The sequence below is a fragment of the Juglans regia genome, chromosome 11, assembly GCF_001411555.2.
Source record: "Juglans regia cultivar Chandler chromosome 11, Walnut 2.0, whole genome shotgun sequence".
Lineage (NCBI taxonomy): Eukaryota > Viridiplantae > Streptophyta > Magnoliopsida > Fagales > Juglandaceae > Juglans > Juglans regia.
Window position 1 is genome coordinate 11578306 of NC_049911.1, and position 72089 is coordinate 11650394.

The window sequence follows — 72089 nt, forward strand, 5'->3', positions numbered from 1 at the left end:
TACTCCTTCAATATCCGATGTATGCCTTGCTGCTTTACGTCATATGCCGCACCCTATGATGTGGTTTCTGTGGTCGGTGGGAAGCATACTGCAAACAACGCATGGTCCCGTCAGCATTCCTTTGATATTTCCTTTAACTTAGCCTCCTGAATGGCTTGCTCACCTATTTCTTGCAGCCTTCAAGCTTTATTTTTCTATATGAAATCCATGGTTAGCATTTTCAACCATTGAATGCCAAGCACTAGGTCAAGACCTGATAAGGGCAGAGAGAAGAGGGTGAGGTAAAACTCAGTGCCTTGTAAATTCACCAATACCTTATCAAAATGCCCTTGAAACTTTAGCCATTCGCCATTAGCCACTCAAACAGTAAACATTTCTGTTGGTACCACCGTCAACCTCAGCATGTTTGCCAAGCAATCACTGATGAAGTTATGCGTCGACCCACTGTCAATCAATACCGCTAATTCATGAGAGCCCATCTTTGCTGTCATGCGCATGGTTCTTGGGGCATCCCATCCCGTCAATGAGTGTAACGTGATCTTGGGCTCAAGTTCAGGCTCCTACACCTGCCCTGCATCTCTACCTTGGTCATCCTCCAATGTTTGCTGATCAGTGACATCCTCACATACCACATTGCCTGCACCTGCATGTCCCTCCAAGAGTAACAACTGAGGTTTTTGACATCTATGCCCGGTTGTGAAGCGCTCATTACAATTGAAACAGAGGCCTTGCACTCTCCTCCTTTGCATCTCCTCCCATGATAAATGCCTAATTGGGGCCGCATGTGTCCCAGGAGCTACACGAGTGGCTTAAGAAAGAGCTAGAGGCGCTCTTGTAGGTGGTGGTCGTACAAACCTCAGCTACTGTGTGAGTTGATCGTCTCTCATCTATGCCAAGTTAATGGCATCCTTGAGGGATTGTTGTTTAAACATATGAATCCCATCAGCAATTTCAGCCTTCAAGCTGCCCATGAATGTCCCTACTAACGCCTTCTGCTTCCATCCTCGAACCTTGTTGCCGAGCTTCTCAAACTCACGCTGATAGTCCCTCAATGTCCCTATCTGCCTGACACGTGAGAGAGCTTCGTCGAAGTCTTCACACTTTGATTGCCCAAAGCGAGCCCAGAGTTCCTCTTCGAATTTCTCCCATGAAATCATGTCTCTTTTCCTAAAATTTCCCGTGAATCCACTACCACCACTGGTTGGCCTCCCCTTCTAGATGGTATGCTGCCATGGGAACCATCTAGGCTTCGGCAATGCCTTGGTACTCGAAGAACTAGTCCACACGGTTGAACCACTCTGTTGTGTTGTGCCTTGAGAACCAAGAAAATTCTAGCTTGGTTATTTTGGAGGAGACAATCTGCCGACCTCCATCTTGGTTTTCTCGATTGTGATTTTCATGGCTTGGGGACTCCTGATTTCAGAGCAAAACATTTGAGAGGCGATTGAGGGTTTCCTCATAATGGTGAAATTTGTCAGCCATGCCGAGCTCCATTCGGTGTAACCCTTCTTGCACTGCACCGAGCCTAGACTCCAAATGCTCAATGCGTTCTTTGTTAATTCCCATTAACCTAGCTCTGAGGCCAATGATAGGTCCCGCTTAAGATTGATTACGAACACTAAGGAAAATATTCTCTTCAAGTGAGAATGTACCACAATTTGGATAAACTTGCTTGATGATTTCATTGATAATTCTTGGCTGCTTAAATAGTAAAACCACGTACATAATGTCGAAAATAAAAGACAACATAAGACCGATATTAGCTAGTAACCGAAACACAAACACACATAGTAACGGAAAGCATAACACACGAACTAATGGAAATAAAAATGCAACAGAAAAATAAACATCAAGCTTAAAACTCTCTAACTGCTAATGACCATGTCCACGCTGCATGCATGCGAGATCTTCATGTCTTTCACGTCTAGCCTCCTCTCTGATACTTGGGATTTGGCTTTAGGCCTCTTTTCAAACATCTTGGCTTAATAGGGAGTTACAACTTACTACTAATCTGTCGGATTCAATTTTTGCTAGTGGTGATTTGCAGAAGAAGGCCCCAAACGTGGATCAAGTGGGCCTTACATATCTTAGGCCTCAAGGCCAATAAAATGAGACATGCAGAAGTTATGGTGCTCTCAAACGCTACCATTTTAGATGACAAAATAATGCAAGTTGAGGTATCGAAGCAACTAGAGGGAATTTAGAGTAGTAAATGGTCAAGGGCCAAATGTGAGTTCAAGGATAGATGGAAGAGAAGAGCCATGAATCAAGGAGCTGCGTGTCAGTCTAAAAAAAAAGATCATCTGAAAAAGAAATCTAGTATATTTTTTATTGATAAAGTTGTAGATGGCGAGAAAAGGAAAAGAATTAAGGTTGTTTAAGAAAATAATTTGATTAATGGTTATGTTCAATTGAAGGAGGTTGCAAGTCAACCCCTCCAAGCGCTAGGAATATTTTAAGCTGGAACTCCCAAGGACTTGGGAACTCTCGGACAATTCATGATCTTTACCTGCTAGTAAAGGATAAGTGTCCCAAGGTGGTTTTCTTAATGGAAACTGCCATAAAAAAAAAATAAATTGGAAGTGGTGAGGAGGAAAATTGGCTTTGATGGGTGTTTTGGGGTTGATTCTATAGGTAGAAATAGGGGTTTAGCAGTCATGTGGAAGGCTAAGATTAATTTTGAGTTGTTCAGTTTGTAATGCCCCAACCCCGAGGGTCCAGAGAGTTAACTCATGTTACCTGATAATCAACTCCAACACTGCTAATATACTTCCAAAAGCTCTAAATCAAACAAAAACACTTCAAATTTAATTAACTACACAACTCATATATCAAATCTTCAATACAGTTACCTCAAAAATATCAACTTCTCTACATGTCACTTAAACTCACATTTCAACAATATAATTAACAAAAATCACCAATACTCATCAAAAACTTTCTATTCTTAATCCATTATTCTTAAGTCATCTCACCCAATACTTCATAGTCTTGATCCTCAACTGAAAAATCTAAAATCATCTGAAAATATTGTGAAGATAAAGGGGGTGAGTTATCAACAACTCAATAAGCAGAAAATATATACTAGTATGTAAACATGAGCATTTATAGATTTTAGAATTCAAAACAAATCTTTTTATTTTCAGAATGAAGAGTTAGAACATGTTATCAAAAATATCAAAGCAAAAGTTCAAAAATATTCTTATTCAAAATTTCCTTGGCACAACATAACTGAAACGTCATATCAGAACAGAATTCCATGTTTAACCCCCGTGATAGGGTTGTGCAAACCTTGGCGACCAACCGAGTAGAAACAGAATGTAAATCTTCCCCTTATCATTCTCGGAGCCTCGAGTATGCACACAGGAAAGACCACACAGAAAACTACTTTGTTTCCAAAGTGGGTGCACCAGAAACAGAAAAGTTGGTACCAACTCAAACAGAGGCCAAAGTTTTACACCTGTGGTAAGGTCAGAACAGAACAGAAACAGAATGTCATGCCAAAGGTTTCAGAAATCACATCATATCACATCAGAGTACAAAACCTTTCAGAACAGGACATAATCAGATCACAAAAATATAATTTATGTACAATTTTTCATTTTCACTCTCTTTTGCATAGTTTAGAAATAGAAAACTTTGTTCATGTCTACACTAGTCATGACAGAAAGTATTTTATTTTTATACAAAATTTCATGAGTCATGCAAAACAAATAACTAAGGTCATTTCAAATTTCTTTTCAAAACAAAACATGCATATTTTTTCAAAAATCAACCTCAGTCTATTTTATATATTTTTATGCAAAGTCTAGCATAGGAACTCCGCTTACCTGAACTTTTTAGCTTTTCATAATTTTCATAAAAAATGTCGAGTCGACTACAAATCGTCACCTAAAAAAATAATCACGTAATTTTTATAAGTTTCCAATCAATCACATATTTCGATATTTAAGTCTAAGCTTCTAAAATAACCTATTTTAATTCCTCAAAACCAAAAACCTTCATAATCTCAAAATATATCATCACTTTATAGAATCATCAATATCCACCATAACCAACGTCAAACTCAAAACACCAAAATTCAAACTTGAAATAGCCAACAAATCTCAGCATAAACCAATCACACAAACTCCATCATCCAATCCAACTGACACCCTTACTCCTCGGATTCAGTCCGGTACAACCAACCAATTCACAGTAAAAAAGAGTTAGTGTAAAAATACATTTAAATCTCAAAAAATTTTTTTTTGAAAAATACTTACAACGCTATAATATACTTTTCGAAGGATCACGAAGATGCTAAAAGTGGTAGCACAGCAACGAAATAGTGTATTTTGGACAATGGCCATGTGTCTCAAAAATCTAATTTTTGAAAGGGGACAAATGAAGACTTGAGATTACTAGGGAAGGGCTTAGGGGTGTTGGTGAAACTAATGGTGCCGTGGGCGGCGGCGTGGGTGGCGGTTGGAGGCCAAAAAGCTCAAATCGGAAATGGGGATGGACGGGCTTCACATGTGGCGAATCGGAGCTGCGAATGGGTGGGTTAGAGAGCTGGGGGGTCGCCGGTGATGTGGTGAAGAGATTGTGACCAATGGTGGCGCGACGACTTGAAGCCGTGCATGGAGGCTCACGGCGACGCTAGAGGGGTTGAAAACGAAGGGGTGAGGTCCCCGGCCGGTGGGGAGAAGAATGGGAGGGGCGGTGACGACAACGGGCAACGCAAGGCAGCATTGTGGGTTGAAGAGAAAATGGACGGAAAGATAGGGGAGGGGTGTCGGGCGTGGGTGGAAGTAGCAGGGGAAAAAGAAGGAGAAAAAGGAAAAGGAAGAGGGAAAAAGAAAAAGGGAAAAGAAAAAATGAGGGAAAGAAATGAGATACAATCCTCACAATTTGGGTCACAAAATTGATCCAACGAAAATAATTTCATAACAATAAGTTAAATAAAATAATTTAAACGTAGTGACTAAGTAAAATAAAATAATAATAATAAACCAACACACAATAATTTTAAAGCCCACACAAACAAACTAATTTAAATTAAAGAGCAATTTAAATGCAAAAAAATAATTAATATTAAGAGAGCATGTCAAAATAATTTTACAACTAAAAATAAATAAAAATAAACCAATGAGAACTCTAATAATTTTAAAATAAGAGAATTAATATTTAAATTAATTAAAATAATTTTTTAATTAAAATATATTAAAAATACGGGATATCACACAATTACTCTCTGAGACATATAGGTGGCTAGATTTATGTTGAGAGACAGAGGAATAGATAGCTAATGGCTGGGTTTTGTGGCTATTCAGAAGTAAGTCAGAAGCAATATTTGTCTATGGATTTATTGTCAAGACTTAATCCTGGGGACTATCCTTGGTGCATTATTGGGGACTTTGAGATTTTAGCCCATAATGAAAAGTGGTGGGGCAGGGATCGACCGGAGAGTCAAATGGTGTCATTTAGGAAAGCATTAGAAGATAATCAATTGTATGACGTCTATGCCATAAAGGTGATGGCTTCACACGGAGTAATAAGCAGGGAAATGAACGTTTTACCGAGGAGAGATTAGATAGAGCCCGCAGTTACCAATCTCTATTGGAGAGATATGTATTCTTCTGCCAATGTAGAAAGTCTTGTGGCAAGGTGTTCAGACGGCCATAAAGCTATTGTTCTGTCGGTACATAGGGAGCAGATTAGAAAGACAAAGCAAGAAAAAGTTTTTTAGATTGGGTCATGCTATAGACCCGCTGGGAGCTCTTGCTAGATTTAGGTGTCGTTTAGATTTAAAGATGAGTTGAGATGAATTGAGATGGATTGTAAATAGTAGTGAGATGAATTGTAAATAATAATGATATTTATGAGTTAAAATTACTGAATAGTAGTGAGATGAGTTGAGATAGACTATGAATACAAACAACACTTTAGTATGTACTTGTTTACGTATATTTTTTTAATTTATTTTTTATATAAATTTTTTTATATTTTTAAATATTTTGAAAAAATAAAATAAATTAAAAATATTATTAAAAAACACTTTCTTAATCAAAATGTAAAAAACATTATTAAAAAATATTTCTTTAATTACGAAGTAGAATAAATTTTTATTCTACTTCGTGATTAACGAATTATTTTTTAATAATATTGTAATTTTTATTTGATTTTTTTAAAATATTTAAAATTATTAAAAATATTTATATAAAAAAATTAAAAAAAACACATATAAAAAAACACTAGAACTTAGCGGGAGGGCCCAGTGGGGCATCTAGCATTTTTCTTTTAGATTTGAACCTTGTTGGACAAAGGATGAGGATTGTGGGAAGCTAATAGAAAGGGATTGGCTTTCGAGGTTTTCAGACAGAAATCCATTGGGAAGAGTATACAAGCTAGCTTCTTTCAGTGTGTGTGGTGATACTCTTTCAAAATGGAGCAAAAATATAATACTCTTTCAAAATGGAGCAAAAATAGAACACAAGACAATGAGAAATAGATGGGAGAAAAATCAGCGTTTATCAAACAATAGAGGATATTAAATGGAGACAAAGAGCGAAGATGAACTGATACCAACATGGCAACAGAAACAATAGATTTTTTCATGCATGTGCAACTCAAAAGCATAAGAAAAATCAGATTTTGGAGATTAGGGACTCACAGTCAATTACTAGATCAGCTCAGGGGGATATTCAAAATGCCTTCCAAGATCATTTTTATGATGTTTACAACTCTATAATCCCTACACAAGAAGCTATAGATAGATGTTTATTAAATCTAGAAAGTATAGTAACAAGAGAGATGATCGAACTAGGGTTTACAGTAGGCATTTACTAGGCTGGAGGTGGAGGAATCTCTTAAGCAGATGGCCCCTTTAAAATCTCCAAGTCCTGATGGGTTTGGGGCATGTTTTTATCAAGAATATTGGAGCTTAATAGGTGATGATGTGAGGGTGCTGTTAACAGGGCTATAAGATGGCAAAAACCAGGTAATAATATCTATAAAGCTAATTGAGATGATTCTATTGATGAGGAAAATTTGAAAATGGGGGCTGGTGCTGTAATTGGGGATGCTGATGGTGAATTAAAAGCTTCATTGTGTATGTCACAACATTTTGTCAAAAATGCTATACTTGCTGAAATTCATACTTTATGGAGGTCTTTGGTTTTTTGTTCTGAGATAGGATTAAAAGATGTCATTTTTAAAGGTGATGCTTTGTCAGTTATCCAAGATGTGCAGAGGCATGAAGAGAATTGGTCATGATATGGACAGATGATTGAAGACATAAAGTTAGTACTACTAGGCAGACCAAGATGGAAGATTCAGTATGTTTCTAGAGAAGGAAACCTGGCAGCACACAGATTAGCTAGACATGCTGTTGCTTGTGATGAGGAGCTAGTGTGGTTAGAAGATGGTCCGAATTGGATAAAAAATTGTATTCATCTCGTAAAACAATGTATTAATGGTTGATTATCTTTGATGAATCAAGTTATTTACGTTAAAAAAAAGAAAAACAAAACCAAACAAAAAAAACAAAAAACAAATAACAAAAACCCAAAACGCAGCGGCGCCTGATCCTCGTTTTTGCTTATTTAAAATCATTACAGTACCTTCATATTTCATTCTGGTAGACAGATCAGTACATAATTCTCATGCTATCACTAATATATAGAGATTTAATTAGCTAGCTAACATCATTCTCACGAATTCCTCGTAATTGATTAAACCATCGCCGTCCAAATCAGCATCTCTGATCATTTGATCCACCTCTTCATCTGTCAGCCTCTCTTCAAGATTTATCATTACATGCCTCAACTGCATGAATAATTGCATGCATGCGGAAAATTAGGAAATTATCAAAAGGAGCACAACAAGATCATGATTTCATCTACAATATTATAATATTATGTCCATCAAATCATAAATTAATTTATTTTAGTTCCAAATTATATTATGATTGGCTTTCTATTTTGCAGGTTAATTCGGTGCTTGACCATGTCAAATTAATATTTTGATTGCAATACTTGAACTTATTCTTGTTGACATCATTAATATTTTGAATGCTGATTTGACAGAGAAAACGTCTTTGATAATCAAATGGAAATTTAACTTATGTCTTGACTAAGCAAGTAATTCTATTTGCAAGTCGGTGTAGAGGACACATTCTCTGCAGAGCCGACACGATAGATTAATTTAACTATACTAGCGGTATAAAAACGTTTTGAATATATACTAACTTAATAGTATGGTTTTTCTATTTGTTAGATTCATTAATTAGTAAGTTGAAAATAGTTGAATAAGCAAGCAATTAGCTGGTGTATGCCAGATCTCAATTAATTAGAGACATCTTGTAAATTTGACCTTTTCTTTTGTTGACTAGAAAATTCATGGCCATGGTAATTAAAGAGATCAGAGAATTAGGGGATAGAATATATATATTCAACCTCATTTGGTGATATGTAACCATCTTGGTCCTGGTCAAACACTTTAAAAGCTTCTTTCAATTCCTCCTCAGCTTCATTTTCCTGCATGCACCGTATGTAAACGAGGAGACAATTAAAACAAGGAAAAGAAATTAATTTGGGAATAATTTTAAGGATATATCGATCGTTCTTTGGTACTACTAGTACTTCACCTTCATTTTCCTTGCCATTAGATTCAAGAACTCCCCAAATTCAATGGTTCCGTTTCCATCAACGTCCACTTCGTTGATCATGGTCTGCAATTCCTCCTGAGTAGGATTTTGATCCAATGATCTGATTGCATTGGCTAATTCTTCAATGGTGATGCTGCCTGCATGTAGCAGCCATTTTGTCAATGAAGTATTTATATTTATAGTATTGGGAAAACACAAACACATACATATACATATACATATATATATATATATATTCTTAGCTCAATTATGTTGACCATTAAAATGGGAAAAGTAGCACATTAATTCCAACTATTAGACCTTAATTAATTTCCACTTTGCCCCCTAAATTTCTAAAACAAAGATATTACACGTTAAACTATATAAAAAAAAAAAAAAAAAAAAAAAAAAAACTAGCACTTTATACCATCATTTCGCACCGACCTTTACGATGGAATAAAAATAAGTAATATGGCATAATCTTGATAGTTAGATCGGTCCCAATGAATAATAGTATCAATTTTTTTTTTTTTAGTTTCACAAGATATTATATATATATATATATATAATGTGTAGAAGTAATAATAATGCATGTCAACATTAATAGGCAACATTATGCCTCATTTGTTTTTGCAGATGAGATGAAATGAGTTGAGATAAAAGTTAAAAATTGAATAAAATATTGTTAGAATATATTTTTTTAATATTACTATTGTTTTAAGATTTGAAAAAATTGAATTATTTATTTTATTTTGTGTGGAATGAGATAAAATCATGTGTTATGAAAAACAAATGCGGATTAATATTAACTATCTTAAGGATATATAAAACTAGTCTAGCTAACGTCTTTTTTGGAACTGGTTTAATTTAGAGTTCTATTAATTATGACCATGAAATTAAGGAGTATATATATTGCCATTAACTAGTTTGATATTAATCAGATTAACATTTTAGTTAGCTAGAAAATAATGTTTTTGGATGACTTATCTAATGAGAAATAACCTTTATATACAATAAAAAAGGGCATGCATGCCAAACCATCCTCGTTTGATTACACAGAAGAAGCGAGATGAGATGAGATAAAAGTTAAAAATTGAATAAAATATCGTTATAATATAATTTTTTATTTTAAAATTTTAAAATATTACATTATTTATTATATTTTATATGAGAGTTTAAAAAAATTATAATAATTATATTAAATTAAATGAGATAAGATAGTTTGATTTGTATATCCAAATTAGGCAGAATATATAAATACACAATTTGTATATATATATATGCATGTGTATGTAACCAGACAAACAGGAAATCACTGAATAAGTATTTGAAATATCTTTTTCAAATCTAGACTTGTTCAATGGGAAATTAAAAATCATTTGGTATATCAAACAAAGGGATACCGACAATTTATTCAGGCAAGTTATTAGTCAACAAGAAGCCATCGTGCATATACAAAACCTAGGCAGATCCAAGCAATTAATCCTTATGACGTACGTACCCCGAAGGACAGAACGAGAATTGTGTTTTTTTTTTTGTGGGGCCAACGGACTTAAATACAGGTGCACGTAAAGTCATGTGGTCTCCTTTTTATACGAGTATACACCCATTACTAAAAATATATTCAAAAGTCTTAAGTAAAATATTATTATTAAACTCTTTAAAATTTATTAAATTAATAAAAAAGAAAAGAAAAACCAACAGTTTAACAAAAAATAAATTTCTTTGTTGAATGTTGAGATTGAATGTTTTAAAGCCTAATATAGATTGGGAATAGCCATATTATAGCCACTGGAAGATTGCTGCATTCACTCTAATAATATTAACTTAATCGTGACCTAATGTAATTAACTAACAAAACTATGTAGCTAATATAAGCTAGTGGAAGACTTGAAAGCTGGCCGGAATTAAGTGAAAAAATTGGAGAAATTAATGATATTGTGAATTTACGGGATAGTTCTTTTTTTTTCCTTGAAATTAATGTATCAACTTGTATAGGCACCAAAGAACAAGAATTAAGAAAAGAGAAATGGTTTTTACAAGTTTTAAATAGATAAGTCTTATGCAAGTCCTTGTAAATAAAATGGACATCACCTTTAAAAAAAATGGTGTAAAAAATTTATTATTTATTAGTGTAATCCACTTTTTACAAATAGCTTGTACGATATTTATTTATTTGAAACTTATACCTAGCATTATTCATTTAAAATTTTATTATTGAAAAAAGAATTATGTGCAAGTATGCAAAAATTGTTGAAAAAAATAAAAGAAATCTCAAAGATTTAAAAGAATAAAAGATAAAAAAAAAAAAAGTGTAAGAAACTCATCAACAAATAATACTACAAGAAAATTGTTTATATGTGATTAGTTATTTTTTTATAAAATAATTATTTCTTATCAAAATAAATTTATTCTCATCATAAATAATTATTTGCATAGCAAATATATAATTTATCACAAATACTATTTTTTTTTTTTTTGTAGTAAGAGAAAAATATTTTGAAATGATATTAGTGTGCTAAAAGTTATATATTGGGGACAAATAATCTTATTTTGTTCCCACCTGCGTACCCTGCAGGTCATGATATCATCGTACCCGCAAACCCAAAAGAGACGTAGAGACAGACGTAGAGATCAGAGACAAAACAAAATATTAGTTTATGAATGGCAGAAACAACATACCATCTCCATCCTTGTCAAAGAGACAAAAAGCTTCTTGAAACTCTGCAATCTGTTCTTCAGACAGGACCTCTCCCATACTTGGTTTTTCGCCGATGGATGCAAATAAACTTATAATTCAGCTGATCTGCACTTAAATACGCACCCAAGACAACCCGGAAAACACTTAAGAAATGCTTAGCGCTAGCTAGCACACAAACACGCAGAGAGAGAGAGAGAGAGAGAGAGAGAGAGAGAGAGAGAGAGAGAGCTTGTGGATGTCAAGAGTAGTACCATGCATGAACTTTATTTATAAAGCTAGGTATGAAGAGGTAGTGGTAATTGATGTGGACGATCAAGAGGGCTAGTAAAAGTTGTCCATTCTTTACGTCAGAATATGACAATGACATGATGAAGATTCAAGGCCGTCTCGTTTCCCTTAAATAGTCAAAGTCCTGAATTGAAAATTTGCAAGTGGAGTACTTTCTCCGTTTCACGGAGTTGGGGTTGAAATTATACCCGATCCAGCTACTGCTAGTGCTACAGAGAAGCATGCATGTGAACATATTGCATATATATATATATATAAATGTCACCCATTCATTTTTTTCTCTTTTGTGGAATTTGTCTCTCGATCGACAACTTGTTAATCTTCATTACTCTTGTCCGTTATTCCATCGATTTTCTAATTTGCACACCTTTATGAATACGCCGAAACAAACTGCAGTCAATTAGAACTGCACATTCAATTTGCGTTGGGTGTTACGCACGGAAATAGATCATAGGGGACCCATCTCGCGAACTTTTTCAACCCACATGCATGGTAGTTGTCAAGTTGAGCCTTTTCAAATATCTTTCAGATGTTGCACATTCTCGGGCGTTCATTCTGTTCGTACGTACCAACTCCTAGCAATTTGATTTTATTTTCTCGCAACCGATGTCCGATCATAAATTAGGGATGCCCGCTCTAAACGCATATCATTGTTGAGGTCTGTAATGGCGGTGATCCAGTGGTGGTAGGCATAGATAGGGGCCACCATTATAACCCGTGGAAGAACCGTATCTACTATTATAACCAATGGTTGGGCCGTATACCATGTTTAATCTCTATAATAGGGTTATAAACTACCATTATAACCTGTGGAAGGGTCGTATCCACTATTATAACTCGTGGTTGAGCCGTATCTACTATTATTATCATTGGTTGGGCCGTATGCCACTATTATTACTCATAGTTGGGTCATATCCACTATTATTACTCATAGTTGGGCCTTATCAGAATATAACAGAACTATCAGAATCAGACTTTAATCAGAATCTCATGTTAAGGTTTTCATATGCCACATCATATAAAAAACCAAATATTGAATAGCTTCAAATAATTTCACATGTTTGAAACAAACAGAATCAAAATATCTTCATTTATTCACAACAAAAATTTTTAGATTTTCATATTTGCTCTTTTTGCATGATCAGAAACATAATGCACAAAATTAGCTCATATCTACACCAGTCATGACAGAAAATATTTTCTCTTATACATATTTCATGCATATGTAGAACACATCTGAGTTTGTTCTCTGATTTCTTTTCAAAACAAACATGCATATTTTCAAAAGCAACCTCCTTTTATTTTATTTTATGCAAAGTCTAGCATAGGAACCCTGCTTACCTGGACTTCTTAGCTTTTCAGAAATTTCCTAAAAAATGCTGAACAAATATTAATCGTCACCTATAAAATAATCACGTAATTCCCATAAATTTCATTTGAACACGTATTTCAATATTTAAACCTAAGTTTCTAAAATAACCTATTTTAGTTTCTCAAAACCTAAAATTCTCATAACCTCAAAACATATCATCACTTTATAAAATCATCAATGTCTATTTAATAAATTCTAAAACATTTAAAAAATCTAACCTTTTTACTCTGGAAGTGTAATTATAAAATCTAATACTAAATAATATAATTATGCCAAAATATTTTAAATTATGCAGCAACAATATAGTAAGCTAGATCATAAAAAATAAAATAAAACATTATTGTTGACTTTTTGAAAGAAAACCTTGCTTAATACCAATTTAATTTACTTAAAAGATTTATGTAAAACATAAATAAATTAGAAAGTACTAATGCATAATAAAAGTTTAAAAGCACATTAATACAACTTGTAGTAAAGGGTACTAATGTAATTTCATTTAATTAATAGATCAACTATTCTGGAAGTTATAGTTAGGCATTTTGTTGTTTGAAAACATATATAACATAAACAAGTGTGAAAATAGCTTTGCATGGCAGGGGCTCACCGAGAAGGGAACGAGAGACGCAATGACAGTGCTGGGCAGAGGTTGAAGGTGGTCCATGCAGCGGCAGAGCACTGAGATTGAAAGAGAGAGAGAGAGAGAGAGAGAGAGACGAAGAGGGACGGAGAGGAGAGTGGGTGAGTTCGAGAGTAGCTTACCGAGAGGTGAGCGACGAACTTGGATGGAGTGCAGCGCCCAACGATGCTCTTTGTGCGGTGGCGATGTCGTGGAGGAGGTTGGCGGCGGAGTCACTCGATTGGGCTGCGTCGAACGGCGGCAAGCAGAAAAGAAAATTGTTCTGTTTTCAAAGACTAAAACAGAGGTATCTTCGGTGTTTGTTTGACCATGGAGGAGGCAGGGTGGTTGGGCAATGGGAGTTGTACCACGGTGGCTGAGAAGGGGTGCAGCTGTGGTGGTGCAGGGACGGCGCTTTGGGGGTGGTAATGCAAAGGTAGCGGCAGGGCTACATGGGGTTCATGGTTTGCCAACGGGCTGGGCGGTGGGGCTATCACACAGTGGCTTTTGAGTGGAAGAAAGAAGGCAATTATGTGAACGAGGTGATTCACTAGAAAACAAGTTAGGATGCAACAACTTCTTTTGCTGGAGAGAAAAATAGTGTTTATGGAGTTGATTCGAAAAAACCCTAGATGAGAACAAAAAGGAGGGTAATCGTGCATGTGCATGAGGTGGAGACGTGCGTTGTGGGGATGTTTTGGACGCTGGATCTAACTAGAGCAACCGGGTGTGGGTTAAAAAAAATGGGTCTATGAAAGTAGTCCGCGAAAACAACTGCTAAAATAACTCAATTAATCCCGCAAATTTTCCTAGTAAAAAACAAATAAAAAACTCACTTGGTCCATTAAAGATTTTACCCTAAACATCAAGCCGCAAAAAAAATAATAAAAGGTCCGTAATCCATTAATACAAATTCTGAGTCCGTAACCTATTCCCAAAAATTACTCTCTAAAATCCCAGTGAGTTTTTCATCCATATTTAAAAAATTCAAACAAGAAGTTTCGTATTGGGCTAGGTGTTACATGGGATATTCCTATTGCATTAAGCTCCACTTTTATTGTAAGCTTAGCTAGCTAGTACGGTATTTATGATCACTTTTTTTTTTTTTTAGAAGAATAAAATCACTTTATTCATGTTGTTTACAAGAAAGAATAGATACAAGGAGGGACTTCCTCCAAAACAATGCACTCCTCAGAGAGTTTTAATGCATCCTTAGCAAGACAATGTGCAACACAATTAAACTTCCTAGGCACAAAAGAAACAGACCAATGCTGAAACTATTACAGCATCAGTCTAATATCAGACACCATCAAACCAACTGGACTCCACTGATCTACTGACCCTTTGATATCATTCACCACCTTTTGAGCATTCACCCTCCAATATAATTCTTTGCAAACCTAGTTTTTTAACAAGAATGATAGCTTTAAGAGTAGCAAAAGCCTCAGGTAGATATGCATCAAGGAAAAAGGCACTTTGGGATCTAAGAGAGGCTATAACTTTTCCAGTCCAATCTCAAACAATGACCCCTACACCAACTTTGCAATTAACCTTATCAACTGCTACATCCCATTTGGCTTTAAAGACATGAAGGTAAGGAGCCCTCCACTGGGACTCAATCTGCCTTTCAATCACTCTGCCCTTATCAAACTTTTGGTTAGCAGCCTTAAAATCCATGTTTACTTGGTTAATCACTTGTAGAAGAGCATTTGGATCCATATATAGACTTTCCTTCAAATACAGAATAGTTCCTCCGTTTACAAAACTGGTATACAGTTACAGCAAAGATAGCCATTTCCTCTTCATCTAGAATTGTAAAAAGATAGGTCACCAATTCCTTAAAAGAGGAATCCATCACTACCACCTTCTGCATTCTTTTGAAGCTGAAACCCCAAACATCCTGAGCTGATTAGCATTTCCATAGTATATGAGAAGCTGACTCAGGCCCAAGGCCACACACATGGCACAAAGGAGATTCAACAATTTTCCTTTTGAACAAATTCTGGTTGGTAGGTAAAGATTCGTGACATGCTCTCCATAGCATCATTTTAAAAACATTAGTAATATGAAGTTTCCAAATCTTAGCCCAGATGTCTTTCCTCAATGATCTTTGAGATGACTCTCCCTTTACAGAATATCACATCGCAGGTGATAAGCACTCTTTATAGAGAACTTACCATCACTAGTACATCTCCACACCATTTTATCTGATGCATTGCTTACACATATAGGGATCCTGCTAATAAAATCAGCCTCTTCAGCATTCGCCATCTCTCTTAACAGCATCTGGTTCCAAGAACTTGTAGGCTTGTCAATCAGATAACTAACCTTCCACCCATCATATTGATCTTTCATAGGAGACTGAATTTTAAAAGTGGATGGAAGAGGGATCCATCGATCAGACCATATGTTCACTGATTCTTCACTGCCAATTCTCCATATTAGGCATTCTTGCAAAACTTTCTTTGTTGTCATGAAGCTTCTCCAGAAGAGGCATTGCTACCAACCTTTGCATTCAGAAAATTAATCTTATGGAAATACTTTGCTTTTAGTACCCTTGCAGCAAGTGTTTGAGGTTGTTACAAAATTCTCCAACCTTGTTTAGCAAGGAGAGCCACATTGAAGTCTTCAAAATCTCTATAGCCAAGACCTCCATCTAGTTTTGACTTGCCAAGCAGTTTCCAAGAAATCTATTGGGTTTTTGCCCTGTCTCCTCTACTACCCCACCATAAATTCTGCATAAGTTTGTTAATGGATCAAAATTGCTCTAGGAAGCTTGAAAATACACATATAGTATGTTGGAATGGCCTGTACCACTGATTTCAGCAACACTTCGTTACCAGCCTGAGAGAGGAACTTCACTTTCCAGTTTTGCATCCTATTTCGAATGCTATCCAGAATGGGCCTAATAGCTACAAGTTTTTGTTTCCCCACATAAGAAGGGAGCCCCAAATATTTCTCAAAATACTTAGCTTCCTTCATTCTCGTAGTAGAAAGAATTGCCAGCTTTGCATCAGCTCTTGTATTTTTGCTAAAAAAGATTGCAGATTTGTCAATGTTGAGTTTCTGTCCTAAGGCAGCTGCATGAGAATTCAACAATCTGAAAAGTATACTCCACTCCAAAGGATTTGCCTTAAAAAAAAAAAACAAACTATCATATGCAAAAAAGAGATGGTTAACAGTAAAGTCCCTCTAGCAAAAGAAAAGCCAAATATAAAACCTCTTTTCTCAGTCTTATCCAACATTTGACCCAAAACTTCTGAGCAAAGATAACAGAGATAAGGGAAAATAGGATCCCCTTGCCTTATGCCACGAGATGGGTATAAAGTTTGCTGAGGGGAGCCATTAATTAAAAAGGAACTTCACTGTACTGACACTTCATGATCAGATCTATCCAGTGCCCTCCAAACCCCATTCTCTTCAAATCAGCTTCAAGAAAACTCCATTTAATTCTGTCATAAGCCTTGCTAGAGCTAGAAACAAGAGGGAACGTTACTGGAACGATAATAGAATTATTATATAGCCTTTGAGTACTCGCTTTGGGTAATCTCTACTTTATTGAACGTCTTCAACAACCAACGCTGGATAATTAATTTGTCCTTTCTATTATTATATTGCTCTTAACATTAATCGGCATGAAGAAGTTACAAGAGGATACCAATATCTTTCAAGGGAAAAGAGTATCAAAGTTGTTGGGCCATATTAAAACCCATTAGGCCCGTAAGCCCAGTTAGACGCCCAGTTTTGGCAGTATTTGATCTCTTCGCTTCAAGTCTTGAATATAGTCATTGGGTAGAACACTTAAAAGTCATATCATTTGGCTTGGCAGCAATGCGAGTGAACTCCCAAAATGCAACTAAAAACCTAATAACAAAGTAAATGAAGTTTCCAAAAGAAATGGTTGTTATAACTTAGAAGATACACTCTCCCAGTCAATCAATCACTAGTCGTCGTCACTTTCATAGTTTTGGCAGAGCGATTGTAGTCCAGCACTTGTATCAGCAATTTTATGCTCTTCGCTACTATCTCCGTGCCTGGCCGGATTTTTATCGCCTGTGGTCACAGCCTGTAGTGCACTTGTATTGGCTCCAGCCCCTTGTTTGTTCCCTTCCATTTTCACTAAATTATTATCATTGGAAGCTGGTTTCCTAACCGAAATCCTAACGGCTGAAGACTTGAATATTAACTTGGGATTGCCAGCAGCCCCTGAACTACCTGGATTTTCTTCTGTCAACAATTAAACAGGAATATAAATTTTGATGTCTCTAAAGGAAAATATTGCAACTGAGCCAATATCAATGACCCCTTCTTAAAATGAAAAGAAAATGTATGGCATACATAATTTAGTTTTTCTTTCAATAGAAATAATTTTCATGCGACATTTTTTTTTTGTTTTTAGATGCTAAGTGTGCAGTTTCGACACATGTCCAAATATAATTTGTCGTGCCGTGACAAACAGGTTTCACATCAATATTTTCTGTCATGTCACTAATCTAATATTAAATGAATAAAGGGATCAATTTGTTAGGCAAAGCATACCCAATATATTATATATTTTTCTAAATTTTTTTACAACAGCAACTAATTTGTAATTAGTGCAAACCTAGGTACCAATAGAGCTATTTACATCAGTTAAATAGCATCACTTTAAACTAAAATATTACTTGAACAAACCCAGAGAAACTGAAAATTGGGAAAAAGAATAACGGTGGCAGTGCGCTCCAATTTCTATACTAGGAAGGGGGAAAGTATCTACTACCTTTGTTGGTGGAGCTGTCAACAAAAGTGGCTTTTGTTAAAGAATCTGTTGGGTTACCAAGAGGCTCTTCAGAAACCTTTCTCCTCTGCATTGAAATCATGTGCAAACACAAGTTCAAATCTTTTCAGCATAATCCTAATTTCATACAACTATTAGTTTCCAAGTTTTAGCCTTCCAAAAGATATTGGCTTACAAACCCTTTAACTTTTTCTTCAACATCCTATAATCTAAAATTATAGTCCACCAATTAATATAAACAATTTAGATGTATATCAAATCTTTACAGTATCAAGTGACTCCTACTTGAAAAACTATAAGAACCCATTATAAAATTCTGTTTGAATGATATCATGAAGAATTGCACAAGAGTAAACGTTTTTTTACCCTCAAAATGATAGATTTTTTTATTTTTTTTTCAAAATGATAGATTCAATCCATACTTACAAAACAACCTTAGGAAACACAAACCATCATTACAGCATCACCATACCTTCAGATTATCACCAGATATTTCCCCATTGCCACTTGAAAGCTGAATCATATCTCCATCATCGTCAAGATCTTCATCATGAATTCTTCGAACATAATCTACTGGCTTCTGCAAAATATTTTCAACATAGTTAAGAGGCAAACATCTCACATACAAAAGAAAGGAGGGGTAGGGGGAGGGGGGAGGCTGACATTGGAAGTAAACTAATAGAAGTACAATTTATGTACTAACATGAAATATTGATTTTATAAGTGCTTCATCCTCTTCTTCCAACCTTTTCTCCTGCCAGCATTAAAAATCAATTAATAGTCAGAACCTAGAAATCTAAACTACAATATGACCATATATTTATGCAAAGAGTAATGATACACATACAACCCTTTTTACAACGATGTTTTAAATTGAGGGTATTACTGTAAAATGATGTTACTTTTATAAGTTAGTTTACAAAAGTAAAAGGGCAAACTGCAGGAATTTTCTTCAAGTACAAGGACAAACTGTAGAAATAGTTTATGAGAATCAGAAGTTAAGCCATTACAGTAAAATAGTCTTATATACTGTTTGAACAAGTGGATTTGACTAATTTGCATGCATGTTCCTTGTGGACATATAGAATGGATTGAAGGGAATGGTTATGGATGGACGTGAACAAATTTCCCCAAGAAGTTTACAGTGTCAATAAAATTGTCACAGTTAACTAAAGAACCTCTCATAGACAGGAATACTGATGCAGTCCAGGCAGCTAAAAGCCAGTGATCCACAACTGAAGCAACATAGAAGAGATTTGATCTGGTGGCTGGTTGAAAAAAGATTAGTAAAGACAGCGAAATCAATCCATTTGTTTGTTATGCTTGACCATGGACAAGTACTCGCCCACATTATACATGAGAATAGCGTTGAACATGTAAGTGTTCACCCTACAAAAGAGCCCAAACAACACAATGAAAGTGTGACTGTGCAGCCCAGTGTGATTTAGTAATGAGAGTGATCTGATATACTTTTGCACTTAAGGAGCAAACCTGACCTTTCTTTTTTTTTTTTTTTTTTTATAAATAAGCGATATTAGGATAAGAATAGGCAAAGTCCAAGTACACAAGATGTTATACAAGAGACAAAGATCTATCTAGGTCGCATAAGTGAGAACAAGAAAATCATGTAAATTAAGGCCATTAAAATCTATAGCTATGGCCTATAGAAATAAAGTAAGGAAAAATAAAGATTGAAACTCCTCTAGAGTCTGCTCCTTATCTTCAAATGTTCGATCGTTACACTCTCGCCATATGCACCACCTAATGCAAATAGGGACCATCTTCCACACGGCTTTGATTTATGTAGCACCTCACAATGTAGCAAGAAATGATCCATTGACTCGCCGGCTTTCTTGCAAATACAACACCAATCTAAGATAACGACCTAGTGCTTCCTCAGATTATCGGTTGTCAGAATCTTGCCTAGAGCAGAGCTGTTCAAGTGAAGAAAAGTGCTCTTCTTTTTTCTTCTTTTTTTTTTTTTGGCCGCTTATTCCTCCAAAGATTCATCCATGGGAAAAGAGTATTCGGTAAATAAGTAAGGGATTTATAATAGGATTGAACCGAGAAAACTCCCTTACTTGCAGGTGTCCACCATAGCTTATCGTCTCGTATTCCATTCGACTTCACGGAATACAATAGGCTGCAAAAAGCCTCAAAGCTATCTACTTTCCAATCTTGGGCTGCTCTATTGAAGGTGACATTCTATTGGACTTGGTCCCCCGATCGATCCATTAGGTCCGCCACTGAAGCTTCTTGGTCACGTGCCAACCAGAAGACGGATGGAAAGGAGTCCTTTAGAGCCTCCTCCCCACACCATAAGTCCCTCCAAAATTTTAACCGAGTGCCCACACCCAACACAAATTTGGCTTGGTGGGTGAACACCCCCCACCCACATCTAATGTGCTTCCAAATCCTCACTCCATAGGCCCCGTTCACCTCTCTAGTACACCATCCCCCCCAACATACTTCCATGTTTGCAATCAACCACCAATTTCCATAGGACTTCCGGTTCCATACCATATCTCCATAGACACTTCTAGAGTAGGATCCTATTGAAAATTCTCATATTTTTTTATCCCCAATCCACCAGAAGAAATTGGTCTGCACACCTTGTCCCAACTAACTAGATGGAACTTGAAATCATCCCCCATCCCACTCCATAAGAAATCACGATGGAATTTTTCAATCTTTTTCGCCACACAAGTTGGAATAGGGAATAGAGACAGAAAATAAGTTGGTAAGTTAGAAAGAGTACTCTTGATTAGAGTCATGCAGCCTCCTTTCGACAAGTAACATCTCTTCCACCCTACCAATCTTCATTTTATCTTCTCAATAACTAAATTCCAAATAGAAAGAGCCCATGAGGCTGCCCCCAACGGCAATCCCAAGTATTTCATAGGAAGATAGGTGACCTTTACACCCCAGTGTACTGGCCAAATGTCGAGAGTTGCTGACATTCCCGACCGGCACTAGCTCTGATTTATCAAAGTTTACTCTCAAGCCTGACGCTGCTTCGAAGCATAATAAGAGTGTCTTCAATGCCCTAAGTTGATCTTGATCTGCCTCGCAAATAATTAACATGTCATCTGCAAATAAAACATGAGAAATAGATAGACAGCCCCTATTGGGGTCACCTACTGAAAATCCAGCCACAAAATCATTTCTAACCATGGCCAATAACATCTGACTAAGGACCTCCATAATAACAACAAAGAGAAGTGGGGACAGCAGATCTCCTTGTCTCAGGCCACGCGAACTGCTGAAGAAACCGGCTGAGTTGCCATTAATCAGAACTGAGAACTTTACTGTAGAGATGTACCATCTAATCCACGTACACCATCTTTCCCCAAAACCAAATATAATCTACGTACACCATCTTTACCCAAAACCACATATCTCCAACAAAAAGAGAAGGAAACCCCAATTTACATGATCATATGCCCTTTCCATGTCTAGCTTACAAATAATCCCTGCAATCCCAGACTTTAATTTGTTATCTAGATATTCATTGGCTATAAGGACTGAATCCAGAATTTGACAACCCCTTACAAATGCATTTTGCAGTTTCATGATCATCTTGCCTAAAACCTTGCCTTTGCAAGCACCTTTGAAATAAATTTTTATACCCTATTTATGAGGCTAATGGACCTATAATCTTTCACCTCCGAAGTTTTGCTCTTCTTTGGGATCAAAGCAATAAAAGTAGTATTTAGGCTTTTCTCAAACTTCACAGCTGAAAACAATTCCTGAAATACATTCATTATATCCTCCTTACTACTTCCCAACATGGTTGGAAGAAACCCATCAAGAAACTGTCTGGACTTGGTGCTTTGTCACTAGTCATTCCTCTTACTACATCAAAGACTTCCCCTTCCTCAAAAGATCTCTCCAACCAAGACATTGTCTGTGGTTCAATAGAGTCAAAAGCAAGTCCATCAGGTTTTGGCCTCCACCCCTCTCGTTCTGTAAACAACTGTTCATAGAAATCCACCACATGATCTCGGATCACAGAAGCGTTCGTGTAGTCTATACCATTAATATTCAGCATCTTGATGGTATTATATCTCCTATGAGAATTGGCCACCATGTGGAAAAATTTTGTACATCGGTCCCCTTCCTTCAACCATAATGCTCTTGACTTTTGACGCCAAGAGATCTCCTCTAGAGAAAGAACTTTCTCCAACTCTGATGCCAACTATCTTTCGCACTATTTCTTCAGGGGCGAGGGCTCTATCCTCAAGTATTCTCTCAAAACCTTGTAGTTCCTCCACTAATGTTTTCTTACGCTCCTTATGTCACCAAATGATTGGAAGCTCCAAAGCTTTAAATCATTCTTGAAAACTTTTAGTTTACCTGCAAGTATATAGGAAGGAGTACCATGAAACTGATAAGATGACTACCAATTTCTGACCCTATCCACAAAGCCTTAACTCTTAACCCACATATTTTCAAACTTAAAATATCGATGTCCGCCTTGGATACCACCACCATCCAACATGACGGGAAAGTGATCTGAGCAAAGGCAAAGCAACCTCTTTTGACACACCTCTGAGTAATGATTTTTGAGATTAGGAATCTGTCCAGCTGAGACCACGTCTGATTATTGGACCAAGTAAATGAGCCCCTTATGAGGGGAAGATCTACCAGGTTCAAGTCAAAAATACATGCTGAAAAATCTGTCATCGCTGAGCGCAACCGATTGTCTCCGGATCTTTCACTAGAGAACCTTATAACGTTAAAATCTCCTCCTATGCACCAGGGGAGGTCCCACCAACTATGTAATGCAACAACTTCTTCTCATAATAATCTTCTGATACTATCAACATTCGACCCGTAAACACCTGCAAAAGCCCACACAAAATTATATTCCACAGCTTTAAAAGAACAGGCCACTGTGTACTCCCCAACAAAATCCTTCATTTTCTCCACCACCCTTCTATCCCACATCACTAAGATGCCACCCGAAGCCCCGTTCGAAGGCAAATAAACCCAATTTGCATAAGGACAGCTCCAAACACTTCGCACTACTATTTTAGACACCAATTTCAACTTTGTTTCTTGTAATTAAACAATGTCCACCCTCCATACCCGAAGTAAGTTTTTTATGCGAAGACGCTTATTTGCCTCATTCAACCCAGGAACGTTCAAAGACACAATTTTCGGCTTCATAGAGGATATATAATTCCCTTCCCTTTGGATCTATCGCCGCTTGAGCTGCCCTCATAGTTCATGGACCATTTAAGTCTCTTTAAGCTCACGTTGTTTCTTGGTCTCAAACTTTTTAGACTGAGAGTGAGTCACCTCAATGGCGGTGAGAAGAACCATAAATTGTTCCTCAAACCCCACATAGTGTTGAAAATCCTTTACCTTTCGAAGCACCCAGTCAGACACATTGAACTCGTATGGTAACTCACAGTTCAGAGGAAAAGGCTTCCCATGTCCCGAAGCCCACTGTGCATTCGAAGACATGCCCTTCTCCTCCCCCCTAAACAAATTGTTGCCCTCCCATTCGACCACAATACCCTTATTGATCTCCACATCATTGCCAAAGAAAGGAGTTGTTAATGGTGTATCAGGAACCATCACCACCTCACTTCCACCATGGTAAAGCATCTGAGATAACCCCACGTCACTTTCCATATTGAACTCCACGCTCAACTCGCCTTCTCCTTCCGACAGCATCTTGAGATGCTCCTTAGGATGAAATAAGGCCTCCGTTGGAGGAGGAAGAGGTTCCAGTGTGCCTATCGGCAGTTTCTGGCCACGCTGGATCGGAGATGTGGCTTTCGACGGCTAGATCTCCTCTGTGTCCTCATTTAGGAACGACATCGGCATTTTCTGGGTCATCGCCGATTGTCCCACCTCAGGCCGCCGTGATTCCGCAGGTTTCTCAGACAAAGGTTCGATATTGTTATTGTTGGTGGGCCGATGGGTTCCTCCGTTGTGTATCCTCCATACAGGCTGAGACTTGGGCTCGGGCCCAGTTGTGCTAGGCCTAGCCCCACAGCTGTTACTAAAGCCCGCGTGATGCTGGACGCAAGCGGGCTCAATCTTTGTTGATAGGGGCCTTGCGTTGCCCAAGTGGCTGGAGCCCTGATGTAACGAGCCAAAGCCCTTGTTAAGTGGGTCAGCTCCCACAGACAGACCCCGGCTAGTTCCATCTCTTGTCGGGCCCATCTCTACTCTTATAAGCCAATCCACTTTGGATTGTAGTGAAATCAGTTGGGACTTTACGTCCAGCAGAGAGGTGAGAACCTCACCTCCTGCCACGACGCCTAAAGGTCTGCCACCACCACCCTGCCATTGTACTAGGTGAATCTCTCTGTCAGAGCCGTGTCCCATACCCTGCTTTGCAGCAGTACCACTCTACCCTACCATGTCGTCGACCCCTATACGCAGATCACGGGGCTGCTCCACCATTAGTGCTTCCCTATAGGAGCAAAGTTGCGACTGAGCCTTCAACTCCTTTGATCTCTTCAGAGTTCCTTCCTTGTGAGTGGTCTTCCCGTCGTGAATAAACTCCCACAGAGCCTCCCCCATCCTCTTCCACCCTCGACCCTCCTCCTCATGAACAAAAATAAAGTTCCTCCTACTACCACCACTGTATTCCACCACCGCAATGTAGCGACCTCGAATATTCGAACACAGTTGCGCAATAAAGCTGCAGCTACCTTCCCTGACTGTGGTGAAATATTCTCCTTTTTCATCCTTCATGCAGGCTTCCATGGCCTTAGCCAACCATTGCGCTGTTGGAGGACCCAAAGCCACCCTTGGCACCACCTTCCAGCTTCTTTCTGTAATAACCAGCCGACCCCCCTCCTTCACAAATGAAAAAGCTTTTGATTCTATTACAATATCTTTTGAAAACACCATAATGTAAACACACTAGCACCCAGATAAACTCAAGATGCGCCGTCACAGACCACCAGAATCCAGCGGAGAAAATAAGAGGTTTTCCATCGTCACAGGAAAAGAGAAAAAACGTACGGAGAGAAAAAATCGTACTAGTGGAATAATACGAAATCATTGTAGAAAAATTGTACAAAATGAATTTTTGGTAAAAAATGAGCAAAACTGATCTAAACACAAAGAGCACATTAATCATACCTTTTCCCCGGCTGTGTGCTGCAAGGCCTCAAGCATGGCATCTACACTCACAGTAGCATGTCTGGACTGCAAGACGAAAAAAGGGGGGCATTAGTATCAAACTCATATTGACCTCAGGTGTTAATTGATTGATAAAGCAATATTGTTATACAGCATGATGATGATCTAAAGGAACATGTGTACAGTGACAAAGGCTATTTGAGCCCTGGATTCCATTTCTCACACTGTTGAGTGGATACTTGATTAAATAAAGCCCATTTACTATAGAAAGTACCTTCATAGACTTCATCTCATCTAGCGCAGCAAGGATATCCATCTCTCTCTTTGAATCCAAGGTTCTGTTCTCTAATGATTTCATAGCATCTCCCATCTCTTCGGCATCCCTTTTCTGTTTTTCCATCTCCGTTACCTGACAAAAAGAACAGTTGATTGATGAAGTCACAAGTTATGTTGATAACAACATTAGGGATTTGGCCACATAATATACAGTTGTGCACAGGAAGTTCTACGGCATGCCTAGTAAGTGAAAATTTCTCTAATTGTTGAAAATTCTTTGAATGAAAATTTTGATATGTATTCTTTGAAAGAAAATTTCTAAAGAATGAAATGTTTTTAGGATACAAATTTCATGATATGTCTCCATTGAGTTTGGTCAAAGTGGGTAGAAAGAACAAAAAGTTGCAACAATAAAAATGTTTTGCAATGGATTTTTTTTTTTTTTATAAGTAATTTTTTGCAATGGATTTTGTATTGGATATTGTGAATTTATGATTACTATGTCCCAAAACCAAGGTAAATACTTTGATGAAAAAAATGTTTGGGAGATGATTTTTTTTTGGATTCCAAAGATGTTTCAAATGAAAGAGAAAAGTATTTCTGAAACCTTTCTCAAACCAAACATGCTTAAACTTTTTACCTCATCCTCTTCACGCCAAGGTTCAAAATTCCGTGTGGCACCAGACTCAACAACATAGTCGGAATTTTTTGGATCTGTCTTCATCGCTAGCTCCGCAGAACACTTTGTACATTTGAAGTAGAATCGAAAGATTTGAATTCCTAAGTATGTCTGCAACCGATTAAAGATAAGTGATCTTGTTCATTATTCATCACATATTCAAATCTCACATGAAGAAACCGGCAAAACATGTACAAACCACTATAGAAAACCAAGAAAGGATATTAACCATGAAAATGGTAGTAAGGCTGAGGCTCATGCGTTCAAGACACTTTCTTTGCTTTAAACAAGCTATATCATGACTTGAAACGTGGTACAAAAATTATAGATCTGTGGTTCGTGTCCTGTATCTGGAAAAGGAAAAGCAGCATTAACACATTTAAAGCCAGACAAGTTCTAACATTTCACACTGTTTTGGGGCAAAAAATGTTCTAGCAACACAGCATGTTTCTTTTGAGTCCGAATATCCATATAATCCTCACTTGAAGGCACTGGACAGGTCTTATATCATCGCACTTAACGATATAGGGAATTGAAATTAAACAATTTACAGCCACCAACGCGTAATACAGGACAAGGATAGGCTGGGTTTTATAGAAGATGTGGAGTTAAGACTAACCAATAAAATAGTTACGGCTTCAAAAGAACATCAATTAAAAAAATACAATGGCCAAATATTAAGAGCTAGTGCATTTTGTTGACTTTCAATTGAAGCATACAAATAAGAAAAACCTAAACTTCAATTTATTTGCTCAGGAAAACAAAAATATAAGACAATCAAATTAAAGAGCTAACAAGTATAAAAACTCGAATAATATAAAACGTACAGTCCTAAAGTTACAAGTATAATCCGACATATATGTGTAATTCAAACTTTCAATTTAGATAGGAAGCTATAAAACAAAGAAAGGGGGATACGTACCTCGCCTATGACATCCTCTTTGCGGGAATTGAACTTGGTGCCCTTGTAGATGTAATTACCGCAGGTGTTGCAGCGAATGCTCATGGGGAGCATCATGCGCACCTTCATCTGCTGGTTCTTCGGCCTCCGAACCCTCGGTAGCTTCGACGGATCGAAGTCCGGCGGATAGTACTTATTCAGCACCTTTCTTTCTCCCATCCTTCAAACAAATTCCCCAAGCAGCAGTTATGATCAGGATTCGAGAGGACGACGATCGCCGGAGGTTGAATTTTGGGTTAATTTGGAATCGTGACTCTATGTACAGTGAGGAGGCAGTCGCGTGGACAGAGAAGGATATTAGAGACCGCCACGTCAGCTTTTTCAAGTGGTGCTTCACGCCATGGGAGATGCCTACAACCTACCTAGGAGGAGCAACCTTTTCATCTCACGCGCCCAATGCAAAGTCATTATTGTTATGAACGCAACAACGACATTGTATACAATAGTTTTTTTTTTTTGAGTAATTCTAATTATCTTCTCATTATTTTATAATATATTATTAAATATTAGAGACTATTTATTATATTTCACTCATAAATTTATTAAAAATAGCTTATCACAAAAGACAGCTTAACTAAAGACCTTAAAAAAAAAATAGAAAAAATCTATTCGTCAACCTATATATTTTCCTATCCAATATTCAGCTCAAAAGATGAGGGTCAGCATCCACACATCCTTGAGTGGCCTTCTCCCACATCTTAGACCGACTTTCGATTGATCCTTTACGATCGAATCTTACTTCCATGCCTTGGAATAGAAACTTGGGGTGCTACGTTTGAAGGTGCGTACGATATTCATCATGGGTCTTTCAGAAGATGTGAAAGAGAGAGAGAGTTACTGAATCTACTGAGATGGCTGCCAGGATATGAGGCTTCAAAGGCAAGAAGCTCATGGGTTTCGTTCTCTTCTCTATTGCTTAGCTTGTTGTTGCCACCAAAGATGCCCTTTAGGAAATGGTGTTTTTTGTGGAGTCAAAGTTGGTGTTGCACATCGAGATGGCCAAGAAAATGTAAGGGACTGTTATGAAGAAGTGTGTGAAGAACTGTGAAGAAGAAATAAAAGTATAGTGTTAAACAATAGGAAATAATACAATTAGATTAGTTAGTTTGCTATACATCTGTCGTTAAGAACAATTAAATAGAACGATGTCGTTTGAGTTGTAAGTAGAGGTCTTAACTTCGGAAGTATGAAACTATGACGTGTAACCCAAACATAACTATAAAAACACTATGAATGAAGAGGAAATGTATGCAAAGTTTATTGATCATTTCTTATATCTGATTATTCTCTCTCTTTTCTTTCTTTCTCATTCTTGGAGATTGACATCTCGAATAGTCATTGTACGAGCCCATTACAGTTGGTATCCAGAGCCATGGCAGAAGGGACTCGATCTTTTGCTTAGTTGAATGAAGTGTTGAATCACTTAAGGCAACAACAGGATAGGCAGCAGAAGCAAATTGAAGAAGCTATTTCAATTTTAGTGCAACAACAAGAAACCACAAGAATTGATAGGGAAGCTCAAGATAAAAGAATTGCTAAAGTATTGCAACAGATTTCAAGAATTTCAGTGAGCAACTCGACGGGTAATGGTGATTTTGCTGGGAATATAAATGGACATGATATGAATCTTGAAGGTGTTGGTGAGATTCATCATAGGGAGTTGGGTGATAGAGGGTTACCCAAAGGTGTTAAGTTGGAATTTTCAAGATTTTCTGGGCATAATCTTGCGGCTTGGGTGTATAGAGTGAATCAGTATTTCCTCTATCATCAAGTTCCTCCAACTCAAATAATCTTTATAACTTCTTTTCATTTGGATGATGAAGCTTTAATCTGGTTCCAGGATGCGAGTGAAGCAGGTGTTTTCCATTCTTGGGAAGAGTTTGTTCAAGCCTTACAAGTAAGGTTTGGGTCATCTCCATATGATGATCCCATGGAATCTTTGACAAGATTGAAGCAAGTAAGTTCTACCATGACTTATAAAACTGAGTTTGAGTTGATTTCCAATAGAATAAGAGGTCTTTCTGAGAAAAACAAACTAAGTTGTTTTCTTAGTGGGTTGAGAAATGAAATACAGTTGCCAATCAGAATGTTGAAGCCATCTAACTTGAATGATGCTTTTGGCCTAGCAAAAATCCAAGAATAGTATGTGTGGAGCACTAAAAAGTCCTGAAGAAGTAATTCTTTTGAAGGTAATCAACAATTTTTGAATGGGAATATCAATAAGCCTGGTCCTTCCAACTCAATCTTGGGTGCTCCTAAAGGCCAGCCCATTTCAAGAATGCAATATCAGAAGATTTCTGAAGCTCAGATACAAGAGCGAAGGAAGAAGGGTCTTTGTTATTTCTGTGATGACAAGTGGCATCAAGGCCACAAATGTGCTAGACCTAAGTTGTATGTGATGGAGGGTATGGATTTTGTAGAGTATGTGAATGGTTTTGCAGAATTGGAACCAGATCAGGCTCTCGAAGAGGAGTAGGATCAATTGACTTAACCTGCTCAGATTGCTTCAATATCGATTCAAGCAATGATGGGGACACCAAGTCCTAAGATTATTGGACAGTTGAAGAAGAAGAAAGTATTAATACTCATTGACAGTGGCAGTACCCACAATTTTGTGGATACTATGGTGGCTGTTAATTCAGGATTGTGTTTACAAAAGGCCAATCCTATGCAAGTTAAAATTGCCAATGGAGATGTGGTTAGTAGTGAAGGGGTGTGTAGTGTAGTGGGAATTCAGATTCAGGGCACAACATTTGTATCAAATTTGTGTACTTTGGAGTTAGGAGATTGTGATGTTGTATTGGGGGTGCAATGGTTGTTATCCCTAGGACCTATTCTTTGGGACTTTCAGAAGTTGCAAATGCAATTTCAAGTTGAAGGGAAGGTTGTGTCCTTACAAGGATTATCTTCTCCTTGTAGTCTTGTTATTAAAGATGCTGAAGTTTCTAGTATAACTGGATTGGAATATTGAAGTATGTTCTTGCATACGATTTCAGTACATCCTCAAGAAGATTCTGTTAAAGAACATGAGAAGATAACACAGTTGCTGAGTAAGTTCAACAAGATTTTTTAGGAACCAAGTGGCTTGCCTCCTCAAAGATCACATGATCACCAAATCAACCTGAAGCAAGGATCTGTGTTTGTAAGTGTGAGGCCATACAGATATACTTATTACCAGAAGGCTAAAATCCAGAAAATTGTCAAAGAATTGTTGCTAACTGGTGTTATAAGGCCAAGCCAGTCTCCTTTTTCATCTCATGTGCTGTTAGTGAAGAAAGCAGATGGCTCTTGGAGGATGTGCATTGATGACAGGGTGCTCAATGAGGCTACAATAAAATATAAGTACCCCATACCTGTTGTGGATGAATTAATTGATGAATTGTTTGGAGGAGCAATTTTTTCTAAACTTGATCTTAGATCAGGCTATCATCAAATAAGAATGAGAGATGATGATATTCCTAAAACTACATTTAGAATACATGAAGAGCATTATGAATTTCTTGTAATGCCTTTTGGTCTCACAAATGCACTTTCAACATTTCAAAAACCTCATAAATGATGTATTTAGGCCATTTTTAAGGAAATTTGTAATTGTTTTTTTTTTTTTTATGATATCCTTGTGTATGGTAAGGATATAGAATCTCATTGTCAACATTTAGCTGCTGTGTTGGAGACCTTGGAGAAGAAGAAGCTGTATGCCAAGAGGTCAAATTGTCATTTTGCTAGTAAAGAGATCGAGTATCTTGGCCATTTAATTTCAAAAGGAGTTAAAGCAGATCCAAAGAAGTTGGAAGCCATGATCAGTTGGCCTGTGCCAAAGAATGTGAAATGGTTGAGGGGCTTTCTTGGGTTGACAGGTTACTACAGAAAGTTCTTTAAATGCTATGGGCTTATAGCTGCACCATTGACTGCTTTATTGAAGAAATATGTGTTAGAAGCTACAAAAGCATTTGAGGAATTAAACGTAGCTGTTACTAGCCCACCAGTTTTAGCATTGCCAAACTTTACAAAGGCCTTTATTATTGAGTGCAATGCTTGAGCAAATGGAGTTGGTGCTGTGTTAATGTAAGACTGAAGGCCTTTGGCCTTCTTGAGCCAGGCCTTGAAAGGGAAGAACTTCTTACTATCAACATATGAAAAGGTGTTTTTGGCATTGGTGCTTGCAGTAAAGAAGTGGAGACCATACCTTCTTGGTGGTGCCTTTGTGGTGAGAACGGACCACCATAGTTTGAAGTATCTGCTTGAGCAGAAAGTGGGCACAGTAGCTCAGCAAAGGTGGCTTGCTAAGCTTTTGGCTATGAGTTTACAATTGAGTACAAGAAGGGAGTGGACAATAAATTAGTAGATGCTTTGTCTAGGAGGAATGAGTGTGAAGACTTTATGTCCTTGAATGCTATTTCTATCCCTAATCCAACATGGCTTGAGGAAATTCGAAAGGCTTATGACAGAGATTCAGTTATTAAGCAGCAGATGGAAGGATTTCAACAAGGTCAATCTCCTTCAAACTTGACTCTTAAGCAAGGCATCCTTTTTAAGAAGGGGAGGATTTACATTCCCAATTGTTCAGAATTGAAGCTTAAAATTTTGCATTACATTCATGCAAGCCCATTGGCTGGACATTCAGGATTTCACAAATCCTTGCATAGGGCAAGAACAAACTTTTATTGGCCTGGGTTGAAGGTGGAAGTGAAAAAGCTTATTCGAGAATGTGAAGTCTGCCAAAGGAACAGGAGTGAAAATATTTTGCCAGCTGGTTTGTTACAACCCTTGTCCATTCCTCAACAAATATGAAATGATGTGTCTATGGATTTTTTGAAGGATTGCCTATATCAAAAGGATTTTCTGTGGTGATAGTGGTGGTGGATAGGCTATCAAAGTATGCACATTTTTAGCCTTGAAACACCCTTTTACAACAGTCATAGTTGCTGCATTGTTTCTGAATAACATTTTCAAACTACATGGGATGCCCAGTAGTATTGTTTCTGATAAAGGGGCTACTTTCACAAGTTCATTCTGGAAGGAGTTTTTTAAATTGCTGGGAGTTAACTTGTCTTACTCTCCAGCTTACCATCCACAAGTTGATGGGGATACAAAAATTGAGGGTTAGTTTCATAGAGCTGTAGGCATTGCCAGTTTTATACATATAGTTTGCTCAAAGCTGGAGGGCAGATCAAATGAAACACTTTGTGCTTTACTTGGTCTATATGTCTTGGAAATCATGGCTCTTGTTTCCATCAGCTTGAATCACAACAAAGTAAGCTATCAACACTTGGTGTCACAGTTTTTACGCCTCTTTACCTAGTGTGGTCTATCATACCTTGGTTTAATAACTTGGAATGATGGTGACAAAATGACTAGCATTGTTATAGAAGGTGCAGAAGATGAAGATGATTATAGAAGTTGTTTATCCGATGTCAAACTTAGCGCATCTCTTTCAGCTATTTGGGGTCATATCTTAGATGATGTTGCTTAGGCTGCTGAGGAGGACTTGACTACTGTCAAGGATGAACTTCAAAGTAATTAGTTAAGAAGGTGGACATTACATGAAGATTCCAAGCTCGATGTTCATGGCATAGGTGGTAGGAAGTTTACTATCAATAAATGTATACATGGGAACCTTGGTTAACCAAGAGGGCATTACTACTCTAAATCTTGAGGATAAGTTTTTCTTTTTTCTTTCTTTTTTTGTTTTTTTAAGGGGAGGAGATTGTTATGAACATGAAGTGAAACAATGTCATTGTCTACAATAGTCTTTTGAGGGTCTTTAGTTAAGCTGTGCATTTTGTGCTAGCCTTTTAGTTTACAATAGTCTGTTATTTTCTTATGTTTGTCTATAGTCATTTTATCATTGGCACTTTCTGTTTGGGCGGTTACTCTAAGTACACTGAGTGAAGTGTAAAAGGGGGAGGGAGCTACAGGGGATATTATCTTGGAATGTATTTTGGTCTGAACCTACTGGAGGAATTTCATCATCTTCAACTCATCTCTATTTTTCTGCCTCTATTTTTTTCTAAACATCCATTTTCAGTCTTCTTCATCGTTACTCCACAAGTGGGTTCATAAAAATTATCCTGGAGTTGTCTCCGATGCTGCAGTTGTTGGATTAGAACTATCGGACGCGTAAGAAAGAAGAATTTTATTTATTTCTTTATTTCGTTTTATTTATTTATTTTTATAAAGATTTTCTACAAAAATGTTTGGTTTTAGGCATGTTAGGTTTCTAAACACATTTAAATACAAACACTTTTAAATTTAAATTTAAATTTTTTAATTTTTTAATTATTTAATCATTACAATTTTATCAAACTTTCAAATAAAAATAAAAAATAATTTTTCAAACTCTAAAATAAAAATTATATTAAAAAATCATATTCTAACAATATTTAATTTTATAATATTTTTATTCAAATTTTTCTCTCATTTTTCAAAACTCCATAAAACATCTTAACTCAAACTATATTACTACCATTTACATATTTATCATCTCATCTCATACGTGTAACCAAACGAGACCTATTTTTTAACTATAATTTTTAAAATTATATTTTTCAAGAAAGAGTACATAATTAGTTTTTTATTTTTGTATTTGAATTATTAAAACAAGCCAAGAACTCATGCATTGGGTGGATTTTATATTTGAAAAATTTTACTTATCATCCCCTACATCACACTTTCATAATCCATCAAACTTTCATAGTCATATTCCAATTAGAGCTCACCGAATTAATCATAATAAAAATCCAAATATAAAGAACTTTTTTAGTATAATACATTACATGAGTATATATGTGAAGTTCTAACCCATAGAATTTTGTGGATTTAGTTTTCAATTGATTTTTAAAATTGTACATGACAGCTCAATGCTCACATTCTCACTACTTTTACTCGCGTTCGGTTTCTTATTTAATTCTCATGGTTAATAGAGTTTCAAATCCTGCATAAATCTCTGTTTTCAAGTCACAATCCTCTTTAGTGACCGTAAATACTTTAAAATCTCATGTTTTCTGAGCACCTTTGTCATGCAAGGTTGCTTAAGACCAAAAGAACCACAGATCTCAGATAGTAAAATTATAACTCCATTAAATTGGTTCTATTTGAACTCTTACCTCTTCTTCTCTTCAAATGACTGTCACACATCATGACCTGCTTGCTGGTTCCCGCTCGTGAACAGCTATAAATTTATTATCTGATGGCAATACGCGGGTGAAGAAGATGGAGGAAATTTCTCCGTTATTATATTTGAAAATTTTTACACCTGTATATACATGGTATAATTTAATTTAAAAAATAAAATTTAAATTTTATTTTTTAAAAATTAAATTATGATATATGGTTGGTATGTTGATGTGTAGTGTACAGACTTTCGAATAACATTACTCATACAAGAATATTCATCACAATGTGTAGCAATTTATATCCTTCGTAAACTTATGCCAATGAATGCTACGTGCACTCGAAACAATAGGCACGAAAATCACATTCAAATGAATGAGACAAGTACAATTTAAAACAATGAAGAAAGATCAACCAATTACAGTACTCCTCCGTACATACAAAAGGAGCTGAGTTAGAATATTCTCGTTGGAATAGCCAAAATCAAACCAAGTTTTAGTTAATATGACATGAATTTATCTTTGTCTATTTTATTAACATCAAATCTTTATATTGGATTATCCATTTATTCATTATATAATATTAAAATAATATTAATTTATTTTTTTTTATTTAATTTTATCATATTTTACCATTCTACCGATTATATATTAATTAGTAATCATATTTTAATTAAATTATTGGTTAAAAGATCATATTTTCAATAGTCAATGTTAATAACCACAAATTTCAAATTAAACCCATCTAAAATTAGAGGGAAAGATATTGAGATAGTTTTATGAGAAAATATCAAGAGAGAGAGAGAGGGTTCCAAAAAACTAATAAACTAAAGATTTGGTCCATCTAAGTTACAAGCAAATTTGACTTTAATTTTGACTATACTGTAGCTAAAATTTAGTTCAGGTCACTTTGCCTAATTCAATACAGACGATTTTTCATTTGTAATAGCTATTTGAATGATTTTATTTACCTTCAATTATTCTGATGAGAATGCTCTTACTAGCTAGTATGATGCCTAACCTTAGAGGAATGTGGTGGTTGGGCTCAGTTGACAAATTCCCTACAATTAAGATTTTCTCTTTATTTGTTTACAATTCTTTTCAAGCCAATAACTTTTAGCATGATGTAATGCCCCGTTCCCGAGGGTCCGGAGAGTTAACTCATATAACTTAAAATCATCTCTAATAATACTTTTAAAATAAACCAAAATTTCCATAACATATTAACCTATTTGTTCAACACACATATCCATGTTCCTACATAAGGGCACATTAGTAGTGTCTCATTAATATACATAAACTTTCTCACAAGAACTAGGAATATCTATTACTCAAAAAACCAAAGCCACATAAAATATCAACACTTCCAAAAGACTCTCCAATAGTCATTGTATCCTAAGGCACTTAGTCTTCTATGATCAATAAACTTGCAAGTACTCCCTATTCCTGATTTCCAGTTGTTGCATCAAATTATCTGAAACATATTATGGAGATAGGGGTGAGTTATCAACAACTCAGTAAACAGAGAACATATACTAGTATGCAAACATGAGCATTTACATAGTTCAAAATGCAAAACAAAACACTTTTACTTTTCAGAATACAACGTCAGAATATGTGATAAAAAATATGATGAACATCCACTTGGTCCATTAAAGATTTTAAACCTAATTATCAAACCTCTTGAAAAATTATATTCCGCCAAAAATATCTTAGGTTCAAACTCTCTTCCAAAAATTTTGCTTGTACTCCCAAACGATTTTTCATAACTATAAACCCAAAAATTTTGTAAAGTGGCTTGATTGGGCCCGGGTGTTACATCATTTCTCCCTAAAAAAAATTTTGTCCTCAAAATTTGCTGCACCAAAAGTCAAATCTAATACACCAACCCTTAGCTTCCTAATACTACTTAACTCAGCAATCTCCAAAATCCAAGTGTCAATTTCAAACACGACTTCAAGTCCGAACCTAATGGTATGAATCTTAACCAAAGATTTGCAAGCCCCAAATTAATAAGTAAAGAGGACTAAACCTCACTAATAACTAAAAAGGGAACACCCAAAATAATATTTAGAACCTCTGAAGAATAATACAAGTAAAAGTTCTAAACTTAAGTCCTAAGTAATTTTAGCTCACAAAATTCCGGAATCGATAGAAAATCTACTTTCAACCATACCTTTCCTAAACTTCTTGCTACCAAAACAAAACTAACCCATCAAACACCTAAAGCTAGAGAAGTCTCGTAGATATAAAATATTATGTCTAAAACCCTTTGCAAACCTCCTCAACCAAACTTCAATATTCTAAGCTATACTACTAGAAAAGTTCCATGCAAGCATGATTAATCCTAACTCAACTAAGACATAAAGCTTTCAAGGAGAAAAAGAGTGGGGTACCTGTGATCGCATTATTGTCGTCCTCCGCATCTTTAGATGTTAGTGCAAATACTCAGGCTCGTCCCATTCTACGTTGATTATTTCCTTGACTTGTCTGTTGGGAAACGGGAGGTGGGTTAGGCATCTTGTTATTCGACAGGTGCAAAGGACAAGCCCTGATAAAGTGTCTAGACTTTCCACATCGAAAACACGTCCTCATTTCCTTTTTGCACTCTCCCGTGTGTGCACTATTACAAAAATTGCAGAGGTTATTTGATTGATTTTTGTGCATCCGCTTTTGCCCTGAGCTGCTCCCTTCATTTCTCTTTTTCCACGATCCCTGGTCCATACCAGAATGGGGCCCCGATGGAATAGTCCTCTTCCTCTGATCGTGCAATGTCGCACTTCTTTGAAGGCTTTGTTGAAAACTGTGGCCTTATCTACCAACTCTGAAAAATTTCAAATCTGGAAGCCCACTACTCGTTCATAAAGTTTTTCATTTAGCCCTTGTTCAAAATTGCGCACCTTCTTTTCTTGGTCAGGAATCAGATACGCGACAAAATGGGATAATTCAATGAACCTAGCTGCATATTGGTGCACTGTCATGGTTCCCTGGACTAAAGTGGCAAATTCCATTGCCTTATCCTATCGGGCCGAGCTTGGAAAAAATCTCTCAAGAAAAATCTGCTTAAAATGTGGCCAACTGACTATTTCTATCCCCTTGCTTCTCGGATAGTTCTTTTTGAGATCCACCATCTTTTTGCCTCATCGGTCAATTTGAATGTTGCATATGCCACCTTTTGTTCATTTGTGCAGGTTAGCACCCGTAGTATCTCTTCAATATCTTGAACCCAATCTTCTGCTAGAGTTGGTTTGCCTTTCCCATCAAATGAAGGGGGTGCATCAGATTGAACTGTTCTATAGTACAACCTCCTTCATTATAGTTGCTTTGGCGACCCGAGGGATTATGTGCAAGATCATCTATTAACTGATGAGTTGCTGCTCGTAGTACTTCGGAAGCACTCGGGTTCGCTTCCCTTTCGTTCTCATTTACGTTCAAATCCGACATCCTTCGTTCTCGACGATAAGGTGGCATCCTGACAAAATAACTTGGATTCTTAATATTCGTTTCAAAATTTATAGCGTTCCTATAAACACAAAATAATTAGTGGTAACTAGGAAAAAAAAAACAAAACATATATATAATATCTCAGAGTTATTAAGGTACCTACGATAAAGAGGAAAGAAATACGCGTAACAATAGAAATAACTAATCTCCAAAGTCTAAATAATTTAGCTCCATCAAATCTATTTAAAAAGTCCCTAGAAGCAGATCAAACCGCCCACAACAAGAATTCAGCTCATAGACCTGTAAAATCCTACACATGCGAATCATTCCTAAAGTCTACAACTTTTAGGCCTCGAATACCTATAATATTCTACCTTATATACCGCTCCACTATCACATCAAATCTGAAAACAATTTCTTAAAGCCTATATGTACTCCGAAAACTCACACACTTTAGTCTGCAGAACCTCTAACCTGGCTTTTAGTCAAACTTATGTAAACATCAAAATCTAGACCTCCAAGTCATATCCTACAACCTTCAAAGTAAGCCAATCAAATATGAAACCTTAAATTCCCAAATCTCAATCTATAAAGTCTGCAGAACCTCAATCCTGGCTTTCAGTCAAACTTATGTAAACATCAAAATCTAGACCTCCAATTCATATCCTACAACCTTCAAAGTAAGCCAAACAAATCTAAAACCTTAAATTCCCAAATCTCAATCCATAAAGTCTGCAGAACCTCAAACCTAGCTTTCAGTCAAACTTATGTAAACATCAAAATCTAGACCTCCAAGTCATATCCTACAACCTTCAAAGTAAGCCAATCAAATCTGAAACCTTAGATTCCCAAATCTCAATCCATAAAGTCTGCAGAGCCTCAAACCTGGCTCTGATACCAACTGTAACGCCCTGTCCTCGAGAGTTCGGAGAGTTAACTCATATGACCTAAAATCATCTCCAATAATACTTTTAAAATAAACCAGAATCTTCATAACATATTAACCTATTTGTTCAACACACATATTCATGTTCCTACAAAAGGGCACATCAGTGGTGTCTCATTAATATACATAAACTTTCCCACAAAAACTAGGAATATCTATTACTCAAAATACAAAAGCCACATAAAATATCAACACTACCAAAAGACTCTCCAACAGTCATTGTACCCTAAGGTATTTAGTCTTCTGTGATCAACAAACTTGCAAGTACTCCCTATTCCTGATTTCCAGTTGTTGCATCAAAATTATCTTAAACATATTATGGAGATAGGGGTGAGTTATCAACAACTCAATAAGTAGAGAACATATACTAGTATGCAAACATGAGCTTTTACAGAGTTCATAATGCAAAACAAAACACTTTTTCTTTTCAGAATGCAACGTCAGAACATGTGATAAAAAATATCAAAGCGAAAGTTCAAAAATATTCTTATTCAAAATTTCCTTAGCACAGCATAACTGAAACATCATATCAGAACAAAATTTCATGTTTAACCCCCATGGTAGGGTTGTGCAAACCCCGGCAGTCAACCGAGCAGAAACAGAATGTGAATCTTCCCCTTATCATTCTCGAAGCCCCAAGTGTGCACATAGGAAAGACCATTCAGAAAACCACTTTGTTTCCAAAGTGAGTGCACCAGAAACAAAAAAGTTGGTACCAACCCAAAAAGAGGCCACAATTTTACACCAGTGGTAAGGTTAGAACAGAAACAGAATGTCATGCCAGATGTTTTAGAAATCACATCTTATCATATCAGAGTACAGAACATTTTCAGAATAGAAATCACATCTTACCATATAATTTATGCACAAAATTTTATATTCGCTCTCTTTTGCACAGTTCGAAAAAAAAATGTCAAAATAAGCTCATGTCTACACCAGTCATGACAGAATATATTTCCTTCTTATACAGAATTTTATAAGTAATGCAGAACAAATAACTGTAGTCGTTTCAAAATTTCTTTTCATAACAAAACATGCATATTTTCCAAAATCAATCTCAGATCATTTTATTTTATGCAAAGTGTAGCATAGGAACCCCACTTATCTGGACTCTTTAGTCTTTCAAAAATTCCTCAACAAAGCCGAACAAATATTAATCGTCCCCTATAAAAATCACGTAATTCCTGTAAATTTTTAATCAATTACGTATTTCGATATTTAAACCTAAAATGCTAAAAGAACCTATTTTAAATTTTCAAAACCTAAAATTATCATAATTCCTATAATACCACCGTTTTCTAAAACCACCAATATCCAATTAATCGAATTCGTACCGAATAGGAGATTTAATCGAACAAGTATTTTTTTTTTGAATGGAGCATACTCATCTCATTAAGAAATCGAAGTTACAAATGTGACTTATCGATAGAAGAAATTCCAATACACAGAAAATCCAGTTATAAGCCAACTAACTCAACAGATCTGTAGCTTCCCCACACACAAATACAATTGCGGTAGACATTGTCTTAACTTCTAATCAAACTTTCTCGAACCCGAGAAAGCGCTCTGTAAAAACAGAACTTAAAGGTCCTCTCTATCTTCCCAGGGAAGAAGAGTACGGGACACTGCTATGGACATCAAATCCAAAGCCTATTCCTATTTTATTATAACTAAAACTAACAAACTACTATAAAAAAACTACAATAACAACTACAAGACCACAAGCTCTGATGAGACCTCAGACGACACGCCCACCGCAAGCATTGTCATTTCGAGCTCTGGTGGAGCGAGCACCCAGCGTACATACAGACCACAACAGCCCGGCCGTATAACCACCGGCCGTAGCATCGCCCAACACTCTCGAAAGCCTTGCCCCGTATTACGTCCGATCTAAAGGTCCAAACCTCACTCGGGTCAACAAAAGCAACACCAACATAAGAAAACAAGACAAGCTACAAAAAACTGAAACGGACAACAACATAGAAGCGAAACGAAAGACAGTATAAAAAAACAAAACGGATGAACAGTACACATTTGGTCGGCAAAATTTCGTGCAGGACTGTTCACGCTGGGAGGAAAGCCGACGGTCAGACTTGGAAGACCTGGAGCCAGCGGTTCCACAGCAACCGAGCGTGGTGTCGGTAGAGGGTTCCTCTGTGGCCCGTGAGGGCCACGCGCCAACGCTGTCCGGATTTTCGTCCCGCGCGTGCGGTCTACGCGCCACTCCGATGGACGTCGGATTTAGAGGTTTTGAAGATCGGCGGCTGGGCTTCACACCGGTGGGGCGCGTGTAGAGAACTGGTGGCCGGAAAAGCTCGAACGACGATCCTCCCTTATTCGGCCTAAAAACACAAAGAAAAATAAAAATACTACACAGAAGTTAATAACTAGACAGAGAAGAGGGAGAGGGCAAGGGGAGGGGGTGAGGAGCCGAAGCTCCCACCCCCTTTCAGCAGATCTTGAGGTTTTGGACGATTAAGGAGTTTTTCGTTCGGAGCTAGAGAGAAAATGGAAAAGCAGAAGTTCTTTGAGGGATGGGAAACAAAGAACTTATAATCGAACAAGTATTAAGACAATTACGAAACTAAATAAAAAGTAATATTTAAAAATATCTAAAGTACCAACAACATATTATAAATTAATAGCGTACTTAGACAACTTTAAAAATCCTATAAAATACGTCATGCAAAACTCCTCTCTTAAAAATAGGTTTACTTCCTTTAGTTAACAATATTATTAAAATATTATCTACACAAAAATAATATTTTATGAAACTTAAAATAAAACTCACTTAAAGTACATAGCCCAAAAAGACCTATCATCCAAAAACATGTATCTGGAAAGTACACTAAGGTAATTTGGTAATAGTACTCAGCTATTAAGTTAACACTTTATATATATATATATATATAATATTATGGATGTATATAACTTATAGGAACAAGACCGAATGAGCAAACACAGGGAATAATACTAAGTATGCGGCGGCAGGGGCTTACCAAGGGGAAACCAAGGTACGCGTGGAGGGTAAGGCGCGACGGGGCTAGCTAGAGGGACTGTGGTGGCACGGCTGATGGGTAGGAGTGCGGCGAAGATGCCGTCGAGCTGGGCTGAGCATGAGAGAATGAGAGGGAAAGGTGAGCGCAAGAGAGAGGAGAGAAAGGAGGGAGTAACCGAGAGGGGTTGTTACCGACTAAGGTGGCTTGTGGGTGTTTGACGGCCTTTTCCATGCGGGTGGCGACGGCTTGGAGTGGCTGGTGCAGTGCGGTGCAGTGCAGTGGTTCGGTGGATGGATCTCTGTTTCGGGTGGCTAAAAATAAGGGAGTTTCATGGGTAGTGTTTCCGTGCGTGTGGGTGGCTCTTCCAAGGTGTGGACGTGGTGGGTTCAAGATGTGGGAATTTTCTATTTTTGGAGAAGCAGAATAAAGTGTTTCCGTTGGTGGTTTTTTAGTGGCTGGCGTCGGTTGTGCTTGGTGCAGGGTGACGGCGGTTTTGTGTGAGCTAGGTTGGTAATGAAGATGCAAAGAGAGCTGGTTTCGTGGTGGCTGGGTTGTGGTTTGATGGGGAGGAAAACGGGTGCTCTGATTTGAGCTGCAGGACCCTGGTGATTTTTGGTTGATTGTATCTCAGTAGAAGTGGTAGCCGTGGTTCATAATGGAGGATGGGTGCTCAGAGGAGTTTGGAGGGTTGAGGGAATGAAAAGAGGGCAGTAGCACCTATTCTAGGTTGAGAATGCTTAACATATATAAGAGCTATAAGAGGGAAATAGATAAAACCTAAAGAAGGAGAAGGGAGGGACATGCATGAAAAAGGAAACGGCTTGAAGCTGTGCAACAGGAAGTTTGGACAATGCTTCCATGGGCTGGGCTCTTAAGTCTTAAAAAACAATACTTGGCTCATGTCTTGAATCATGTATGAGATTATTGCATAGCTTTTACCTTAAGTTTTGGGCCTCGACTCATCCCAAAAAAAAAAAAAAAAATACATTTATCCCATAAATTTCTGATGAACATCCACTTGGTCCATTAAAGATTTTAAACCTAATTATCAAACCTCTTGAAAAATTATATTCCGCCATAAATATCTTAGGTCCAAACTCTCATCCAAAAATTTTACTTGTACTCCCAAACGATTTTTCATAACTATAAATCCAAAAATTTTGTAAAGTGGCTTGGTTGGGCCGGGTGTTACACATGAACTAGTCAAAAAGTCATTTGCTGGTGCCTTTGGTATATATGTTAATTTTTAGGGCTTTTATTTTGAGGAATTAGAGCGTAATTAATGCCTCTCAGTATTTGTAATATAGAATTATTATTCGTAAGTATCTATCTACTATCCTCGAGAGTAGGAGCGATTAGTCGCTCGTTTTTTGGGTGGTTATCTGGGCAAATGGAGGAATTAGATTTTTCTATAATCATATATACCACTATCTTCATACATACATACCAAGGGAAGATTATGAAACTGGACCCAAAGTGCTTTGATAGTGATAGTCATTGTGTGTGGTTGAGAGAAACCATCAAATGGTTTGAGAACAAACATATGATTATCGAACATCCAGGGTTTTCGCCCTTGTATCCTACATTTGTGTGCTTGATTTGCAAATGTAACAATGAACAAGTTTGGTTTTATCCTTAGGATCAAGTATGTTGGCTTACTTAGCTTCTAGATTTTTGTCATCATTGGTTGGAGCACTTCCTGCCCAATCAATCTATCTGCACAAATCTTCCCCACCATGCGGGCTGAGATAACACGTAGCAGAACTAGTAACAAACAAAAAACAACTAGGGGAAATATAGGCTGAAAAGGGGCAATATAGGCTGAAAAGGTAGGTGGTGTAGTTTCAAAGGAGATGTTGGTGGATACGGTTGACTTTGGGGCTGATGGTGAGGTTTCAGGAGGATTAAAGGAGACCTTTATAGCAATGAATCAGGAAAGTCTTTATATAAAAGGTAGGAAGTCAATGGTGTTTGGTGATGGCAGTGGTGAGTAGATGGGCCAGGGAGGAATGGGCTTGGATTTCGATCCATCAGCCAGAGGTGGGCCAACTTGCAAAATTTTGCTAGAGAAGCCCAACAAAAAGGTAGAAGAAGCAGAAGGTGGAATGCTAGACAGGAAGAACTTTGAGAGGGGACTAGGGTAGAGCATTTGAAAGAAAAGGGCAAGAGAAAGAGGTATGGATTGTGAGCTCACAAAGATTTCAATCTCATAGAAACGTAGATTGTCTGTTCAATCCCTGAGAAGGGCAATACAAAAAATAAATTGATGATGGGAAGGATATTTTAAAAAACCAACTGAAATTGGCGGAGACTATCAGTCAACCTCGCTAATTACAATGAAAGTATTAAGTTGGAATTGTTGAGGGCTTGGGAACTCTTAAACAGTTCAGGACCTTGGCCATTTGGTGAAGGATAGGAAATCCAAAATTGTCTTCCATATGGAGACAAATCAGAATGAAGGCATATTTGATATGGGGAAGAGGAGACATGGTTTAGAAGGGTGTTTTCTTGTTGAACCAATCAACAAGAGCGGTGGTTTGGCTATGTTATGGAGTATGGAAGTGCCTCTGGAGATAGGAAACTTTTCATCTAGCCATATAAATGCATGGACCAATAATAATGATCACAAAGTTAGATGGCTGCTATCAAGCTTTTATGGTCAACCAAATACTAGGAGAATGAGAGAATCTTGGGATCTCATGACAACTATGAAACCTCTTGAACAACAAGCATGGTGTATTGTAGCTAAATACTTTAGATTTTTCTTTTAAAAAATATACTCATATTTTTTTACTAAAGTCATCAATAAAGAGGAGGAAGTATCAGTTTTTACCAAATAAAGATGGCTTGATCAGTCCACAAACATCGGTATGAACAAGTTGGAGTAGCTCACTTGTTCCTGTAAATGATTCTTTTGGAAAGCTCTTTCGGAATTATTTACCAACAAGACACCCTTCACAAAGTTGATTGGATTGATCAATAGGCGGCAAGCCTTTCACCATCTCCTTTTGAGCCAACAACTTCAATCCACCAAAATTCACATGCCCAAGCCTCAAATGCCAAAGCCAAGATGTATCTTTCACACAAGCTTTGAGGCACTTAGCCACATCTGTTTGAATATCAAGCAAAAACATCATGTTGCTTGTCATGGACACTTTAGCAATCAAATTCTTTTCTCATCTCTTAGAAAAAGACTACGATTTTTCATTTCAATCTCGTAGTCTTTTTCCAAGAGGTGCCCCAAACTCAAAATGTTGCTTTTCATACTTGGAGCATAATAAACATTTGACATAAATTGATGACTCCCATTTTTAAACCGAATTAGAATTGTACCTCTCCCTTTGATGGGAACTTTTGACAAATCTCCAATAGTGACATTCACATTCACCAGTTCGTCAAGCTCCACGAACTTGCTCTTGTCTCTGCATATATAATTGCTTGCAACATTATCAAGATACCACAAATTCGATTTGCTAGTTTATTCTCCTGTGTAGGCCAGTGGCAAAGTGGGCTCCGCTTCCTCATTTTAAACATCATTCACCTTCTCTTCAGCACTCCGAAGCATAGTGACCATACTTTTGACAATTGTAGCATTTGATTTTGGACTTGTGATATTGTCGCCCATTCTGCCTTAAGTAATTTCCTCTTCCACGACCTCTTGAGTATTGAACTCTCTCTTCATGGTAGGTGTTTTGATTGTTTTATCTGCCTCTTCCTCGTCCTCATCCTCTTCTTCCTCTTCCTTGTCCACGTTCGTGTCCTTTTCCTCATTAACTTTTATCATGCTCTCCTTCCTTCTCTTTTACAGAGAGCTTTATGGCGAGAACCTGCTCAATAGGTTCTTCCTTCTTCTTCTTGAGTCTTTCTTCGTGGGCTTGGAGAGATCCCATTAGTTGATCAACTATCATCGTCTCTAAGGGCAGGTTTGGGGGGTGGGATGAGACACAAAATTCTCATCTCATCTCATCTCATTATTACACATTTTTCAAATCCCCATACAAAATATAATAAACAATTTAACTTTTTCAAATCTCAATTCAACTTTTTCAAGTCCCAATACAATAATAATACTAAAACATAATATTTTAAACACTAAAACAAAACACAAAATTCTCATCTCATCTCCCAAACCTGCCCTAAGTCTTTCGACTCTTCGATAGCCACCAAAATATAATTGAACTTTGAATGCAACAAGCGAAGAATCTTCTCAACCACCCGAACATCCTCTAGCTTTTCTCAATATCTCCTCATTTGATTCACAATGGCCAATAATTTTGAAAAATAATCAGCAATCGTATCAGATTCTTGCAAATGAAGGACTTCAAATTCACCTCGTAGTGTTTGGAGCCGCATCTTCTTCACTTTATCAACTTCTTGATAGGAGTTTTGTAAGATCTCCCTTGCTTGCTTGGAAGTAGTGGGCCTTGGCCACTTTCTCGAACATTGCTTCATCCAAACATTGATGGATGAGCGTGAGAGCTTGTTGATCCTTCTTCTGCAACCTTTGCAGAGCCTCCTTTTGATTAGGACTCAACGAAGCTTCATCTCTAGGCTCCTCATAGCCTTTCTCTACGATCTCCCATGCATCTTGAGACCCAAGCAAAGCCCTCATTCGATCAATTCTCATAATTCTCCTTTGTCAAATGTGGAAATTAAAACGAAAATGTTGAGTTGGCCATCTTCAGGATCTAGAAAATCATACCTCTGATACCAGTTTGTTGGAGGAGAGAAACTGATATTCTATTCTAAAGGGAAGAGAGGATAGACTATTTCTGAAATTTCTCTAAGTGAATCACTTCTTAAGTGGTTTGCTTTGTGCCAATGCATACATGGGTATTAATAGGCTTGTAGATTCATCTAGCATTTACTCTAATACATGAACTTCCCTACTAAACGAATACCCAAGTACATGAATATTCCAAATACATGAATCCCCAAATACATGAATTACTTCTTTCAAGATGAACGTTCACTCTAGCTCATGAATCTACCAAAAGACAACTCTATTTATTAAGTTTATTATTCAACATGATTACCATAAAGACAATTGAACAGGAGGTGTTTGTGAAAAATTCTTACACATCGTGAGAGTCTATTGAGAGCCCTTACGTTACAAAGTTTGAAAAAGTAAATTAAGAGGATTAAGTGGATGTGGTTTCCATTCTAGTGCATTTAGCCGTTGGGTGTAGAGTTTCCTTTTGTGAAATAGGAGCCGATGGTGGTAGAGTTTCCTTGTGTGGAATTGTATTAGTTGTAGGAGTGTTTGAGCATTTTCCTTTATTTTATGCTGTCTGGTGACCTACCTACTAAAATCTTGAGATAGTTTTCATCTTAGATCTTTTCATTTCCAATCACTCGTAAATATAGCACATTTACGCGGGTTCATATACCATGCACTTAAAATATGTCATCTATTATTAACTAATCAGGAATATATTGCAAGAAAAGCACACGACACTCGATGGAACTGTAGTGTTAAAATTATGTTTTAAAATTAGAATATTTATATAAAATGATATTAATTTTATAAAAATGTCTTTCATTTAAAATATAATTGTATAAACTATTTTAAAAAAATTGTAGGTCTATATTTTTTTAATTAAATGAAAGAGTTAATACTAAAACACCCGGACCCAATCAAGCCCGAGACCCAAGCCCACACCAGTTTTTTTTTTTTTTTTTTACGGCACCCATGTCTTTTAAACGGTTAAAACCAATTGAGTTTATGATTTTCTTTTCGCCGCACCGTATGATTTCATCCTCATGCACGTACGTCCTATTCTCCTTAGCTTAAGGGTTTTGTTTTTTGTTTTTATTATTCTATTCAATAACTTATTTTCACACGTTAACTTCGCAATTCATGCACATTTTTATTTCTTTTCTTTATTTTTCGTGTGTTTTCTCCCCTATTTTTCCTCACGTCGGTGGCTTGCTTGTTTTTTTCTTCATCTCGGTGTTTTCTTAGGGTTTTCATCACATATATATATATATATTCACTTTTTACGCATTCACTCACTGTCGCCTAGGGCTTCATCCCTTTCTCCCTGTTGCATGAAGAAACTCTCAGATTAGGGCTGCTGCAACCTGCCTTATTGCACCTCTGCACCACTTTAACTCCCTCTCGTTCACTACTGTCAGCACGTTCGCATCTGCTAGCCTTGGACTGCCACTGTGAACCACCCCCACTGCCCAATCTCTTCCCCTCCGTAATCCACTTCTCTTCCTCACTGTGAGCACTCCCCCTCAGCGCAACCATGCAACACATTTTTTTTTCAGTGACGTCGCTGCCCTGCCACACGACGTCGTAGTTAGCAACTCCACCTTGCAAACAGTGCACCACCCTCCAGCCCGTCCTCACCACCACAGAAAGCGAACCACCGTCGCCCAGCCGTTGAAGGAAGAGCACCCACGACATGCTCTATTTCTGCACACCGAAATAGGGGAAGTATCCCCACCATGAGCCACGTCGTTAGGCCCTCCACTTCGACGCCACTACCATCAGAGGATGCCGGAGGTCGAGCCTTCACCTTCGAACATTGCCCTGGTCGACGCCCTACCCAAGACCGTCGCGCACCTCGCTGCATCACGGTGAGTTTTCGTTCTCTCCTTTCTCTCCGCCCTCTCTCGCTCACCTCCCCCTCTCTTTCTCTCGTGCCCAGCGCTGCTCGACAGAAGCTCCACCGCGCTCCTGCTCTTCTACCGCGCCACCGCAGTCCCTCCAGCCAGCCTCGTCGCGCCTCACCCTCGACGCGTGCCTCGGTTTCCCTTCGGTAACTTCCTGCCGCCGCATGTGTTAGTCCCGTGTGTTTGTTTGTTTGGTTTATTCTTATAAATTATATATACGTACTTTATATATAGATTATATATATGGAAATTTTTAACCTAGGTTGGGTACTTACTAGTTTTGACCACATATATATATATATATTATATATATATGTGGAAGGTAGGTTTAACCTAATGTTTTCGGGTGAGAAGTTTTATTTTTGGAGTTTATGTTTAAATGAGTTTTACTTTAAGTTTCAATAAATATTATATTTTTAATTAAAGGAAGTAAACCTATTTTTTTTAAGAGAGGAGTTTTTCATCACTTAGTTTATGGAAATTTTTGTAACCAATATATTATTTTTATTTAGAAAATGCTGCTGGTATTTTAAATATTTTGAATATTAATTTTTATTGAGTTCTATATTTATTTTAATACTTGCTTGATTAAATTCTTATTCGGTACAAATTCGTTTAAGTGGATATTGATGGTTTTTTTGGAAAATGACGGTATTTTAGGAATTATGAGAATTTTAGGTTTTGAGGAATTAAATAGGTTATTTTAGAAGTTTAGGATTAAATATCGAAATAAGTGGTTGATTGGAAATTTATGGGAAATACTTGATTATTTTATAGGTGACGATTAATTATTGTTCGACGTTTTTTAGGAATTCCAAAAAAGTTAAGAAGTTCAGGTAAGCTGAGGTTATTTTTGGAAAATATACATATATGGTTATGGAAAGAAATTTGAACTACCTCAGTTATTTGTTCTGCATTACTCATGAGATTCTATTTAAGAAGAAAGTACTTTCTGTCATGACTGGTGTAGACATGAGCTTATTTTTGACATTCTGTTTCTGAACTTTGGAAAAGAGAGCGAATATGAAATTCGTGCATAAATTACGTTGTGATATGATTTTATTTTGTTCTGAAAATTTTGTTCAGTTCTTAGTTTGGATAAGACGTGATTTTCTGAAAACCTTTGGCATGACTCTTTGATTCTTAATTTGATTATGTTTCTGCTCTGTTCAGTTACGGCCCTGTCACTAGTGATAATAGTGGTATACGGCCTAACCACGGGTTACAATAGTGGATACGGCCCAAGCACGGGTTATAATAGTGGATACGGCCCTACCACGGGTAATAATAGTGGATACGGCCCAACCACGGGTAATAATAGTGGATACGGCTCTGCCACTGATTATAGTAGTGGTCTATGTTTCGAGTGCACACCTTGGTGACAGAGTGATTTATGTTCTGCTTGGTTATTCACAGATGTACAACCCTACCACGGGGGTTATACATGGCCTCTGTTCTGATATGATGTTCTGATGATGATGATGATCATTTATTCTATGCCAAAGAATATTTTTGAATGAAATTATTTCTAAATCTTCACTGTGATATTTTGATAACATGTTTTGCTTCCGTACTCTGAAAATGAAAATGTTTTGTTCTGCATTCTGATTTCTGTAAATGCTCATGTTTATTTATAAAAAAATATGTGATGTATGGATGATGGGTAGAAAAACTTAATTAGTTTAGTAAAAATAAAATAAATCTAAAATATGTAAGATGTATGGTGTGGGATGATTTTTAGCATCCCTCCTAATTTTAATTTTAAGAGGCTTTGTAGTCACTATTTGGACTGCTACTTGGAGAGATCATCAAAATCTTAAGGCCATTTAGGCGTATTAAAAGAACAGTTCTTCTATATGCAACTGGGGTGGGGATCTGTTGGGGAATCGGCTAATGTGGCATTACGTTAGCCTATGTATTATAAAAAAAATAAAAAACAAAGCAAAACACAACCAGATGAAAAATAAGAAGATGAAGAAAGGAGAAAAAGAGTAGAGAGAGTGTCATCGTGTGTTATGGGTAGGAGAACCAGGTTTGTCGTCGTCTTCATTTGGTAGGACTGAATATGCTCTAGTGGTCGTCGTCATGGGTAGCCGAATCTGCATTTGTCTTCATCTTCGTGGTAGGACTGAAGTTGCGTCTGTGCTTGTTGCCATGGGTTGCATCTATGTTTGTCGCCATGGGTTGAATGTAACACCCGGACCCAATCAAGCTCAATTTTTATTTTATTTTATTTATTTTGTTTTAGTTTAATCTATTTTTTTTTCTAAGACGTCAACTTCTGCATGTTTTATTCTTTTTGTCTATTTTCTTTTTCCCCTAGGTCTTCCTCTCGTCCACGACATGCACACACACACACGACTCTATTTTCAGCTCTCTCCACATGCACGTCTCTCTCGTATCTCTAGGGTTTTCGCATCATATATATACACACACTTTGGCCATGCTTAGAGAAACTGCTCTGTTACATTTACTACCCCCATACGAAGTCGACGCAACCCACGCTTAACTCCCTCTCGTTCACTGCCTCTTCGCATTCTCGGCTCTATGCTCGTCTACTTTGCCACCTTAAAACCTCCACCGCAAACCACCAACACCGAAAGATAACCCACTTCGGAAAACTCCACCACGCACGGCCAGCAGAGGGAGATCATCATCACGAGTCACCCTCTACGCGAAGAAGCCTCACGCCGCTGCCATGCCACTCGAAGTCGTAGCCAGCAACTCCTACTTGCAAACAGCGCACCGCCCTCCAACCCATCTGCTCAACCAACCCATCGTGCGCCACCATCCTCTTCACGAAGTCAACCCGTTGAGCGTCTGTTTTATCTCCCAAAAACAGAGCATCTTTGGAGGGCACCGTGAACCACAGCCACCACCCCACCTTCGTTCATAGCCACTGATCTGCACCCCTCTGCCTCAACCACGGCTCTCTCTCTTCTCATGGTGAGCCTTCGTCAAACGCCTCCTTCCTGTCTCACGGTCTGTTTCTGTTTCTTTCCGCACGTGGTGGTCCTCGCTCTCTCACTCTCTATTTTTCTCTTTCTCTCGTGCTTAGCCCAGCTTGATAGCATCTCCGCCGCACACCTGCTCTCCAGCCGAGTTGCCACTATCTACCCAGTCCAGCCGTCGCACACTGTCGCATTTTCTCCTTTTGTAAGTCCCTGCTGCCGCTGCACTTCTATTACTCATAAGTGTATTGTTCATCGTTAGTTTTCTTCATAAGGTTTTGTTATATATATATATATGTATGTATATATATAAGCAAAGTTTTAACTTGGGTACCACAAAGGCCACGGATGTTCCAAAATAACAAATTATTAATCAAGGATTCTACTTAGAGGGCTTGCTAGGAACCCTATAGGACCTACGTAACAAACGCTTACTTGGAGACTTCCTAACTACTAAATCAGAATCAGAATAATCATCTTTTTGTTTACCTGGGTGGTGATACTTACCTTCATCCTCAGATTTGGACTCCATCTGCAAATCTACCGTGTCTATCTACACCTCTCCTTCTGCTACTGGGATATTACCGCTTGACACCACGTCAATTCTGGGCTCTAGCTGCACAGCATCCTCTGCTACCAATGATGTCTCGATGAATTCCACCCTTCTTGATTCTAATTGGCCACCCACTACAGCATCGTCTATCTGCACAGCAACATCCACTACTGGAATTGGCTCGATGAATTCCTCCCTGCTGGGTTCTAAATGGCCACCAACTCCAGCAGACAGCTCCTGAGTTATTATTGGTAAAAAGACCAACTCCTCCGCTTGTAATGTCCCGCTAGTCTCTCCACAGATCAACCTCTGCTCGGGGGCCTCCATTTCTTTGATAACACTCTCAGACCCCAACTTCGACTTCCCTGCATCCTTGCCACCATCCAAGACCGGCACCTCAATCTCAACATCTTCCAATGCCAAAACAGGGGACTCTGTGGTTTTCTCCGAATGACCTGTAGTCTTCGCATCATCTTCTTTATCTTTTGGCACCCAAACTTTACGTGACTTAATCACCTGCAAACTCTTGCTGCTCTTTCCTTCTTTCTTGTTTGCCTTACATGTCTTTACGTTATGCCCTTGCACCTTGCACACGGAACAAAATGCAGGCAGTGTTTCATACTCAATTTCTTGGAAAATGCTTGTAGGATGTCTCGGTGTCCCAATCCAAATGGAATGCTAATGGAGGAAGGTCTTCAGTTTCAGAAATTGTTGAAGTTCTTCGTATTTATGCTGAGTGGTCTGGTCAACAGGGAAATAGTGCCAAGTCTTCAATCTTCTTTTCTAAAAGAATTAATTCTGTTAGACGTAGACACCTTTTATTGAATACACAGTTCACGGAAGGGGTGTTCCCGGTCAAGTACTTAGGGGTGCCTATTGTTTCTAGTAGATTAAAGTTAATTCATTTTCAGGATGTTATTCAAAAAATTCGAAAGAAGATTGAAGGTTGGAAGGTGAGTTTTCTCTCCACAGGGGCGAGAGTCATTTTATTAAAGCATGTGTTGTCGAGTATGCCTATTCATTTGTTATCTGTGATGCAGGTTCCGAAATTAGTGTTGCTTCAGTTTAATAAATTATTTAGCACTTTTTTTTGGGGCTCATTTAATGGGAATCCCAAGAGAAAATGGATTAAATGGGACAATTTATGCAAACCTGTTGATGAAGGAGGGGTTGGTTTGAGAAGTTTTGTTGATGTACAAAAATCTTTGCATCTTAAATTTGCCTGGAATTTGTTAAGTTCAGATTCTTTAAGGAAAAGACTTTTTTGTGCTAAATACTTGCATGGTCAGCATCCGATTGAGCTTAATCCTTCGAGAGGCTCTAGGTTTTGGAAAGCTATTGTAAAAGAAATTCCTGTTGTTCTTTCACGTTCCAGGTGGAAGATTAGGGAGGGGAACGTGTCGTTCTGGAGAGACAATTGGCTAAATTCTGGTCCTCTTATGGAGCAGTATCAGGTGGTGGGTGATCCAGAATTGAAGGTGAAAGATTGTATGATTAATAATAATTGGGATATGGAGCAACTTGAGCAGCTAGTAGGGTCTGAAAAAATGGAGGATATTGTCAATGAAGTTAGTAGTAGGAGGAATGGTAAGGATCAGCTTATTTGGTTGGAAAATTCGGATGGGTCTTTCATGACCAAAACTGCCTGGTCTTTTGTTCGGATCCGTAATCCTAGTTGTCAATGGTCGGATTGGATTTGGAATTCAGCTTTACCTAAGAAGTTTTCTGTGCTTATGTGGAAGGCCTTAAACTCATGCCTTGCAGTGGATGATCGTATAAGGAGAATTGTTGTGCCTTTAGCATCAAAATGTGAATGTTGTAGGGACGGGGCCATAGAGGATATTAATCATGTGTTATATAGTGGTAATATTGCTAAGGCTATTTGGAAGTTTAGTTCTAATATTTTGGGTATTCCGTTTGTCTCGAATCGGTCTTGGAGGGCAACTGTTGAGGCATGGTTCCGTAGAGCTTCGAAGTCCTCTCAGTTAGGTATTCTTATGGGAGTTATTCCTGTCATTATCACTTAGAATTTATGGATATGGAGATGTACAACGAGAATGGAAGGTAGGAAGGAGAAGGTTCAGGTTTTATGGAGATTGATAAAGTATTGGATTAATTGGGTGGGTATTAAGATTCATAAGGATTCCTGGCTTGTGGATAAGGATGTAATGATATTGAAGTCTTTGAATCTTCCTATTAATTTTAAAAAAAGAGGGGTTTCTATGGCAGTTAGATGGGGGAGACCGAAGAAAGATTGGTTTAAACTGAATGTGGACGGAAGTAGTATTAATAACCCTGGTATTTTGGGTGCAGGAGGAGTAGTAAGAAATGAGTTTGGGAAGATGGTTTTTGCGTTTGCTGAATCCATTGGGAGTGGTAGTAATAATCTTGCGGAAGTTATTGCCTTAAGAAGAGGGATTGAACATTGTAAGCATTTGGGGATTAATAATATTAATATTGAAATGGACTCGCTTTTGGTTGTTAATTGGGTTCAGGACAGAAGATGTACTCTTTGGTACCTAGAGGATTTTTGGGAAGATATTATGAATATGTTAGCAGAGATGAATTTCTCTATTAAACATATTTATAGGGAAGGTAATAAGGCTGCAGATTTTTTGGCTCGATTGGGTAGTAATGGGGTCTCTCATGAGTAGTTAGGGCAGACGGATGTTCCTCATCTATTAAGAGGTATTCTTAAAACTGATTCCTGTGGTTTGGCTTATCTCAGGTAGTGTGGTTGTATTTAGGATTGAGTGTTAGTTCTCTTATTTTCTTAATTTTCCTTTATATTGTTTATTTGAGTTTTGAGTTGGTGTCTGGTGCTTGGGGCTTATTTGGTCTTTCTTATTATTGTAAAGTCCCGAGTACATATGTTTGTTACCACGCTATTCCTCTGCCACAAGTGAGGGCTTATTAATAAAATTGGGTGGGGATCATTATTGGACATGTGATTTCTCACTCTTTGATTAAAAATATATATATATATATGGAATGTAGTTTTAACCTAATGTTTTCGGGTGAGAAGTTTTTTTTTTGGGGTTTATCTTTAAATGAGTTTTGCTTTAAGTTTCAGTAGATATTATATTTGCATTTTAATAATATTGTTAATTAAAGGAAGTAAACCTATTTTTTTAATAGAGGAGTTTTTTTTTTATGACTTATTTTATGGAAATTTTAGTAACTAATATATTCTTTTTATTTATAAAATATTGCATGTATTTTAAATATTTTGAATATTAATTTTTATTTAGTTTTATATTTATTTTAATACTTGCTTGATTAAATTCTTATTCGGTACGAATTCGATTAAGTGGATATTGATTGTTTTGGGAGAATGAGGGTATTTTGGGAATTATGAGAACTTTAGGTTTTGAGGAATTAAATAGGTTATTTTAAAAGCTTAGGATTAAACATCGAAATAAGTGGTTGATTGAAAATTTACGGGAATTACTTGATTATTTTATAGGTGACGATTGTTAATTGTTCGACATTTTGAGGAAAATTCTGAAAAAAAGCTAAGAAGTCCAGGTAAGCGGGGTTCCTATGCTAGACTTTGCATTAAAATAAAATGAGCTGCGGTTATTTTTGGAAAATATACATATTTGATTTTGAAAAGAAATTTGAAATACCTCAGTTATTTGTTCTGCATTACTCATGAGATTCTGTTTAAGAAGAAAGTATTTTCTATCATGACTAGTGTAGACATGAGCTTATTTTTGACATTTTGTTTCTGAACTTTGAAAAAGAGAGCGAATATGAAATTTGTGCATAAATTATGTTGTGATATAATTTTGTTCTGTTTTGAAGATTTTGTTCAATACTCTGTTTAGATAAGACGTGATTTTTGGGAACCTTTGGCATGACTCTTTGATTCTGAATTTGATTATGTTTCCGTTCTATTCAGTTACGACCTTGCCACGGGTGATAATAGTGGCAAACGGCCCAACCACGGGTTACAATAGTGGATACGGCCCAACTACGGGTTATAATAGTGGATACGGCCCAACCACGGGTAATAATAGTGGATACGGCCTTGCCACGGGTTATAGTAGTGGTGTATGTTTTGAGTGCACACCTTGGTTACAGAGTGATTTATGTTCTACTTGGCTATCCGCAGACGCACAACCCTACCACGGGGGTTATATATGACCTCTGTTCTGATGATGATGATGATCATTTATGCTATGCTAAAGAATATTTTTGAATGAAATTATTTCTAAATCTTCGCTCTGATATTTTGATAACATGTTTTACTTCTGCACTCTGAAAATAAAAATGTTTTGTTCTGCATTCTGATTTTTGTAAATGCTCATGTTTACACACTGGTATATGTTCTCTTCTTATTGAGTTGTTGTTAACTCACCCCTTATCACCATATATTTTTCAGATAATTTTGATGGTTCAGCTGGAGAACTAGAGTAGGAAGTTTTAGCAGGTGTAATGATCAGAGTGGAATAAGTGCCCGAGGGTACAAGTGCTTATTTGAGAGTTGTAGTTAGTAAATTGATTTTACTTTTCGGGTATTTTGATTTGATGAGTTAAGGATAATTTCGAGTTTTGGAGAGTTTTTTTTTAATTTATGTTGTTGAGATTTTTTTTATTGTCCCCATGGAGGAACTTAGATATTTGGATTGATTAAATTGATTAATATTTTATTGGATTTTCTGGATTTTATAGTTGTACTATTTAAGTTGATTTGAGGTATTAAGAGTTAACTCTTCGGACCTCCGGGAACCGGGCGTTACATTGAAGCCCGTTTCACCTGAGATTTTGTGCTCTTACGGGTTAGTAGCTTTTTTCCCAGATTATCTGTATGTAAAAGTTTCGTCTTCATCTATACCCACTAATCGTTTCGATTCATGCTCTGAACGCATATTCTCGTTGGGGTTTTGATTGATTTTCTTGAATATTTTGGGGGTCAAGGCATATACCCATTGAATGGAGGACTTAATTCTTGTTAGGAGCTTGAGGAAAAAAATGTGTAGTAGGAAAAAGAAAACAAATCTGTGTCTATGGTTTTACAAGTAGTGTCTGTGGCATGGCAAATGTGCTAGTTAGATATGTGATCAAGATATTCTTCAACATTTGTATATCGGCTGGATTAGTGTCACCTATATATAACATGATCAAATTCTAGTTCAATAAACTTCAATATCACGTGTTATTGGTAGAAGTATGGATTTGTTACATATCCTTGCAGATTTAATTGATTTGTCTAACATGACTTAGAAGATGTTGCGCTAGGTAGCTGCTATAGATCATTGTCTTGAGGTTCAATTGATTATATTTCTAACTTAGATTTTAGTGTCATAGATTTTAATGTGTGAGTTATACAACATGTATTAAATATTTAATATTATTGAAGAGATTTATATTGGCAATAATTAATATTATAAAATTAATGCATGTGTCTCCCTCTCAGAATGGGAAAAGGGGAAGAACACTCATCTTCGCTAATATCATCTAGCTCAAATCCCCCAACCATGGTATGTTATATTTTTTTAGAACTTGTTAGAATGTGTTGAGTTGATATTTATTTTCAAAATACATGAATAGTTTGTCCAATAACATGCTAGGACATACCATTGACTTGTCCAAACTTCACAAGTTACATGCACGGTTACTATGGAGCACTTCCAATGTGGTTACTAGCTTTTCTGCCATATCCAGATGGCAAAGAATATCCAAGCAACATTCAGGTGGTGATGCAATCGTATTCTTGTATTTTTTTTTATAAGTTTGCTTTTTTGGGAACTTTAATGTAATAGATTTTTTGTCCTTTTTGCAAAATGCACTATATACCTCCTCTAGAGTTGAAGAAAACAAAGATGATAGACCAAATTTGCGGGAAACCGAGGATGGAAGTACCGGGACACCTCAATTAGTGCAAATGGATGATGGTGATATGATTGATGAGCCAAATTCGGGATGGAGTTTAATTCTTTTGAAGAATTAATGAGTTATTATAAGGAATATGTTAAGAAATGCGGGTTTGGGGTGATGACAAAAATGAATGAGAGGGGAGAGGATGAGACTGTTAGATTTGTCACCATTTATTGTGCCCGTGGTGTGAAGGCCTGTAATAGGACGTTGAATGTTGCCAAACCATGTCACAAGAAAGACGGATAGTAAGGCAAAGATTAATGCCTTAAAAGTTGAGGGAAAGTTTCGGTTGACAACAGTTCATAATATCTATAACCACGGCCTTAGTCCATAGAAATCTCGCTTCTTTCAATGTAATAAAGAACTAAGTGACTTTGTAAAAAAGAGTCATACATACAAACGACTTGGCTGGCATCCGTATGAATAAGAGCTTTGTATCTCTTGTCGTTGGCATAAGTGGGTTTGAGAACCTCCTTTTTCTAAAAGGGATTATTGTAATTATATCGAGAAGTCAATACATCTACGACTTGGGAAATGTGGTGCTGGAGCGCTTTAAGAGTATTTTTGTATGATGCAGTACAAAAAGAAATGATTTTTGGTATTGATGGATTAAAGTGATGATGTGAGGTTAAAGAATGTGTTCTGGACAGACCCCATAGTAGGTCATTCTATCAATATTTCGATGATGTGGTCACATTCGATCGACACCACATGCCTAACGAAAAGATATGAAATGCCCTTGGTATAATTTTTTTCTCATCTCATTTCATCTGTGTAAACAAACGAGATCTTAAACTATGTAGTAAAAGTCTAATGATTTCAAACTTTCTTCGATCTTTTTTTCTTCTTGTCATATATTAAAATTAACTACATTGAGAAAAAAAATTCCGGAATATATATATATATATATATATATATATATATATATATATATATTGACTTACGTGGTTGCAACTGTCACATGTTGCGTAAAAACCAACGAAATGATTACAATTAGAATTCATGCTATCCATTTAAAGAACAAAAAATTTATACCTAATCAGCATGCCATTGTGAAAAGTTAAAAAGTAAAATTAACATAAAAAGCAAAATCTTAGAAACTTATATTAAAATTTAAAAAAATCATAAGAATTTATTTAAATAAATCGTAATCGTGGCTCAGTGAGAAAGAATATTATTTATAATGAAAAGTGAAAATAAACTTATAACAATTACCAGAAATTAGGAAAAAAAAACCACAAAATAATTTGTAGGTTCATATGAAATAAATAATTTTCTTAACATCATGATCAACCGGAAGGCATGGCACTTAAAGTGAAAACCCATCCATTCACCAAGACCAAGGTTCATCTATTCTCAGTCTCTTTCAAATTGGTTGACACGTTGCCCTCTTGCTGTATCAAAACTAATCACGTAATATGCATCGTTGAAATACATAGTTTGCATTTTTAGAGAAACTAAAATGACTAATCAATATGACATCATGTTAAAAATTCTAAAAAAAAAATCAATTAACATCAAATAAAATAAAGTAATTGAAATCAAGAAAATCAAGCTAAAGGTGAAAAGAAAGCCTAATATTATACAAATGTTTTTAACTCAAAATACATTGAAAGAAAAAAAAATGAAAAGCACAAAAATAACTTGTAAGCTATTTACCAAACAACTTTCTTAACATAAAACGGTCGGATCGATATTTACCAAATATAAATTTTATGCCTATTTCCCAATATATTTTGCAGAAACCAAAATTTAAGATGAAGAATAAAATCTTCTAATGACGCGGTTTGCCAAACAATAGATCAAGTACTGGAAGTTTGAACTTGTGATCATGACGTGGAAGACGTGATTGGCAGTGGAAGACCCGCGGCCAAGACCATTAATGTGCATTATTTGTCCAAGTCAACTGATCTCAAATTCTCTTACTTCTTGTTTACGTCTTCTAGGCTGAAATTAACATCAACCCATGATCAAGCTAGCCTGATTCCTACTAATGGTGATGTTTGTTATTTAATTGTTTGATAGTTTGGAAAGCAAGGGAGCCTCTTTCCTATATATATCTCTAGCTAGCAGTCCTGTTAGTGCTATCTCTTCTCATAATTCTCTAAGTGATCTCCAAATTACTAGCTAGCAAGCACTTCTTTAAACAAGTTTTTTTTTTTTTGCAAGTGCCCAATGGTTCCACTAAGCACTCAAAGAGCCTCATCATTAGTACCACCGTCTTCTTCCACTTCTCCAAGGCCTCGATGGATACATGATGTTTTCCTCAATTTCCATGGCGAAGATACCCGCAAGAGTTTTACAGACCATTTATACACTGCTTTAGAAAAGAAAGGCATTATCGCCTTTAAAGACGACGAGAAACTTGAGCGAGGAAAGTATATTTCTCGAGAGCTCTTGAAAGCTATACGTGAATCCATGTACGCCATCCCCATTATCTCGAAAAACTATGCTTCTTCAAGATGGTGCTTGACTGAACTTGCCCAGATAGTCAAATGCATGAGAGAGACGGGTTTGACAGTTTTGCCTGTTTTCTACCATGTTGATCCCTTCGAGGTACAAAACCAAACTGGGGCTTTTGCAGAAGCTTTTGCTAGGCATGAAGAAGACCCTAATATTGATATGGAGACGATGCAAACATGGAGAGTTGCTTTGAAAGAAGTGGGCAACATTTCCGGATGGCATTTTCATCTTAGGTAACATTTTTTTTCTTTTATTCTTATAGCGAGAGCATGCATGGATATGTTGGAGATTCTCAAATTTGTACCCCCATAAAATTGGATTCCGGCCGGTTGTACCAATAAATTTAATTGGATCCATATAAATACATATCTTAGACTCGTGTTGATTAGTTAGCTATCTAGCTCATGTGACAAAAATTATGAATTCTTGATGTGAAATCTAATCCCTTGAATTAAATAAATTTAACATTTGATCCTTATGATGTATTACTTTTTTGTTAGAGAAGTGCGACTGCCATGATTAGGATCGGATACAAAAAATATTTCATCTCAATCTCATCTTATCTCATCTAGATCATTACAAATTTTTCAAATTTTCAAATAAAATATAATAAAAAATTTAACTTTTTCAAATCTCAAAAGAATAATAATATTAGAAAATAATATTATAATAATATTTTATTCAACTTTCAACTTTCATATCAACTCATCTCATCTCAACTCACTATCAAAACCACCAGTAAGAGATTTCACAAAAATAAATTTATTAACTAATATGGCTTTACGTGGTATGCTAGATTTAGATTGAATATTTGATGATCTATTTAATGTTTCTGAATCAAGATCTGTTTGGTTGCCTTTGGTTGTGGATGACCACAAATTTAGGAAAATGATGAGGGAGATCTGCCTGCCCATTCAATTGGTGCTTGCCCCTAATATTAATCGTTTCATCTTCGACCATTGGCCATTTAGCTATTGCCATCACCCAATTTTCTCTCTTGGTTGGATTTTTTTAAAATATGTATATTTGTCTAACTATTAATTGTATCATCACTCATGGTTCCTCCTCTCTAACTATTATTTCTATGGCTTCCCTTCATCCTCAGAGCTACAACTTCCTTCCTCTGGCCGCTTTACCATATGCATCAGTTACTTTTGACTACATATCATTACATTGCTCCCTAAGCCGATTCTCTTGTACTTTACCATCAATTATATGAAACTACATCATGTTGCCTTGGCCCTTTGGATTTGGCATCAACACTAACTCCCAGATCATCAACGTACCAAGAAACCCTGATTCCATATCAAAACCTACAATTCTCTTAAGGATTCTAATTTAGAAAGAACACCCAAACTCTCCTAATTCTCACCAAAAAACAATGGAAATATAAGGGTCAAAAGTTAAACATTATTAGGGTGTCATAATATCGTAAATATGAGAATGGTACTCTAATTTTATTGATAACTCTTATTTATGGTAGAGTAATACCTTATACAAAGGGAGCATGGAGGTTACAACCAAAATCCCAAAACCATGCATCTTATATTAATGTGCTATATTGCACATTAATACGTTATCATACATTTGGCTCTTGAAATGCTATCACTATCTCATAATAATTAATTATCTTATCATTTTTCCCAGGTATGAATCAACAATTGTCCAAGAAATCATTAAAAGAATACTTCAAGGATTGAGTCGTAACTTTGCAACTCTCTCCAAGGAACTTGTTGGAATAGAATCTCGTGTGGAGGAAATGATGAACATACTTGGTATTGGATTGGATGCTGTTCGCTTTATAGGAATTCATGGTATGGCTGGAGTGGGTAAGACAACTTTGGCAGAAGTCATTTATGATAGAATATCTTACCAATTTGAAGCTAGCATCTTTCTTGCTTGTATTAGAGAAGAAACTAGAAGTCGTGGTTTAGTTTCTTTACAAAAACAACTTCTTTCTAAGATCTTCATGGAAAGGGAAATAAATATATGGGACGATCGTGAGGGAATGAATTTGATACGAAATAGACTATGTCATAAAAAAGTCCTTTTAGTCCTTGATGATGTGGACAGAGAAGAACATCTAACAACACTAGCTGGGAGCCACGACTGGTTTGGCCCAGGGAGTAGAATCATTTTAACAAGCAGAGATAACCATTTATTGAAAAGACATGGAGTGAATGATATCTATAAGGTTAATGAGTTGAAGAATGATGAAGCATTGCAGCTCTTTAGTTTGGCAGCTTTCAAGAAACCCTATCCTGAAGAAAATTATGTGGATTTATCCAAAGGCTTTGTGAAATATGCTCAAGGCCTTCCTTTAGCTCTCAAAGTTTTAGGTTCCTCCTTGTTTGGTAGAGGAACAAATGCATGGAAAGATGCTTGGGATCAACTGAAAGCAAATCCTAATAAAGGAATTTTGGATATACTTCAAGTAGGTTTTGATGGATTGGAGGATTTGCAAAAGAAATTGTTTTTAGATATTGCTTGTTTTTTCAATGGAGAGGTCTTAGATAACATTTTAATGGATATATTAGAAAGTTTTGGTTACTACCCATACCTCAATATTGATATTCTCATGGAGAAATGTCTTATAACCATCTCATCTAGAAGGTTGAGGATGCATGATTTGCTACAAAAAATGGGTCAAGAAATAATTTATGATGAATCCCCCGAAGAGCCTGGCCGGCGTAGTAGATTGTGGCATTATAAGGATGTCCTTCACGTGTTGAAGAATAATACTGTAAGTGGATTAATCCAGATATAAATTTATAGTGTATTTTCATTCTAATTCTACAGATTTTTGCAAATATTTCTCACACAATTTTATTGTTCTTGGTTTTTAGGGAACTGAGGTGATTGAAGGCATAATGCTAAACTTACCTAATCAAAATGAGGAACGATTCAGTATTAGAGCCTTCTCAAAGATGAAGAAATTGAGAATTCTTAAAATTCGCAACACCAGTTTTGTCAACATGAGTTTTTCTAATCTCTGTGATAAGTTATTGAATCTGCATTGGCACAACGACCCTTTAAGATTCATGCCAACACATGCTTTACGAGTGCTAGAATTGTCTGAATATCCTTCAAAATCCTTGTCAAACGGCTTTCAAGCAGGCAATCTTGTTGAACTTAGATTTCCAAGCAGTCACATCAAGCAACTGTGGAAGGGAATTAGTGTAAGGTGTTTTCTTCTTATTCTTGTTGTCCTTCTTTCTACTAATGGTACTAAGCTCGTTAATGTTTTTTTTTTCAATATTTATTGTTTTATAACAGAGTTTTGGGAGTTTGAAACGCTTTGATCTTAGCGGCTCTCAAAACTTGGTGGAGACACCAGACTTCACCGGAGTCCCAAGTCTTGAGACACTAGACCTTGAAGGTTGTACAAGTTTATCTAAGGTCCACAAATCTATTGGTGTTCTCAAACGGCTTAGACGATTGAATCTACATGCTTGCAAACGCCTTAAAAGCTTTCCAAATGAGATTAGCTTGGAGTCTCTTGAACATTTTTATCTTTCTGATTGTTCAAGATTTCAGAAGTTCCCCGACATTGTGGGAAACATGACCTCATTACGGTTACTTTATTTGGATGGTACTGCCATAAAGGAACTACCCCTGTCATTTAAGAATTTATGCAGCCTTTCCATATTGTCTTTGCATAACTGCAAAAAGCTCTCAATTTTTCCGAGCGTTATTTGTAGTTTGTCATCTCTTAAAATTCTGGATGTATCTGATTGCCTAGCACTTGGTGGAATTCAAGACATGAATGGTGAGGGGTATCTTGAACAATTGTATAAAGGTGGAACTGCTATCAAATTCACTAAGTTTTTCGCAGTGCCAGAGTTTGGCTCAAATGATGCTTGCTCTATGCAAGAAATGTTTATGACCAATGATGACTCTATTGGGGCCTTCTATGTTGGTTTTGATGACAGTGTCTACTACATTAGAAGCTTGAATCGTGAAGAAAGTAATTTGCAGACAAAAGGCTATGACGTTGTAAGTCTCTTTGATCTTTTCATAAGATGTTTTGTGGGAGTGGTTATTTAATATTCTCCAATTAACATCTTTCTATTTTTTGTTCTTATTTCACCTGCAGGAAACTAATAGTTTTAATGCCAAGGTATTGTGTGGATCTTCCTTGGGAGCTGAAGTTCAAGAGTGGTTCAACATGAGAAATTTTGGTTCTCACGTGACACTTCAAATCCATCCAAACTTAGATAATAATAGTAAGTGGGAGGCATATTTTCATTTGACTATTTATGAAGTTGATGATGTGATAGAGAATTCAGATCCAAGGATTTTCAAGGGCAGTCATCCTGATGAAGGCCAGTTTGTTGAGTTTGTTTATCATTTTGAGACTAATGAAGGTCCTCTAAAAGAACCCTTAGTCCTTCGTGCCCCCAAAGACCCTTCTGTGGGGCCAATTGGGTTTGGGGTGTTACTACCAACCATGTGGTTTTTGGAGCAGTCAAATAATTTGGATGGATGGAGCTACATTAGAGCATCAGTTAAAACAAGTAGCTCGAACGTGAAGGTGAAAGAGTGTGGGGCGCTCCTTCTATCAGAACATCCTCATTCTGAATTCTATAGTACCCTTATTCCTTATGGGTTAAACTTAGAAATTAGGCATCATCTTCATTATTATTTGGAAATGGGTAGTCATAATGTTGTACCTATTCGTTTTTAAGGCATAGTAAGGAATTAAAGTATGTGAGGTGGATCAGTACTCCTGGCCAAGTTGTTTAATACTAGCGATTGGACAGGATGTTAATTTGAGAATGCAGAAGTGTGAGATGCAACTCTTCCCTTGGGTTAACATCGACTGACCTTAGCTGTGTACCTTTACATTTTTTCCTAGTTATATGTGTGTGTGTAAAAGAGTTTATAATATATTTCTGATATAATGTAAAAAAGGAAAGTTTTAAAATTTTATAAAAATCTGCCATATATCATTTACAATTCATTAGGCTTTTTTTTTTTTTTTTTTCCAACCCTTCTGATCTCAATCTTTTATCTATAAAAATGGTTTTTATGCTCTCCAATCACACATCACCATCTCGTGATTTCTTTAATTAATTTAAAATAAGCTAAATCAATAAATCCTAAAATATGAGCCCTAAACTTTTATAAATTCTAATTTTATAATAATTCTTCTTATAATTCCATACACCAAAAACCATATCTCTTTTATTTTTTATTTTTTTCTCTTTTTCATAAAAAGTATGTGATCTATAAATGATGAGCAGAACAACTTAATTAGTTTAGTAAAAATAAAATAAAATAAAATCTAAAATATATAAAATGTACTGTGTGAGATGATTTGTAGCATCTCTCCTAATTTTAATTTTAAAATGCATTGTAGTCACTATTCGAACTGCCACTTGGAGAGATCGTCCAAATCTCACGGCCATTCAGGCGTATTAAAAGAAGAGTGGTGCTACTTTGCCGCTTAGAGTAGCCCACTAGAACTTACCACCAGGCCAAAATCACCATTTTATTTTTTTTCAATTTTTTTCATATTTCTTTATCATTTTAAAACTTTTTTTAAAAATATAAAAAATATCAATACACTAATAGTCACTTCCTTAACTATTAAGTAAAGAAAAAAATTAAAATAAAATAAAATGCATGAGATGTCAAAATGAGGGGGCAAATTAAGTGGGCAGAGTAGCATCTTTCTTAAAAGAAAGTGCCAACTTTTTCCATCTTTAATATTTGGAAAGTTAGCAATCAGTTTATTGGTCCCATCTAGATCAGAGTTCACTAGCCAATCCTATTAAGATATTGTAATTTTATTTTAGGATAATGTTAGACAGCACCAAATGTGCTTCTCAAATATGCGCACTAATGTAAATGATTTTTTTAAAGTATTTTTTAAATATTCTTAATCATTAAGAAAAAATACAAATTTACTAATAATCACTTTTTTAATCACATCTCATGAGCATAATTAGATTGAGATAAAACTACACCTGGGAGTTACAGGTGACTTTAATGCTAAAAAAAATAATGTATAAGAACCAGATCTTTCATTGTACACTGTTGACTAAGAGTAGTAGTGAAGGCATTAAAATGTGAGGGGTTTGAACCAGTGAGAAGAATATCATCTACATCTAAGAGTAAAAAAATAGTGCCTAGAGATGAGTGATATATGAAAAGTGAAAGGTTAGCAGAGCTAAACTGGAAACCATAGGCAATAAAGAAAGTACTAAATTTATCAAACCAGAAGCGAGGGATTTGTTTTATGCCATATAAGGCCTTATTTAACTTGCAAACATAAGAAGAGAAAGTAGGATGGATAAGACCAAGAGATTGGTAAATAAACACATCCTTCTGGAGATCACCATGGAGGAAGGCATTCTTGACATCAAGTTGGCGAATATCCCAGTGGTGAACAAGGGCAATACTGAGAATGATCTGGATGGTGCCGAGCTTGATTACAGGAGAGAAGATCTCTGTATAATTGACACCATCAATTTGGTGGAAGCCCTTGACAAAAAGGCAAGCTTTCAACCGATTTAGAGTACTATCGGCATTGATTTTGGTCTTGAAGACCCACTTGCATCCAATAACATCCATGTGAGGGGAACGAGGCATGAGTGTCTAAGTGTTGTTGTCTTAAGAAGCTTGGATCTCATCTTGCAGTGCTTTGGTCCAGCCAGCATGGTTAAGGGTGGAGCGTATTGTCTTTGGTTCCTTGGGAAGGTCAACAACAGTGTGATAGTGAGCATACTTCAGGTTGGGTTTGTAAATCCTAGCCTGAGGGTGGGTTACCATGTTGTGGCAAGGAGAATCCGAAATGAGTGGATCATTGGGCAGGAAGGGGGCTCGACAAAGGGGGGAAGGTCATCATGTTGGGCACTGGGAGGCTCGACTCGAGGGTGAAGCCGGAGGAGATAGCTCCATGGGAGTCAAAGATGGTATAGGGGTGGCGCCAATCATGGGTGACGTGGAATCAACTGGTGGAAGATGTACCTGTACATAAGAGACACTAGAAACACTTGTTGGGTTAGAAAGTGTAGAGCTTGGTGAATGCTAATCCATAGAAGTTATAAACTTTGGTCAGAAGCAGGAGGGAGGTGGAGATTCCCAGGCTCTTTGTAAAGGAAGGTGGATTCATGAAAAACAACATGTCACGAGAGGTGGGGTGGTAGCATTTATACTCTTGTTGTTTGTCACTATAGCCCATAAAAATACATGGGAGAGTTTTTGGGTCAAATTTGTTGTGCTTATTGTCCCAAGTATATGAGTAGCATTTTGACCCCAAAGACCCAAAGATATGTGTAGTTAGGATAATGACCATGAAGAAGGGAAAATGGTGAGTTAAGATCTAATGTAGTGGGAGGAAATTGATTTATTAAGAAAACAACAGTCGAAAAAATTTCAACCCAAAAACGTTTTGGAACATCACATTGATAAAATAAGGTCGTACCTAATTCATGAATTGTTCGATGTCATCGTTCCACTGAGTCATTCTGTTGGGGGGTATACGGACTTGAGTATTGATGGAGAATACCTTGTTGTTGAAGGTGAAGATTCAGTTGGGTGTTGGTGAGTTCACCACCACCATCGGTTTGAAAGATTTTGATATTATCGTTGAATTGATGTTCAACAATTTTTTCAAGTAAAATAAAGAAATTAAAAAACTAGGTTTTTTTTCCTAAAGGAATAAACCACATATATTTAGAAAAAAACATCAACAAGACATGCATAATATTCAAATTTTCATAAAGATAAAACTAGGGCGGGTCCCATAAATCACAATAAACTTTATCAAATACATTTAAACAGTAGAAGAGGGTGAAAATGGAAGTTTGCTCATTTCGTCTAACTGACAACTCTCACAAAGAGATTTTTGATTTTTTTTAGAATAGAAATAAAGCCTTGAGAATGAAGAACACTAAGTGTACATGCTTGGGGATGTCTCAACTATTGATGCCACATTTCTTCAGAAATAGTTCGAATCGAGTGGGGAAGTGTGCTTCAATGTGCGATTATTCACCCTTTACTTTTCTGGTATGACTGGTATAAACATGATCTTATTTTTGGCATTTGGTTATTTCACTAAGAAAAATGAATGAATATGAAAATTTGATAATTTTTGCATGTGACCTGAAGATGTTCTGAAGATGTTTTGGAAAATGTGAAATGATCTGGATTTCAGTCCTCTGTTTTGATATGATGTGGTATTTAAAAAACCTTTGGCATGACTTTCTGATTGTGTTCTGACTCTAATTTTGATTTGTTTTGACTCTGATTCTGGTTCTGATATGGTGATTCTGATTCTATTTTGCTCTGATATGTGGCCCTGTCATAGGATATAATAGTGACCTCTGACCCTGTCACGGGATATAATAGTGACCTCTAGCCTTGTCAAGGGATATAATAGTGACATCTAGCCCTGCCACAAGATATAATAGTGGTTTAATGATCTAAGTGCAATTGTTTGGGTGTCATGGTGATTTATGTTTTGCTTGACTTTCCGCAGAAGGCGCAACCCTACCACATGGGTTAAACATGGTCTATGTTATGATATAATGCTCTGATATGATATGATAAGAAGAAGATGATCAATTATGTTCCAAAGGGTTTTGAATATAAACAGTTGGATTTTGATTATGAATACTTTTGAACTTTCGCTCCGATATTTTTTATAACATGTTATGATTCCGCATTCTGAAAATAAAGTGTTTTGTTCTGCATTCTAAACTCTGTAAATGCTCTATAAAAAGTATTTTACATACTAGTATATATTCTCTGCTTGTTAACTTGTTGACAACTCACCTCTTATCTCCACATTATTTTTCAAATAAATTTTGATGGTTCAGCTTGAGAATAAGAGTATAAAGTTTTAGCAAGGTGTGATGATCATAGAAGAATAAGTGTCTGAGAATACAAGTACTTATTTGAGAGTTATAGTTAGTAAATTGATTTTTTTCAATTATTTTGATATGTTAAGTTAAAGATATTTTCGAGTCTTTGGACAGATTTTAATTTATTTTATTGAGGATTTTCTTTAGTGTTTCTGTGGAGGGACATAGATATTTATTATATAATTGTGCTATTGGAGAGGATATTCAGTATTAGGAGCTAACTCTCCGAACCTCCAGGACCAGGGTGTTACACATGAATTTTATATTCATGATAAATTGCATGAATTGAAGTAAGGCATAACTAAAGTAAGTCATATCCATTCGCATTCGGTGCTGCAAATGTCCTTTTCCCTTATAATTTGGGGGAACGCTTAGGCTTTTAACCCCAAACCATCAATTGCAATTCACAGCATATAGCAATGAAGCTGAGAGCAATGAAACAACACAGAATAATGGAATAGTGCAGAACAATGGAACAACACAGAGCAATGAAACTGCATACAACAATGAAATAGCATGGTCGCAGTGGAACAACACAGAGCAATGAAAGAGCACAGAGCAATGAAACTGTATAGAGCAATGAAATAGCATTGCCGCAGTGGAACAACACTGAGCAATGAAAGAGCACATAGCAATGAAACATCAAGTTCGCAATGAAATAGCACAGAACAATGGAACAATGCAGACCATTGAAACTGCATAGAACAATGAAACAACATGGTCGCAATGGAACAACACAGAGCAATCAAACAACACAAAGCATTGAAATAGAACAGAGCAATTAAACATCATAGCACAATGAAACTGCACACAACAATGAAACTGCACATAGTAGTTCACAGAACAGAGCAATGAAATACCACAAAGCAATGAAATTGCACATAGCAATTCATAGCACAAAGCAATTCACAACACAAAGCAATTACAACATAAAGCAATTAAACAACACAAAGTAACGAAATTGCACAGAGTAATGAAACTGTACAAAGCAATGAAACTTCATAAAGCAATAAAACAACATGGTCTCAATCCAACATCATAGAGCAATGAAACAACATAGATCAATCTAACATCAAAGAGCAATTGAACAACACAGATATCCAACAGTAGGCAAAAATATCTAGGGTTTTTTTTTCATAGTTTGCAATATACAGATCAGTGGAAAATAGCCCCAGATCTAAGCATAGAAAATGGCAATCTTAGCACATGGAGGAAAAAATTGCTTAGAAAATCTAGGGTTTTTTCTCCTAAATTGCAATTTACAAATCAGTGGAAAATAGTCCCAATTCTAAGCATAGAAAATGATTATTACAGCAATGGAGGAAATACATTGCAACAAAAATTTGAGGAAAACATTTATTCGAAGGAGATCTGAAAACCCAAAAGAAATCTAGGGTATTTTGTCAAAGCAATGGATCTGAAAATCCAGCCATGATGGAACCTTATTCTTGGTGAAATGGATAAAGAAGTTGGGTGCAAATAGTCATGGCATATCCCGAATGGATGAAATTCCAAAACTGCATGAAGCCGAATTGTTAGTGTGTGCAAATGAAAATGGGGAACCCAACAATGAAGGAAAGCCCTAAACTTACCTCCAAATTACTAGGAAAAATTACATTTAGGATATCGAATGCAAATGTTCTTAATTATAGAGTCTCCACTACGAACAAAGGTGTCACAAATGTGTATGATTTTGTGAAGACTACCATCACCAATTAGAAATGCATCATTACCAAGATTCAAAATAATACTTGAATTATTTGTCATGTAGGCAGAAACACCTACAGTCCATTCCATATCATGAGTGCCATTTTCAAGAGTCATAAAAGTCGGGTCTTTCCCTCTCACAGGGGAAGGTTGTGTGCTTTGTCCTTGACAAAGCTTCAATCTCTTGGACTATAGTCCATAGAGCTTGGTTTTGTTTCTCATGGTGGATGACATTACCTTACATTGGTCTTCCTTGACGTTAACAGATGAGGAACAACAGGCAGCAATACTACCAGAGGCTACGATAGAAGTAACAAAGATCAGAGGGCACCATTGCCTTCTCAGTCTAATCCTGAATGACAGAACAAAAAATAGGGAAGAGTTCAAGAGCACAATGGCAAAGGTGTGGAATATTACTTGGTGGGTAACCTTCACAGAACTAGGATCAAATAGGTATCTCATGGAGTTCCAACTAATCTCAGACAAGGAGGTCTCTCAAGGGCGCCTTTGATCCTTGGACAGACATCTCATCTACCTACAAGAATTTGAGGCAGAGCTTCCCCGAAGTGAGATGCAGTTTACCTTAGCACCATTTTGGGTGCAAACCCACAACCTTCCTTTCGCGGCCATGAGCAAGGGGATGGGAGAAAGCACAGGTGCAGCCACTGGGAAGGTGCACAAGGTGGAGGTTGATGCTCAGGGTGATGGGTGGGGAAGTTTCCTACGATTCCGAGTGGACGTTAACGTAACTTCACCTCTCTTTCGGGGCATACTGCTTCATCATGGAGGTTAGAACATTTGGGTTCAATTCAAATATGAAAGGCTCCCCAACTTTTGTTTCAAGTGTGGCCAGATGAAACATGACCAAGGGAAATGTCCAAAATATAAACAAGCCTCACAAGAACAAGAACAATAGGGACCTTGGATGAGGGTGGGTGGGATCACTGCTGCCGCAACCATTTTCTATGAAAAAATATGGTGGTTCATCAGACTCTTTCTAGGGAAGTCTTTTTCGGGAACATTCAGGAGAGAAGGGGCTAGGGAAGTGGACAAATCTAAGGCTCAATCAGTAACAGAGGATGAGGCTTCAAGCCATGAGCCAGCACCCCAATTTTAGGAGCCAACACC

General features: G+C 36.9%; 3 protein-coding genes across 5 annotated transcripts; 1 reads left to right on the forward strand and 2 right to left on the reverse strand.

Annotated features, from left to right (window-relative positions):
* Positions 1 to 7540: 7540 nt before the first annotated feature.
* On the reverse strand, positions 7541 to 11567 carry LOC108995806 (calmodulin-like protein 11). Its single transcript, XM_018971433.2, has 4 exons — positions 11309 to 11567; positions 8627 to 8784; positions 8436 to 8516; positions 7541 to 7806 (listed from the first exon to the last, which is right to left on the reverse strand). Exons 1-4 carry the CDS (start codon positions 11382 to 11384, stop codon positions 7672 to 7674), a joined length of 450 nt encoding a protein of 149 aa, XP_018826978.1. The 5' UTR covers positions 11385 to 11567; the 3' UTR covers positions 7541 to 7671.
* Positions 11568 to 17185: 5618 nt separating this feature from the next.
* LOC108995814 (splicing factor YJU2-like) lies at positions 17186 to 27815 on the reverse strand. Of its 3 annotated transcripts, XM_018971443.2 has the most exons (9): positions 27368 to 27794; positions 26675 to 26795; positions 26407 to 26556; positions 25765 to 25899; positions 25491 to 25556; positions 19084 to 19134; positions 18853 to 18960; positions 18363 to 18447; positions 17186 to 17830 (listed from the first exon to the last, which is right to left on the reverse strand). In XM_018971443.2, exons 2-9 carry the CDS (start codon positions 26702 to 26704, stop codon positions 17547 to 17549), a joined length of 909 nt encoding a protein of 302 aa, XP_018826988.1. In that variant the 5' UTR covers positions 26705 to 26795; positions 27368 to 27794; the 3' UTR covers positions 17186 to 17546. The 3 variants fall into 3 exon arrangements, with proteins under 3 accessions (XP_018826988.1, XP_018826987.1, XP_018826986.1); XM_018971442.2 differs by lacking the exon at positions 26675 to 26795 and having other exon boundaries at positions 17186 to 17827; positions 27368 to 27815; XM_018971441.2 differs by lacking the exon at positions 26675 to 26795 and having other exon boundaries at positions 27368 to 27815.
* Positions 27816 to 60093: 32278 nt separating this feature from the next.
* LOC108995795 (disease resistance protein RPV1-like) lies at positions 60094 to 65133 on the forward strand. The gene is made up of 5 exons (XM_018971423.2): positions 60094 to 60614; positions 62029 to 63124; positions 63228 to 63560; positions 63658 to 64377; positions 64478 to 65133. Exons 1-5 carry the CDS (start codon positions 60094 to 60096, stop codon positions 65066 to 65068), a joined length of 3261 nt encoding a protein of 1086 aa, XP_018826968.1. The 3' UTR covers positions 65069 to 65133.
* Positions 65134 to 72089: the final 6956 nt, after the last annotated feature.

What these genes read in the sequence shown, in the direction of transcription:
- LOC108995806 (XM_018971433.2), bottom strand. Translation starts at nt 11,384, where the DNA reads ATGGGAGAGGTCCTGTCTGAAGAACAGATTGCAGAGTTTCAAGAAGCT. An exon ending in TAATGGCAAGGAAAATGAAG is followed by an intron (nt 8,517 to 8,626) that starts GTGAAGTACTAG and finishes CGGTGCATGCAG; the next exon opens with GAAAATGAAGCTGAGGAGGA. An exon ending in GTTACATATCACCAAATGAG is followed by an intron (nt 7,807 to 8,435) that starts GTTGAATATATA and finishes TTATTCATGCAG; the next exon opens with TTGAGGCATGTAATGATAAA.
- LOC108995814 (XM_018971441.2), bottom strand. Translation starts at nt 27,565, where the DNA reads ATGGGAGAAAGAAAGGTGCTGAATAAGTACTATCCGCCGGACTTCGAT. An exon ending in ATGAGATGAAGTCTATGAAG is followed by an intron (nt 25,557 to 25,764) that starts GTACTTTCTATA and finishes TTCGTCTTGCAG; the next exon opens with TCCAGACATGCTACTGTGAG. An exon ending in TATCTGGTGATAATCTGAAG is followed by an intron (nt 18,448 to 18,852) that starts GTATGGTGATGC and finishes ATTTCAATGCAG; the next exon opens with AGGAGAAAGGTTTCTGAAGA.
- LOC108995795 (XM_018971423.2), top strand. Translation starts at nt 60,094, where the DNA reads ATGGTTCCACTAAGCACTCAAAGAGCCTCATCATTAGTACCACCGTCT. An exon ending in GGATGGCATTTTCATCTTAG is followed by an intron (nt 60,615 to 62,028) that starts GTAACATTTTTT and finishes CATTTTTCCCAG; the next exon opens with GTATGAATCAACAATTGTCC. An exon ending in AGACAAAAGGCTATGACGTT is followed by an intron (nt 64,378 to 64,477) that starts GTAAGTCTCTTT and finishes TTTCACCTGCAG; the next exon opens with GAAACTAATAGTTTTAATGC.